General features: G+C 42.5%; 5 protein-coding genes across 7 annotated transcripts in view; 4 read left to right on the forward strand and 1 right to left on the reverse strand.

Moving 5' to 3' along the window:
* Positions 1–1022, forward strand: part of LOC116334868 (L-rhamnose-binding lectin SML-like) — a 9053-nt gene extending 8031 nt beyond the window's left edge. Inside the window, exons 8-9 of the mRNA XM_031758408.2 lie at positions 573–676; positions 948–1022. Of these exons, the coding sequence (XP_031614268.2) occupies positions 573–676; positions 948–955 (112 nt within the window). The 3' untranslated portion in view covers positions 956–1022. The remainder of the gene's footprint in view (positions 1–572; positions 677–947) is intronic.
* Positions 1023–6345: 5323 nt separating this feature from the next.
* On the reverse strand, positions 6346–8582 carry LOC120436281. Its single transcript, XM_039607034.1, has 7 exons — positions 8252–8582; positions 7913–8161; positions 7519–7776; positions 7134–7436; positions 6764–7033; positions 6559–6642; positions 6346–6412 (listed from the first exon to the last, which is right to left on the reverse strand). The coding sequence occupies exons 1-7, from the start codon at positions 8491–8493 to the stop codon at positions 6346–6348; spliced, it is 1473 nt and encodes a 490-aa protein (XP_039462968.1). The 5' UTR covers positions 8494–8582.
* A 10374-nt stretch (positions 8583–18956) lies between these two features.
* Positions 18957–24670, forward strand: LOC120436011 (E3 ubiquitin-protein ligase TRIM39-like). 3 transcript variants are annotated; one of them, XM_039606248.1, is made up of 3 exons: positions 18957–19431; positions 20489–20704; positions 21232–24670. In XM_039606248.1, exons 2-3 carry the CDS (start codon positions 20699–20701, stop codon positions 22861–22863), a joined length of 1638 nt encoding a protein of 545 aa, XP_039462182.1. In that variant the 5' UTR covers positions 18957–19431; positions 20489–20698; the 3' UTR covers positions 22864–24670. The 3 variants fall into 3 exon arrangements, with proteins under 3 accessions (XP_039462182.1, XP_039462181.1, XP_039462183.1); XM_039606247.1 differs by having other exon boundaries at positions 20489–20638; XM_039606249.1 differs by lacking the exon at positions 20489–20704 and having other exon boundaries at positions 18958–19431.
* A 3973-nt stretch (positions 24671–28643) lies between these two features.
* On the forward strand, positions 28644–33495 carry LOC116320501 (E3 ubiquitin-protein ligase TRIM21-like). The gene is made up of 2 exons (XM_039607035.1): positions 28644–28686; positions 31819–33495. The coding sequence occupies exon 2, from the start codon at positions 31828–31830 to the stop codon at positions 33493–33495; it is 1668 nt and encodes a 555-aa protein (XP_039462969.1). The 5' UTR covers positions 28644–28686; positions 31819–31827.
* A 19454-nt stretch (positions 33496–52949) lies between these two features.
* On the forward strand, positions 52950–54638 carry LOC116320502 (E3 ubiquitin-protein ligase TRIM39-like). The gene has a single exon (XM_031740121.2). The coding sequence runs from the start codon at positions 52950–52952 to the stop codon at positions 54636–54638; it is 1689 nt and encodes a 562-aa protein (XP_031595981.2).
* The last annotated feature ends 17168 nt before the right edge of the window (positions 54639–71806 follow it).

Here is a 71806-nt window from a genome sequence, read left to right on the forward strand (position 1 = left end):
GCATAAAAAGCGCTTGCAGCAACAAAAACATAATATTCCAGAAACACGCTTTGCCGATCCGGTCAGCTGTTCATAACACTTCCTAGGTTGGAATAGACGTTAGCGCGAACTTTCACATGTCCGCCATGACCTGCCCGAAACCGAAAGTGACGTCATTTTCGCGGAAATGTAGTCTTTTTACCATCAGGGCCTCATGAGCCTGTACTGGTGTTTTTAAAAGTTATCTTTGACTTTATGACTTTCTGTGTCGTTTCTGGGATGCTTTGGACTTACATTGCACTGTTGGAAATAGTTTATTTTGATGCATATGCTGCTTTTTTGCAAATTTGCACTATAATTTTTATTTTCGTTTTTCCTGCAGTATATAAAAATTTGTGTATCTCAAAAATAAAACTATGAAGACACTCACAATAAATTTCCTGTGGTGGGAAACTATTTTGTGCAACTTTTTTGTATTTACAGTTTTGAGGGATAAGCTTCTTAAATTTCTCTAACTAGAAATATATGTTAAACCTGAACCGTGGATTTATTTGTTCCTCTGCACATGCGCTCACATTGCTCTGCATCCACAGTTGTAATGGGAGAAACAGCTGCAGCATGAGAGCAGCCCCCTCAGTGTTCGGTGACTCTTGTCCCAACACCTACAAGTACCTGGAGCTGACTTACACCTGTCGCAGTAAGTAGCTCGACAGAGAATATCACATGATGTGTGATACAAGGAGATGAAAAAAGACAAGTGACATTGAGACACAGCTTCTCAAACATTCATTGATATTACCAATAACATGCTGCATCCCTGAAATGTAGAACAAGGCTAATGCTTTCATCTGATTAGTATACATTTAATCCATTCTTGAGTTTAACTGTGACAGAATAAATAAAAACAGCTGACATTTCATATTGTTAAATACTCCACCTGATCTCATGTGTTTCATGTTCTTTTGCAGGTCCTTAAGAAGACTACATATACTGCAATGAGAGTATCTCACACAGAATAAAATTCATGAAATCTGAAAAAAGTAGATGTCTCTTTGTGACTGAGTCATGGATGTTTCAGTTTTCTGTTTCAGGTTTATTTTTTTATGTGCAGGGACGCAAACGTTCATCAGTCCAGCAAATGCTGTTTCATGTATTTATAACACTGACTCATGTTGGGACCCTGCAGAAGTCACCTGTACACAATCTGAAAGAAAAAATCATGAAGTAAAATACGAGCTGTTTCCACATTTGAACTATGACTGTAGTTGTAGCAACACTCTGACAACTGAATTATCTCAGCAGGAGCAGAATTGCTGTTTCTGATTTCACCTTTAGTGTCACACATTTGTGTTAATCCCTCATAGCCTTCAAACAAAAGCTCTTGTTAGAATAGAACACACACACACACACACACACACACACACACACACACACACACACACACACACACACACACACACACACACACACACACACTACAGATAAATCAAGCTGGATTCACCTATGATGACTATGCAGTCTTGAGGATGCTGATTAGGGGAAAATGTGTATTGATAATGGAAACCAGTAACACTGACTGAACCAATGAAGATTGTAAGGGAGCAAAGTTTGACCCTATCAAGAGGTTATGTTCGAGGCTGAGGAATTTGACTGAGAAATCACTAAAGCGTTAAAAATAATAAGAAAGGTGGTAAAAGGAGACTGACAAAGCAACAACCGCAATCTCACATCATTTACTGCTTAAAGGAGTTCTGCACACTGAACTTTTCTATTCTAGCACAACAATTACAATATAATTCAGCTTCCAAGAGCTGAGTTTACTCATTTGATGATGGATTTTATTGGTTATTACCAAAGAGCTGGAATAATTTGTCTTCCGTCTTTGTTATGACAAAGTAATCCAAAGGTCCTGGGTTCAGTTCCCATGCTGGCCGGTCAAGCGCTCATTAATTTATCAGTATGTTAATGCACAGTTCAAATTCTTCAGTGTAGCTGCACAACATGAAATCAGCAGCAGTGCTGCAGTTTGTGTCCTGTCCCTCCAGCATCACAGCTTTAACTGCAGCACCAGAAAAGCTGCCAGATCCTCTTACTTTAAGTTAGTTTATTGGCAGCAAAATCCTTCATTACACGAGATCTCAGGGATGACAAAGTTTTGCTGGCAGTGACAAAAGTCTTACTCCGCAGTATGAACATGACAGGCCTGCTATAGTTTTGTTTTGTCTTGTCGCACTACAGCAACTGATTCAACCACAAAGTGACTCGAGGAATCTCAAGATCTGAAGTCAGACACTTGACCTATTCCTGAGAAACACTGTCACTATGTGTTCATCAAAAAAGCAGGAATTTAAAGAAAATGAACATAAATTAAAATTAAATAACTTTTTCTTCCTGTTGGAGAAAAATCCTCGTTAGGTTTTTATCTGCTTTCTGTTCAGGTTACTTTATTTAAGAATAACCTTATTGATCCCAGAGGGGAACTTCATATTTCTGACATGGCTCATCTGCTATTTGTATGAAAATTAAAAGCCTGATGAATGATTTTCTGTATTTCTCTGTTTTACAACAGAGAGAGGAGTCTTCCAGCACTGATGTTGTAAAGTGGGTGATCAGTGTTGTTCAGGATGGCTTCTAACATCTTTAATGTGCATCCTTCCACCACCTCCCTGATGCTGCCTCCCCAGCAGACTGCAGCATAGAACAGCACACTTGCCACCACAGACTGAAGGAACATCTTCAGGCTTTTGCTCTAGTTTCTTATCTTTTGGTCTGCAGTATTAAGTCCTCACATATAAATTTTTAATCTAAATCAAAACAATGACAGAAAATAAAGATAAGCTAAATAAGCTGATTTAGGTACATGCAGCAGCCAGCAGTAACAGCTTGGTGTGTGGTTTGTGACTCAGCTGCAGGGGAGATGTGGAGCAGTGGGTTCAGGGAACGGTGTTAGGGGAGGCTGGCTGTGACAGTTGGTACTCATTATGTCCATCATGTCTATGGGAGGCATAATTTGGCATACCAGGACCCACAAGGGGAGGAGAGCAGTGAGTTCAATCTGGAGTAAAAACATGCTGGATCAGGAGGACAACCCCGGGCCTTCCTAGTGCGTCACTGGCCCATAGAGGAGTGGACCCTGCAGCTGCTCGTGGCAGCGAGGGCCTGTTCTATCGTGATAAAATAACACAAAGGTGATGGGTTTAAAGACCCAGCAGTTGGAGTGATTTAATTTGAACACATGTGTCATGCTCCAAAAAATTATTTTTGATTTCTGACTGAACAAAATGGAGTCAGTGTCTAAGAGTCCAAGATCTCCAGCAGGGTGAGTGGACACATTATAAGAGTTCTACTAGATGTTTAAGCTACAGTTATAACTTGTGAACCAAAGCCCAACTTTTTAAATACAGAATACATTTTGCTTATGAATTGATTTTAGCTCTGCAAATATTTATGCTGTTATTTTAAACTCCACTTATTAAAAATAGACACCTTTTATGAATAAGATTGATGGCACAGGGGCATGATGGGAAATATATTACCTGTACTTCCTGACCTTGATCTCTGTCATATGTACAAAATGCCCAAGGACCTGTTGGCAGGATCAGTACAACACCAGGACTCTGGATGTGAGCAGTGTTGTAGCACAAGGACAAAGTTCTGATGGGTGAATGGTTTGTGATTTTGTAAAGGACTGAAACATTGTTACCACCTAAATCTGGAAAATATATCCTCATACTGTAATGTGTGTGTGTGTGTGTGTGTGATACATCTAGAAGTACGTCCATTAGAAACGATTGCTGAATGAGGATCTCTGTAAAAGAGTTTGGTTGTTGGTACATCCAGTGAGGCTTTGAGGACCTTTGGTTAATGGACTTACAATGTAGCTTGCCATCACCAGTGTGTGAATGTGTGTGTGAATGGGTGGATGACTGGATGTGTAAAGCGCTTTGGGGTCCTTAGGGACTAAGTAAAGCGCTATACAAATACAGGCCATTTACCATTTACCATTTTAATGACAATACAATTGTCTTTGTGTTATCCTAGCACGGCTGGATCTGTTTCTGGCTTGTGATAGCCTGGTTGAAGAAGATAATGTGAGGTTATAGTATAAACTGACTGCGGTTGCTGTCCATGGTGCTCACCAAAGGCTGCAATGATGCTATTCATATTACTGATTATTGCTATAAATTATTTTTGCACTTAAAATGTGTGTTTGAGTGAAAGGGAGAAAATGTGAGATTCTGTGTTTGCTTAAGTAGATCGTGGCAGTAAAGGCCAGCAAAACATCAGTTTTAAGTCTGAGACAGGGATATAGACTAATATCACTCTTTCTAGCTACACACTTTACTGTGTGGGTGAGGTGTTAGTGTTTGTACACTCGACAGGAAACTTCTAACATGTGTCCACATTATTCTGCAGATTCTTTCCTCCGGCGACTGTTTAGGGGCTGAAATCAGCTTACAAAGAGCATTAGTTATGATTCTGCCATGAAATCAGGTTTGTTTCACTTCAGTACTTTGAATAATTTTCCAGAAAGTTTGACCTTTTGAGCCTGACATGCAATATGCTGTGTTGGTTACATGACATCACTGTAATGCAAATAAATGATTGTAAACAAAGGTTGTAAAAAATATAGAACTGAAAAGTGATTTTAAAGTATAGCAAGAAGACTAAAGTAACAGTAAAAGTGAAAAATTATAACTGTACAGGGGGCTTAAAGGTAAATGAGGGTCTTTTCTGTTGGTGCCCTTTGGTATGTGTGGCCAAACAATCCAAAAGCTTAATGCTCTGATGTTACACTGTCAAAGAGAAAATGATGTGATGTGACTTTGTGGTTGTTTAGGAGATCCTGGTTCCTCTGTGTGACTGTGCCAGCTGTACTGACACATCCGAGTCTGCTGGATCTTTTATCTAAATGAGACTGACATACTCGTTAAGTATTTCCTGAATGATACAATCTCCCCATCCCTCTCAAACTGGCATTTTGTTTCTGTACAAATTTCCTGAATTACTGATGCTGTATAATGACTGACTTTCTATAACTACAATCACTGAAACAGAATCACGTCGATCACAGACATCCGAACTTTTATTATTTATTCCCCGAGTCTACATGAAGCTCGACATTAATATGGTAAAAAAAAGTTACATTTAAAAACCTGAAATGTATTAAAGGATAAATTCTTGCATAGTGTTTTTGTATACTCCTGCAGCACTCAGAGCACTTTACACAACATGCCTCATCCACACATTCATTCAGGCACTTTCTCTGTGCTTAACTTGGGGTTAGTATCTTGCCTGAGGATATCTGGCATGCAGGGCGGAGCAGCCAGGGATCAAACCAGCAACCTTTATATTAGTAGATGACCTGCTCTACCCCCTGAGCTACAGCCACCACTCATTATACATGAGGTCCATTAATGAGGAAAATTTCATAACAGTGTCACATTAAGAGAACAGAAATGATCATTATCACGTGTATCTCTTAACATGAAATACAAACTAAAAATGATTTACATGTTTATGATCATTTCTTCCAGTTATGTCAAAGTACCAAACACGGTTTTATCCTGATTGCTCACTTATTGCATCGTTACTCTGAGACATCATTCTAGAGTCTCTCTACTTTGTCCTGTCTGAAACATGTAGACCAGAATAAATACCGTTATCACAAAAGTACAAATAATAAATATGACCGACTCCCTGCACTGATAAAACGGTGATGGCTTCCGTGTTTTGTCTCAATAATATTATAACAGAATTACAATTATTACAGAAATATCAGAGGTGTAAACATCAAGATGATCATCTGTCAAGTTTCAGCAGGGCCAGTATGCAGGACTCTCAGGTTTAACAGGTAAATATAAAAGTGGGCAGATTAAGGGAATGAGACACAGCTGAAACCAATCAGGACAAGCAAACATAAATACAAGGAACAGAGACAAATGACTATCAAAATAAAACAGGAAGTAACTGCATGGGGAAATAAAGACTTGAAATCCAAAAGATTAGACCGAGAACGCAAAACTCAAAATTGTGGGTCTAAGACACAGGACTGTGACATCATCACATGACCAATTAGACATCTGACCTCCATCAAAGAAACATCTGCAGTAGCTCAGAAAGAAAAGAAACGGTGGGAAATTGAAACAAACACTGTTGGCTGCACTTTGTCTCCATATAAACTGTCTTCAAGTCATTGTAGAAAAAATAAAAAAAAATTAAGCTGGTCATCAAAACTCACAGTATCAGTGCTCCCACTCCACCCAATATTTTCATGCAATGATGACAAGAACAGAGGAAACCAGTGAATCCCTGATGATGATGATGATGACGATGATGTTCATGACGATGATGATGACGAGTGCTTCACCAGATCTCAAACTGCTTGTGTTCCTTGAAAGCTGCTCTGTCGACGATGTTGTTGCTGTAAAGTCTAGAAAGAGACCAAAGCAGAGAGAGCAGACGTCACTCATTCACTCAGAACAACATGAATCCATGTGAGCTCAGACTGTGAATGATTCCTCTGAGAGTCTGAGGAGAGACTCCTTCACTGATGGGGACTGATTCATGTTGGCTCACCGCACACAGTCGATGGAGGGGTTGATGGAGAGCAGCTGGAGCAACGCATCAGTCGAAGCATCAGTGATCTGATTGTGACTCAGACTGTAACACAAACACAACAAGTGGCTCTAATTTATCACTGCACATTATATTATTGTAGTGTGTGTGAACAGGCTGATGGTTATTGGTGCCTCCCAGAGAAGGATCAGTGTGTGACACTCACTCCAGCACTTGGACTTTGTGCAGATGTGTGATGAGAGGGAGCAGCAGCTGGTCAGTGAGCTGACAGTGACTGAGGTCCAGCTCTGTCAGCCCTTCACACGAGTCCAGCATCTGGACCAAAGCCCCACAGGCCCTCTGATCCAGCGTGCTGTGACTGAGATCCAGCTCTCCACCCAGGGCTCCACACAGGGACACCGCCCGCCTCACTGTGTCCCTCTCACTGTTCTCAGGAACCAGAGACAGCAGCTGGAGGAGGACAGTTTTACTGACTCTAAACAGGACAAACAGAGCAAAGAGAAACTGTCAGGATGCATCAACACCAGTGTGAACGAGCTTCTCTCTGGTTTAGACTCTTCAGTGGTCTTTCCCACCTGAGGCGGACCCTGTGGAGGACAGGAAACAGCAGGTCCAGCACGCTGTCCTCCACCTCACAGTCTCGCAGGTCGAGCTGTGTGTCTCGGCTGCTGTGTGTCAGGATGGTGGAGACGGCCCTGCAGTCATCAGCGGTCAGACTCAGAGGCTCAGGCTGATCCTCCTCTGGTAGCTCCACACAGGAGGAGCAGGACAGATCCAAGCTGTGCTGCAGAGTCCTCAGCAGGCCTGACGCTGCCTCCTGCTGAACGTCACAGGCAGCACAGCAGTGGATGAACCTCAGCAGCTGATTCCTGTCAACACTGCAAGGAAAACACATGCAGAAATGAACCAGCTGATGACTCTGTGTTGGACGGCACTGAGAAACGAGCTCTATTATCTGACCTGAGATGAGAAACTTTGTCCAGCATGAAGAGGATGGACTCTACTCCCTCTGCTGGTATGGAGGTCCACAGGAGGTTCAGTTTGACTCCGTCTCCATGTTTGAGGATGAAGATCAGAGCAGCACAGTCCACTGAGTCCAGCTCTCTGCTGCTCAGGTTGATCACATGACCAAGTGACCTCAGTAAACTGGGTACAGCGTGACTGTCATGAGCTCTGTAGAGCTCTCTGATGGAGCTCAGCACAAAGCTGGGACTGGGCCTGAAAACAAACAGTTTATTTCCAACTTTGTTTAAAGTCTCCATAAACTGCTGATTAAAAATGAGACAGCATTTCAAATCCTCCTGATTAAACAGCAGAAACTGTGTTTGGTAAAAGATCAAACTACATTCAGCACCTTTTAAACACAATCCTGTCCAGAAAGGGAAGCAGACGTGTGGTTTCCTCCTGTAAGAAGAGGTTCTTCCTCAGGTCCACAGTGATGGTCTGAGCTGACGACTGCTGCAGCAGATAGTGAAGAAGCTCCCAGTTCAGACAGCAGGAGGTCAGGTCTCCACCAACCTTACTGAAGAAGGACAACGTCAAGTCCTTGTCCTGGATTTCATGGAGGAGACACAAAAGCTGCTGGAAGCTCTCTTCACTCAGTCTGCAAAAAAAGAAAGAAGAGAAAAACAAGTTAATCTGTTCTTAAAAACTACATTTTATTTGAACTGTGATGTTCAGGAAAGACATTTACTTGACTGTTAGAGGACCATCATGGAGCAACAGTGTAATGAGACCCTGAGCAGGGATGCAGGTCTCAGTCAGGTCTAACCGTCCGACTGTCCAGTATCTCAGCAGGGAAGCCAAACTACTGACAGCCCTCAACATTACTCTCTGTGATGGTCGGGCTTTCTTAGGCACAAGAGAAAGCTCTTCAACAGCCAGTGGACAGACCACTCTGCCTCTTCTTACCCACTGAAACAGGAGCAAGGACATGTCGATGGAAAGCCTGAAGATCACAGAGACAAAAGAGCAGAAATGATGAACACCAAGAACTAAAGATTCAAAGTGGACAGCAGATAAATGGTGTTAGAAGAACAAGAGGGAGTCATGATTTCACTTCCTGTGAAGCTGTTTCCAGAACATTAGTTTCGTTTACCTGAGCTGTGAGATATAAGGCAGACACTGAAGGAAACTCCTCACTTCACTCTCTTCATGTGAGCAGCCTGTCAGCTCCACTTGTTTCTTCTCCGGTTGGAGTTTCAGCACTTCCAGGAGGATGGAGGTCTTTCTCTCTGAGAGGTTTATGGACCAGACTGCAGGAGCTGACTGGAAAACTGACTGTAATGATGGAAGGACACTCAAGCCTGTTTTGGTCTCACAGTCCTTCACATTGGTGTACAGATTTAGCAGGAAATCACACTGATAGTCATCATCCATGTATCTCTCATTAAACGGGAATGTTTGATATGTGCACACTGATGATAACAGCTCCAGTATCTTCTCTCCTGTCCTCTGTTCTCTCTCTGCTGCTGCACAGAACAGACTCACAAAGAACCTGACTGCTTCTTCATCTGACGTCTCAGGATCAACACTGGAACAACAAGAAGAAATATTTACACATATGTAGGTCATCTTAACAGCAATGAAAAGCCAATAACATATCACATAACAAATACCAGTTTGAACTTATACCAATATTCTGATTTTTCATGGGGCATTGCAGCCTTTCTTCATGAATTTTACAATGACTGAGTTATTGTTGTTAAATTAGTGTTCTGATTATTAGTAAGTTTACTTTTTACTAAATACATGAGATTGTAAAGTCATTATACCTAAAAAATAACAACCAAAATCAGCACTCTGAAAAGAACAGTATGTAATTTGGTTGTTGTTCTTTAATCCATAATAACAGCTCAGTTTCATGAACTCATACATGTATATAAAATACAGTATTAGACTTCAAAGCAACACAACTGACAAAGTCCAACACAGCGGTGAACACGTTTCCGTATGAAATGGAGTAAAGTTGACATTTAACTGACATATAATCCTGTGTGGATGAAATCACAGTGGGTAAATATAATACTGGTGACAGTGAAATATATAATTATTTAAAAGAGTAATGTAGCCAGGTGGAAGGTCGCTACTATGGGACATACCACTGTCTGGCGCTGTTTCTTTTGGGGTACCCCTGGGAGCGCAAGGGATGATGGGGATCTACAGAGACATTCACAGAAGTGCTAGCTTGCATTGGTGTAGCATGGGTGTTCAACGCTGTGTTTTCACTGCATGGTCTGTTTAAGCGCAAAGGGTGGAAAAGTTAAGGCACCAGGTGTTGCTGTGACTGACCTCGCTAATCATCTCAGGGGGAGCTGTACTCCGTTTTTCTGCTGGATTAATGCACTGTATGTATTTGAGTTCACACCTGTATTGTAATATTTTCATGTATAAGAGGGAAAATGTACTGTGGTTAACTGTTTAATTTTGGCTCTGTAATTTAGCAGGAGAAGCCACTAGAGTTATTTTTGCACTGCGAAGTTTGTTTTGTTTCTGGACGGGTTTATATCAGTCACACATTGACATTAGACATCTTTGGGTTCCAGACCCTGAAAAGTTGGAATAACTACCTGCAGTAGCAGTGGGTTACCAGTGCACACAGCTGTTAGTTGATGAGAACTGTGTAGCAATTTTATTTCCTTATTTTTACAACCTTTCATCTGGACGCTTACTTTATAATTCAGATTAAAAGAAGCCCAAAGATAATCTGTGTTTTCGGCTGGTTAATTTAGCCAGGCTACAGTTAAATAATATTTAGATTTACAGGTCTTAAAATATTGTTGTTATATCTTTTTTCCCAGAATTTATCTGTTCTTATATAAAGCTAATCATGTAAAGTAGAAAAAGAGTGAAGACCTATATGATTAAATATTAATCAAGGCAGATAAAATAGAAGGACGAGGGTCTAATTACATGTGTGTTATTAGCTATGATTATTTCAGATTAGATAAACAAAAAAAAAATGCTTAAATACATTATTAGACTGTAAATTAAAAATTGCTTTCAAAGTCACCTGGTAACTAAGCATTAGTTTCATTTACCTGAGCTGTGAGATATAAGGCAGACACTGCAGGAAACTCCTCACTTCACTCTCTTCATGTGAGCAGCCTGTCAGCTCCACTTGTTTCTTCTCTAGTTGGAGTTTCAGCACTTCCAGGAGGATGGAGGTCTTTCTTATTGAGAGGTTTATGAACCAGACTGCAGGAGCTGACTGGAAAACTGACTGTAATGATGGAAGGACACTCAAGCCTGTTTTAGTCTCACGGTCCTTCACATGGGAGTACAGATCCAACAGGAAATCACACTGATATTGAAGATCTATATATGTGTCATTAACAGGGAATGTTGGATATGTGCACACTGATGATAACAGCTCCAGTATCTTCTCTCCTGTCTGCTCTTCTCTCTCTACTGCTGCACAGAACAGATTCCCAAAAAACCTTCCTCCTTCATCTGCCCATAAAGTAAAAAAACTGGAACAAGAAAAAGGAAAAAAAAGAGCAGTGATATTATTTCATGAAAAGACATGGCACATTTTGAATGTAGTGACAGTATCCCCACAGTTCAGTGACTGTATATTAGCAGAGTTTTTCCTCGTGGATGAGACTGCTGCTTTCTTGCACCATTAGGGTTGAAAACTGGGTCATGATTGTCATTTGTGTGTATGCTGCATATGATACAGAGTAACCAGCTCTTTAAATTATACATTTGGTGTGCCCTCTATCTTGTGACTATTATACTGGTGACTTTAACTCTTATATTTAATTAAATACAAATACATAAAATACTGTAGTTTTACATTTGAATCCCTCTAGGTAAAGCATCTCGCGTAGATAAAGTCATGGTATAAATATAATAATGATGATAAGTAAATATTACAATTTAAACTAGTACAACAATGGTTTTATGGAAAAAATTATTACTTAATGTTGCAGAAATAATTATGGAACCATCAACCAAAATATCACAGAACTTTGCTGCTTTTATAACTGCTGTATTTAAAATGTTTGAGGCACAGCCTAATTAAAAATATTCTCCATTATATTGGTTTCAGCTTTCTCTTCACCACGGAAATGATTCTGCGATCAACGACCACTATTGTCGTCGGTGAAAGTCCAGGTCTTTTTGCTGAGTTCAAAAGTGCTTTCCTTTTTTTCAGGATGTACCAAACTGTAGGTTTCACCACTCTTAATATTGTAACAATTTCTCAGATGGGTTTTTTCTGTTGTCACAGATTAAGAATGGCTTGTTTCACCTGCATGGAGAGCTCATTTGACTGCAAGCAATCTACTGAGAGCCAAATCTTTCACATACATGTTTCTATGTCTAAATCTAAGCTGGCTCCATAGAGACTGTTTATCGTGTCCCTGAGCCCCTGAGTCTGAGTCTCCTAAGCCACCCAAGCCAGCTGAGCCCAAAGCTGAGCATATGTTTTCCAAACATGTGCATTTAGACTGCGAGACTGCCTCCTTGCAGAAATGGAAATTACACACTGATTTAAGAATATTTTCTCAGAATGAATTTACCTGAGCTGTGAGATATAAGGCAGACATTCAAGGAAACTCCTCACTTCACTCTCTTCATGTGAGCAGCCTGTCAGCTCCACATGTTTCTTCTCTGGTTGGAGTTTCAGCACTTCCAGGAGGATGGAGGTCTTTCTCTCTGAGAGGTTTATGGACCAGACTGCAGGAGCTGACTGGATAACTGACTGTAATGATGGTAAGATGCTCACGTCTGCTTTGGTCTCATAAGAGCACAGGTCCATAAGAAAATCACACCATTTCTCTTTAAGAGGGAATCTTTCATATGTGCACACTGATGATAACAGCTCCAGTATCTCCTCTCCTGTCTGCTGTTCTCTCTCTGCTGCTGCACAGAACAGATTCACAAAGAACTTAGCTTCTTCACAAAAATCTGAATTTTCAGGATCAACACTGAAACATCAAAAAACAAACATTTAGTGATGATTTGATCTGAGCTGCATAAATACAACCACACACTACTGACGGACTCCATCTTGTCCATGTGTGTCCTGTATATAATGAAAGTCCATTTTAAAGCCATCTTCCATCAGAGCAGCTGAACATTGTTTTTAGACTGTTACTGACTCACAGTTCAATTCAATTCAGTTTTATTTATATAGCGCCAAATCACAACAACAGTCACCTCAAGGCGCTTTATATTGTACAGTAGATCGTACAATAACAGATACAGAGAAAAACCTAACAATCATATGACCCCCTATGAGCAAGCACTTTGGCGACAGTGGGAAGGAAAAACTCCCTTTTAACAGGAAGAAATATAATAATATCATTATGTGAAAAACAGAGAGGGTGAGAGACGCGACAGTCAAGTGGAGCATGCGTCTTTCCTCTCAGTAAGTGAGTGAGACAGTAGACAGCGGTGAGGAGGGCTGTGCGAAAGCAAAAACACATAAATATGCCTGACACCCATAAACGAAGCAGCATCTGGCTGCAGTTTAAAGACTTTTTTTTAAAGACAAAAAAAAAAAAAAGAAAAAAAAAAGACTTTTTGTCTCGGTCTTGGTCGTGGTCTTGGTCTCGTCTCGACTCGGTCTTGGTCTTGGTCTCGATACCCTCTGGTCTTGGTCTTGTCTTGGTCTCGGATTAGGCGGTCTTGACTACAAGTCTACCTATATCCTCGCATATGATTGGCCACAATATGGAGGGATTGGAGCATAGCTGAGCCACTGTGTGAGAGCTGAGCAGCGAAAGGAAATTAAGTGAGGGTAGAAATGACTGAAAGATTATTAGGCTCTGCTTTGAGTTTTGTTCAAAAAAGAATGACTTCATATATACAAATACACATATATACATATATATACATACATATGTGTACATATATACGTATATATACATACATATATATATATATATATATATATAGATGGCCCCAACTGACAGCGTGCTCAGTGAATACCTCAGGCAGCAGAAACCCAAGAAAGAGGAGGAAGGCGAGGAACCATCATGGAAGGACAGGCCCCTGCACGGTATGTACCACCAGCAGATAGAGGAGGTGGCTGATATCCAGAAATCCTATCAGTGGCTGGACAAAGCTGGACTGAAAGACAGCACAGAGGCACTAATCATGGCAGCACAAGAACAAGCTCTGAGTACAAGATCCATAGAGGCTGGGGTCTATCACACGAGGCAAGACCCCAGGTGCAGGCTGTGTAAAGATGCCCCAGAGACAATCCAGCACATAACAGCAGGGTGCAAAATGCTAGCAGGCAAGGCATACGTGAAACGCCATAACCAAGTGGCCGGCATAGTGTACAGGAACATCTGTGCCGAGTATAACCTGGAAGTCCCGAGGTCAAAATGGGAGATGCCCCAAGGGTGATGGAGAATGACCGAGCTAAGATCCTGTGGGACTTCCAGATGCAGACGGACAAAATGGTGGTGGCTAACCAACCGGACATAGTGGTGGTAGACAAACAGAAGAAGACGGCTGTAGTGATCGATGTAGCGGTTCGAATGACAGCAATATCAGGAAGAAGGAACACGAGAAGCTGGAGAAATACCAAGGGCTCAGAGAAGAGCTCGAGAGGATGTGGAGGGTGAAGGTAACGGTGGTCCCCATGGTAATCGGAGCACTAGGTGCGGTGACTCCCAAGCTAGGCGAGTGGCTCCAGCAGATCCCGGGAACAACATCGGAGATCTCTGTCCAGAAGAGCGCAGTCCTGGGAACAGCTAAGATACTGCATGAGGACCCTCAAGCTCCCAGGCCTCTGGTAGAGGACCCGAGCTTGAAGGATAAACCGCCCGATATATATATAACCGTATATATACACGTATATATACACACACATATATATATATATATATCTATATATATATATATATATATATATATATATATATATATATATATATATATATATATATATATATACACGTATATATATATATATATATACATATATATATATATTGTTATGATTTAATGTTGTCAGTGTTTTGTTTTATGTTATGTTTAAGGATTTGTTCTCGTTTCCTGTTTTATTGTGAAGGTCTGCGTCTCATGTGAGTGTGTTCAGTTTTACCTCTGTCTCGTCTTGTTGATTATTCCCAGCTGTGTTCCCCACCTGTGTGTAATCTCCCTGTGTTTCCCTGTGTGTATTTAAGTCACGTCCTCTGTCTTTGTAGTTTGGCTGGTCCGTCTGTGTATCCACCATGTCTCATCCGTGTGTTTCCCTGCTGCCAACCGTCATCTGTTTTCTGCTCGCTGTTATTCGTGTTCAGGTTTGTGTTTCTGTTCAGGGTCAGTAGTTTAGTTTTCCCAGTATAGGTTAGTTCTCCGTTCACCATTTTGTCCATCTCTTTTGTTGTGTTTAATAAACCACCCTCACACCTTTACAAGTGCCTGCGTTTGGATCCTCCTTTAATTCCCACACGGCACATCTCACTCGCCGTGGCAGTACGGACCAGCCAGATATGGATCCAGCGGCATTCACCCCACCCACGGAGCTTCGAGAGCTCACTTGTCTTTGCCTTAGTGGCACCAGCCATTTTTAGCCAACCTCTTCTCACCCACAATCTGGTATTCATCTTCTTTTATGTTGCGGCTATGAGCCGGGTCGTAACAGAATTGGGGGCTCGTCCGGGATCCGTCTGTCTTTGCTGGAGGGTCCGGAGGACCGCTTCAGCCTTCCGTCTCCGCTGGAGGGTCCAAGGGGCCTGTCCAGCCTTCATTCGTCTTCGCTGGAGGGTCCGAGGGACCGCTTCAGCCTTCCGTCTCCGCTGGAGGGTCCAAGGGGCCTGTCCAGCCTTCATTCGTCTCCGCTGGAGGGTCCAAGGGACCGCTTCAGCCTTCCGTCTTCACTGGAGGGTCCAAGGGGCCTGTCCAGCCTTCATTCGTTTCAGCTGGAGGGTCCGAGGGACCGCTTCAGCATTCCGTCTTCGCTGGAGGGTCCGAGGGACCGCTTCAGCATTCCGTCTTCGCTGGCGGGTCCGAGGGACCGCTTCAGCCTTCCGTCTTCACTGGAGGGTCCAAGGGGCCTGTCCAGCCTTCGCCTGTCTCCGCTGGAGGGTCCAAGGGACCGCTTCAGCATTCTGTTTCAGCTGGAGGGTCCGAGGGGCCTGTCCAGCCTTCATTCGTCTCCGCTGGAGGGTCCAAGGGACCGCTTCAGCATTCTGTTTCAGCTGGAGGGACCGCTTCAGCATTCCGTCTGCCTGCAGAATAGCGGCCAGTGCCTTGTGCGCTGGTCTTCCAGGACTACAGCATTCATGGCTCTCTAGGTCATGAATCAAACATTTTCATTTGGGGTTAAATGTTTGATTTTTGGGTGGGGGGAAATGTTATGATTTAATGTTGTCAGTGTTTTGTTTTATGTTATGTTTAAGGATTTGTTCTCGTTTCCTGTTTTATTGTGAAGGTCTGCGTCTCATGTGAGTGTGTTCAGTTTTACCTCTGTCTCGTCTTGTTGATTATTCCCAGCTGTGTTCCCCACCTGTGTGTAATCTCCCTGTGTTTCCCTGTGTGTATTTAAGTCGCGTCTTCTGTCTGTGTGTTGGCTGGTCCGTCTGTGTATCCACCATGTCTCATCCGTGTGTTTCCCTGCTGCCAACCGTCATCTGTTTTCTGCTCGCTGTTATTCGTGTTCAGGTTTGTGTTTCTGTTCAGGGTCAGTAGTTTAGTTTTCCCAGTATAGGTTAGTTCTCCGTTCACCATTTTGTCCATCTCTTTTGTTGGGTTTAATAAACCACCCTCACACCTTTACAAGTGCCTGCGTTTGGATCCTCCTTTAATTCCCACACGGCACATCTCACTCGCCGTGGCAGTACGGACCAGCCAGATATGGATCCAGCAGCATTCACCCCACCCACGGAGCTTCGAGAGCTCACTTGTCTTTGCCTTAGTGGCACCAGCCATTTTTAGCCAACCTCTTCTCACCCACAATCTGGTATTCATCTTCTTTTATGTTGCAGCTATGAGCCGGGTCGATAGATAGATAGATAGATAGATAGATAGATAATATGGAGGAGGAAGGATCCTGTCTGTCCCATCTATCCCGCAATATCCGCTGAATTCTGGAAACTGTCCTTATCAATCTTGCACCTTCCACAATGGGTTGCTCGCGTATACGAACAGACAGGACATGGCTGCGACAGACTTCCCAAATCCACCTTCGCTTTTATAGCCGTGGTCTCTCATCTTGATTACACGAAGTAATTTACTATTACTACTCTAAAATATGAATTACATCTGAAATAATCAAATACATGTAATAGAATGATTACTAGTACATTTCCCTTTTTTTTTAGGAAATGACCTCTATGTATCTGTATGCAATCAATAAAAGAATCAAATCCTGTTTACATAAAGTAAGCCTGCTCCCAAGCAGGTTTACGCTTACGGATCTGTTGCTATGACAGCAAGTCCCGGATGAGCTTCGGAGAACCGAATGATCCAAGATCATGCGAAATCGTCAACAATCAAATCCAGCTAACTTACTTAGCGAGGTACGAAGAACGGACCCCTGCAAGGCTACATGTGTTTTTGTTTTTGTTTTTATCTCTTTCCCCCTCCCTCCTGCTCCTGCATCACGCGGCCGGGGCGGAGCTCACCTCGGGCTCCCGTGTTTGGCATACACACCTGCCTGTCTGTTGTTTGTTAATTCCCCCCTGGGGATAAATAAAGTCTTCTGATTCTGATTCTGATTCTACTCTGGGCTCAAATTGTGGTCATAAATATTTTGTACTTGTAAATCAGAATGCCTAGTTGTGAACTGAGTTTTGCAAGCTTGTAAACCAAAATATCTGAAAATATTTATGTTTGTGCATCTATAGATGAGAATTTGTGTGTTTGTAAAAAAGATTTACACAAGTTACATTTTTTGTTGAGATTTGGTGACAGATACAAAGGAAAAAACTATGTGTAAAACTCTGCGCTCAAGTTCCCTGGCTGTGTGTAAGTTTCATCTTGCAAGTAGGAATTTTGACCCAATTTTTCTTCCTTTCAGCTGATTGGTCAATGTCATGTCAATCACAAATTTAACTATCCAGTCAGAGAACAGATGGGTTTGCCTGTCCCCCTCTGACAGCCACACCCATCTGTTCTCATCAGCATTTTTCACACACACACAAACAAATTCTTATCTATAGATCCACAAACATAAAATTTTCAGATATTTTGGTTCACAAGGTTACAAAACTCAGTTCACAGCTATGTGGTCTGATTCACAAGTACAAAATATTTATGACCACAGTTTGACTCAGCAGCTTCACAAACAAAGAAGCCGTCATGCAAGTCTTCTTTGCGAGCACTGCAGTAGATTGGCTTTGGCTTTGCTCTGTGGAGGCAAAGTTATGGACTAACAAAAACAGGATTGTATAATAATAATTAGTACTTTATGTTGTGCATATATTATATTAGAAATATGTTCATTATCAATACTGCAGATTATATCAGTAAGGAAGCAGATTAAATATTGTCTGATATTGAAATGTATTTTGTTTTACTTTGTGTAGCATTTTTATTTCTTTTATTTGCTAAATGAACTTCTGTATATTGTTTAGATCAGCGGTCCCCAATCTCAGTCCACGAGGGCTGGTGTCCCTGCAGGTTTTAAATGTGTCCTTGATCCATCACAGCTGATTTAAATGGATAAATTACCTTCTCAACGGGCGTTTATCAATATGCGTACTTGTGCGTACTTGCGTTCTCGTGTACTCGTGATACGTCATCAGTCGGAGACCAAGTACTGTTCCAATTCGAAGTACGCATCAAGCCGAGAACGCGAAAAAGTCCCGGATGTGTTCTCGCTCCGCCCGTTTTATCGAGCATGCATCGGTGTGGACTTGGTACAGCTAAATATCCCAGAATGCATTTCGTCCAAAACTCAACACCGGACTCCCGGCACACTCCCCCCCGCTCGCGGTCTTCTCACTACTCAGGTTATAGAAATAAAAGCGTTCTAACATCTCACCTGCTTGTTTTTATTACGGTATGTACATGTATGTACATGTACACTATTTTTATTAATAGAGGTTTCACTACTGAGGTTAAAAATGATATATAAGTCACTTAGATCACTTCTAAATGTTAATGTTTGGTTTATTTCAGTGTTTTATTTGTTCCTGAGTAAACCGGTTTGGCTGTGATTAAAGTTAAGCTTCATAACATGTTACTCACAGTTACATTAAGAGGGGACGGCAATAAAAACTCCGGACCTGTGACATCATCACGTACGCAGGTGTTCCAATTGTACATATCGCGAGTCCGTGCTCGCGTTCTTGGCGGGTACGTACTCACCGAGAACGCGAGTACTTACTCGCGTACTTGGGCATTGATAAACGGCCAACATGTCCTGAAGTTCTCCAGAGGCCTGGTAATGAACTAATCATGTGATTCAGGTGTGTTGACCCAGGGTGAGAGCTAAAACCTGCAGGGACACCAGCCCTAGTGGACTGTGATTGGGGACCCCTGGTTTAGATGATCAGTCAGTCTGATGGATTCGGGTCCATCTGCTTCTTTGATGTTTCAGCGTCTGAGACATTTTCTTGTCTTGTCACTGCTTCTTCCTGTTTGCTCCACCTGTGTGGGCGTGGTCCTCAGAGCGTCCTCTCGTCTGTAATGAAAATGTTGCTTCTTTTATTTTTTCTCAAAAGAAAAAATAAGCCCTGGCTGAACACGAGCAGTGATCAGGTCCACTAAGACACATCCACGCACTGCTGAGCCACCGCCTCTCAGAGGCGGAGCAATATGTGAAAGACGAGAGCTTCAGAGTCAGAGACCGGAAGTGAAACTTACAGTGAGAACAGCAAAGTTTGTTTGTTTGTCTTCACAGGAGCGTCAAACTGAGCTCTTCCAGCCTTTCTGAGCAGCACAGCACAGGTTCTTCCAACACTGGTGAGTACAGATAATCACGATCACACTGTTTTAAAATCCACATGTTGATCCTCCTCTTTGTAACCTGGAAACACGGTGCAGTTCACCTGTGGGAGGGGTAGGGAGTATTTCCACACATATCTCTACATGTCTCCCTCTTTGTTAAATTATTTTTATAAAAATATGAAAATTCATCCTCATCTTATTTTTAGCACAGTGCAAAGAATAAAATCATAAACTTTCACTTTCAGCAGTCCTGATCTGCGACAGCAGAAATGACGCTGTTTGTGGGGACGATTTGGAGCTGTGGAATCATTTTTATGTCAAAAGTCACGCAAAAAAACGTAATCACGAGCAAATAATTTCATGTCACATGTGCAGGTATTTATTGTCACACATGTCAATAAATTCTTCGTGCGTAATGACGCTTTTATGCTCACTGTTCACCGCCTGTCCTACAGCCTCATGTGATGAAATCAATGTCATATGGTGTGAGCCATGGACGTGATTAAAAATATCAGTTCAGTTTCAGTTTTGTTTGTCACATAGTAAGTTAGCACAGGGTCAACATTGCTATGAAATGTAATACAGTAAAAAATAGTAACCCCCCCCAAATATTTATAAAATATAGCGAAAAATATATTAAAAAAATGTTAACTGACTAAATATATGTGTGTGTGTGTGTGTGTGTGTGTGTGTGCACACACTTGTATAATTATAGAAATTTTAAATAGAAATGTGACCGTTGACGTGTGTGTGTAGTTTGTACAGTATTGCACGGAGTAAGGGTTTTTATTTTTATTAAAAATGAAGTAATAAGTGCAGAGTGTAGTATGTCCCTGTGAAACTGTAGGACAGCTTCTGTGTGCATCCTGTGTAGTGGAGTGTGTGTGTTTAAGTGTTGTGGTTGAGGTGTTGAATGGCTTGGTGGTTAAAACTGTTTTTAAGTCTTGTAGTCTGAGCAGGCAGACTCCTGTAACGTCTGCCAGATGGTAACAAGGAGAACAGCTGATGAAGCTGTGTGCTGTGAGCTGTAGTCGATGAAGAGCATTCTTGCATATGTATTCCCTTTTTCCAGGTAAGTGAGCCAGTGTGCATTGTCAGGGCGATGGCATCCTCTGTGGCTCTGTATGTTCGATTGGCGAACTGAAGAGGTTCCAGAATGTCTGGGAGGGAGGAGCAGATGTGACCTTTGGCCAGCCGCTCGAGGCACTTCATGATGACAGATGTCAGTGCAACAGGACGGTAGTCATTCAGACAGGAGACCACTGATTTCTTAGGAACAGGAATGATGGTGGGTGTTTTGAGGGATGTGGGGGCCACTGACTGGCTCAGGGAGAGGTTGAAGATATTGGTGAACACCCCTGTGTTCCCGCTATTTTACAAAGTAACATGAAAGTAATGTAACACGCACAAACATTTGACCCACAGCATGCAATTTGCATGAAAGTAATTTTTTTATTGTTGCTTAGCAACGGTCGTGACTCTGAAAATGGAGCAAATGAGAATCGATAATGGAATCGGAATTGCTAAATTCTTATCAGTTGTCATCACTAGAAATATCGTTACCTCTGGTTTCTACTTTTTCTCCTTCAGTATCAGTGCAGATGTGTTGGTATTGTCTGAGTGGTGGCACCTTTCATTCTGAACTGTTTAGAGCAGTTCAGTCTGAAATCTGAACTTTTGGGCTCAAAGGGATTACTTTCACATACCCTGACCCTAGATCTATCACAGAAAAGAAGGAACAGCCAAGTAGAGCCACTTTTATTAGAATTAAAACTGAATTTAAAATAAAATCATTTTCTTTTCTTTCTCACTCAGAGTGCAGACATGTCTGCTGCCAGCTGTCTTCTATCTGAAGATCGGTTTCTGTGCTCCATCTGTCTGGATGTCTTCACTGATCCAGTCTCCACACCGTGTGGACACAACTTCTGCAAAAACTGCATCAGTCAACACTGGGATATCAGTGAGAGGTGTCAGTGTCCTGTGTGTAAAAAGGACTTTCAGACCAGACCTGAGCTGCACATCAACACTTTCATCTCTGACATGGTTTCTCAGTTCAGACATGAAACTCAGCAGAAAGTCAGCAGCAGCAGCTCAGAGCAACAAGCTGCCAAACCAGGAGAAGTTCCCTGTGACATCTGCACTGGAACCAAACTGAAGGCCCTGAAGTCCTGCCTGGTGTGTCTGGCCTCCTACTGTCACACTCACCTGCAGCCTCATCTGACAGCTTCACGTCTGAAAAGACATCAGCTGATTGATCCTGAGGAGAACCTGGAAAGCAGGATGTGTATGAAGCACAATAAACCTCTGGAGCTGTTCTGTAAGACCGATCAGACATGTGTCTGCATGCTCTGCTCTGTTATAGACCACAAGACTCATGAGTTTGTTCCTCTGAGAGAAGAATATGAAGGACCGAAGTCAGAACTGGTCAAGACTGAGGCTGAAATTCAACAGATGATCCAGAAGACACGACAGAAGATTCAGGAGATCAAAGAGTCAGTGAAGATGAGTAAAGATGCTGCAGACAGAGAGAAAGCAGAAGGTGTTCAGGTCTTCACTGCTCTGAAGGAGTCTGTTGACAGACGCCTGAATGAGCTCATAAAGGATATTGAAGACAAACAGGAAACAACAGAGAAACAGGCTGAAGGTTTCATCAAAGATCTGGAACAGGAAATCTCTGAGCTGATGAAGAGAAGCTCTGAGGTGGAGCAGCTCTCACGCTCTAAAGATCACCTCCACCTCCTCCAAAGCTTCTCATCCCTGAAAGCTGCTCCAACCACCAAGGACTGGACAGAGGTCAGTATCCATCCACCATCATATGAGGGGACTGTGGTGAGAGCTGTGGATCAGCTGAAGGAGACACTCAGTAAAGACATGAAGAAGCTGTTTGAGGCTGAGCTGAAGAGGGTCCAGCAGTATGCAGTGGATGTGACTCTTGATCCTGATACAGCACATCCTTATCTCATCTTGTCTGATGATGGAAAACAAGTACACTGTGGTGAAGAGGAGAATGATCTTCCAGACAACCCAGAGAGATTTTCTGAAATTCCCATTGTTTTAGGAAAGCAGAGTTTCTCTTCAGGCAGATTTTATTTTGAGGTTCAGGTTAACGACAAGACCAACTGTTCCTTAGGAGTGGCCAACGAGTCAGTCAACAGGAAGGAAGAAATCACACCGAGTCCTGAAAAAGGTTACTGGAGTGTAGGAGTATATGAAAACATTTGTGTAGCTCTTGAGGATCTTCCAGTCTGTCTTCCTCTTCAGTCTTATCCTGAGAAGGTGGGGGTGTTTGTGGATTATGAGGAGGGTCTCGTCTCCTTTCATAATGTTGATGATGCAGCTCTTATCTACTCCTTTACTGGCTGCACCTTCACTGAGAAACTCTACCCATTCTTCAGTCCCGAAGTTAATGATCATCTGATCATCTGTCCTGTCAATCTGTCAATTTGATCTTTTTCTATATGGACATTTCATAAATTACAGGTTAATCTCAACATTTCTCTTCCAGGTTGCTCTGAAAAAGTTTTTGGGCCATGAAAATGCACTAGTTTTTCTATTTTTAAAAAAAATAAAAGAGCTGTTGTTAGAACACCAGCAGTGATCAGCTTTACTGAGACACATTCATGGTAAAAATGCACTACTTATCCATGTTAACACTTTATAATATGGCCGGTGAGTAAGGGTTTAATTCCTCTACAGGTTTTTTTTTTCTTTTTTAGCTGAAATTACAATCTGATTATATTGACTTCAAAATAGTTAGAAGTCAAGTGTTAGAAACACTGCTTATGAAATGTATTAATTTAAAACACTATATTTGATGATTCATGGTTAATAACAATAATTATATTTGCACATACTGGTGGATTATCCATTGCAGAAAAATAAAATGTTGTTGTTAATCCATTAATTCAGTGCAGTTGTGGCAGAAACCTTACACTGCATGGTGGTCTGATGAATTTGTTAGGCACTCTACACTAGAAAGTAGGTTTAATAACAAACATAATACATTTTACAGGAAAGGAAACACAAATTAGACTGTCAGTCAAGGTTAAGTAGAGCATAGTTTTCAGGTGTTTTAGTGGGAAAAAAAACTAAAGGAGACATTCATGGTCTTTCTTCTGTTATAATTTTGACTCTCAAAATTCTGAGAGTCAAATTTTGTAACATAAGAGGAGAGTTGAGCACTGTACCATTCATGATTGACACCAACAGAGCATAACAAAAATATAACAACACAATAAACAACCCAGCCTGTTAGCCTTACCCACCGCCTTTCAGAGGTGGAGCAACACCTGAAAGAGGAGGGCTTCGGTGTCAGAGGCGAGACCTGAAACTTAAAATGAGAGCTGCAGCTCAGCAGATCTGTTTCTCTACAAAGGAATCTTAAACTGAGCTCATCCAGCCTTTCTCAACAGGGGTTACCACCACGACAGGCACCAACCACCTTGCGGCCACAGCTCAGTACACAAGCCTCAGCAGTGGAGGTGCTGAACATGGTCCATTTGGACACTATGTTCCCATTTTAGCAGCGATCCCCAACCCCTGGGCCATGGACCGGTACTGGACCGCGAGAGTTGAAGCTCTGGTGTGAAATTTAGGGTTTTCAGGGTTTTTATCATTAACTTGGTTTCTCTGAGTCTTTTCCCGTGTTGTAGTTGTGTGTCTTATTTTGACAGAAATATTTACGCCTTACCAATAGCTACCAGAGAGCATTAAGGAGCAGAGACTCAGATGAGAGACAAGGGAAGACTGAGACAATATATTCACAGAGGTGTGATAAAGAAAGCAGAAACACAAGGTAATTTTACACTGTTGCGTTTTATATTTAAATGGAGCAATGGAACCACTGTTGGGGGATGCTCAGAGGAAGAAAAGAGCTGCTGGCACAAAGAAATGTCATGGTCCCAAGTCTTCAACATTTCAGTTCTGTTTATTATTAAGATTTTTTTCGTTTATTTTATTGTATTTTTTCTTGTAATTTTGAGTTTGTATGCTAGTTTGTATTAATTTTGTTTTCCATGATCTAATTCCCAGTTTTGGTTGTCTTCTTTTGTTATTTGTAATTAGAGTTATTGTTTATACTTGATCCCCTGGATTTCAGTTTTCCTGCCATCCTGTTTTCCCCATGGCTGTAAAGTCTGTGTTTCTGTTGTTCCCATGTTTGATTCTTTCCTGTTTTATTTTGATAGTCTCTTGTCTTGTGTGCATTGCATTTAGCTTTGTTTCCCCTGTCTTTAATTAATTATCTTTCATTTCAGCCGTGTGCTTTGATGATTCTCAATTCAATTCAGTTCAGTTTTATTTATATAGCACCAAATCCCAACCACACAAACTAAACATATGATGTAAGTGATGTTCTTGTAAGTGACAGATATACCAGGGAGGTTGAAGTGAGACAACACACACAGTTCAGTTATAGTCAATTCAGTTCAGCTTTATTTGTACAGGTTCCAAATCACAACAACAGTTGCCTCAAGGTGCTTTATATTGTAAGGTAGACCCTACAATAATACATACTCAGAAAAAACCCAACAGTCATATGACCCCCTATGAACAAGCACTTTGGCGACAGTGGGAAGGAAAAACTCCCTTTTAACAGGAAGAAACCTCCAGCAGAACCAGGCTCAGGGAGGGGCGGGGCCATCTGCTGCGACCGGCTGGGGGGAGAGAAGGAAAACAGGATAAAGACATGCTGTGGAAGAGAGACAGAGATTATTAACAATTGTGATTCAGCAGAGAGGTCTATTAACACATAGTGAGTGTTAAAGGTGACTGAAAAGGAAATAATGGATCATCGAAATCCGCCAGCAGTCTACACCTGTTGTAACTAAGGGAGGATTCAGGGTCACCTGATCCAGACCTAACTATACGCTTTAGCAAAGATGAAAGTTTCAATTCTAATCTTAAAAGTAGAGATAGTAGCTGTGTTCTACTACGTGGGCCGGGTCCTTTGGCACCTCGTTTAGATCTTATCATAAAGATGAGCTCTAAACGAGGTGTATTCATGTAGAGATACAGACTCCACTCAGATTAATCTCTCAGTTCACTGTGTGGTAGAAATCTCTGAATGAGTTTATTTCTCCTGTTCCTGTCAGATATTCAGCAGACAGCTGAGGGTCTATACATCAGTGTGTAGTGTTTAATGTTTTAGATTTGACTGTGAATTTAAATCTTTGATTCATAGAAACTTTCTGTTCATGGGTGTCATTAAATCAAAAGTAGATGTTTCTGCTGTTGTTGTAATAATAAAGTCTGATTTCTCTTGTTAAGGTCTTTATAAAAACACATCTCTTTTGAGCATTAAAACATGAAGTGATCAGGGTAATATGCTATAATAAAGAGTTTAAAGACTTCATTTCCAGCTGTCTGCAGATGTTCTAGTTCACATCGAGAGGTGAACAGCCGTACTGTAAACCCTGAGCTCGTGGGAAAACGAGTCTGAGCTTCACAGCGGCCTCACAGTTACATTGTGATTTTTATACACACAGGTTTAAATGGTTTAAATTAAGCATAAAGCTCAGAGCGCCCTCTGCTGGATTTTCACTCAAAGTGATACATTTACATTTGGAGCTGTCATGTTAATGCAGGCTAATCATTAAATTGGGAAAATGGTGAATCAGTACAGCCTAAATGACCCTCAGGATGATGAAGCTGAGGGTTTGCTGGATTGAAGAAAACTGCAGAGCTCCTCATGGCTCCTAAAAACACAAATACACATAAAACAGGAAGTTTATCACCTGGTTTCCTGCAAGTGTGAGAAAAAAAATAACTCACAGAGTCACAGAGTTTTACCTCTGAGGGGTTAAAAGATATGTCAGAATAGTGAAGTCAAGCAGATTTGTTTTGCTGTATTGACTGGGATCAGCTGATCTGTGCTGCTGTTCTGGTATTCATTGTTTTGCTCTTTTCATGTCTTGAATTTAGTTACTGAGGTTCATTTTAACTTTTATGTTTGAGGCAAGTAGTAAAGTGTGACCTGTACAAGGACCATTACTGCCACTGAATAACTGGTAGCTGCTGACTGTGTGCCAAACATTTACTCAAGTTGAAGTCGAGCCGCTACTCACCTACACTTACACCAGAGACGCACTGCTATACCTCTGTTATGCTGGATGAATCCGTCAAGGCTATTAAAATACAGTTGTCTCATAGAAAACTATTTTTTTTAAAAAAGAGGGAAAAGAGGGAGCGATACAAGAGCGTTCCCCAGGCAAGGCAGTGGATCTCCACTGGTAAGCATGATACTCTGTAACACACTGTCACTCAGAAGAAAGTTGGAGGAGTTTGCACCTCCTTGAAAATATGTTTTGAATGCTGGATCTCTGTGATCAAATTGCAGGGTCTTTCTCTTGTGCGTGCAAAGAAAAAAAAAGTTGGGGGAAGAACTGAGAGGGGTGGCAGCTGCATGTTTGTGGGGGGCAGTTGGCACAGAAATGTCACGATCAGAGAAACTGATTTCTGAAGCACTGGGGAAATCCCAAAGACTCCGCCTGTGTTTTGTTTGTTGAAACCATCTCTGCTTTTAATGTGTTACAGCCTCATCTCCTTTTACAGAACCCAAGTCAGATGTCTGGTGCAGTTTGCCATGAAGGTGATGGAGGACTGAAGACCTCTCCATACAATCCATTCATGAGTGTCCTGTATTCATTGACTCACAGAGCTTTATTAGACCCTCATCTATCCTCCATCCTGAGTAGTAGCTCTTGCCTTCTGGCAGAAGAGACAGTCCCAAAATGCTGAAAAACATTAAAAATTAATTTGCCTGCATGTCAATCAGGGTTTGTAATGATCATTTTTAAAGTTATCTGTGCAATATGAGAATTGTGGAGTGTTTGTTGTTACTAAATTGACTGGTTATTAACAGATAGACGTCTGTTCTTTATCAATTTATTTATTTCTCTTTTATTCAAATGTTTAGATAAGCTAAGACAACTCTGTATTGTCATTGCACAGTCATACATAGTACAACAGTGCAATTCAATTGGTAAACAGTCCCACGCCGCACTATGTACAACACAACACGACACATCACAACACAACACGACACGACACGACACAACACAACACAACACAGTAACTTAAGTAATAAAATGAAGAATAAGTCTTTGTGTATTGCACATTGATTATTATTCCACCTTGTTATAAATATAAATATTATTTTTGTTATTGGTGTTACCCCTCAAAAAAGTTCAGGGAGGTAGCCAATAAGGTCAGCTGTTTGCTCTGATTAGAGCTGTAGCTCTGCCCTTTAGTTTGTTTGTCCACAACCTCAGCAGCCTGAACCTCCTGGCAGATGGCAGCAGCTTAAACACCCGGTGTCCTGGGTGTGTACAGTCTTGTAAGAAGTTGCGTGCCCTCTTGAGACAGCGAGTTCTGTAAAGGTTCGTCAGGGAGCTTTATTAACTCTTTGTGAAGGAAGCTTCACTGACAGCAACTGAGCCTACAGTAAATATTCCTAAAGGACAATAAAGTATCACTCAGTGTAAATGGTGGGCTTTTTTCCAGATTCAATGTTTGAATATACTTGAGTCGAGGCTTCATATCAAACAGCAGGTGATTCACTTTCTTTGATTCCATCATAAAAAATACTTTTGCTGTTTTTCCACACGTGAGCAACATAGTCTTTGTTTGTCTCTTTGTCTCTTTACTGTTTCAGCTGAAGGACCAAAACAAAGGTCTGAGTCCTGCTACTTCCTTTTTCCTGGTGCTCGCCACGTGTGTGGGTGTCTTGAGCGTTCTCCACATGGCGCTGCTTATCTGCCAGGATGCTCTGTGTGGCTTTGGTCTTCTCATATCTGGAGCATTAGTTACACAAAGGTGGACATTTAAAAATACAATTTCAGGTGTAATGTGTCACAATGGTCTGACTAACTTTGTGCTCTTCAACAGATGTTGTACAGATTAAGACAGAACAGCATTTCAGAAGTCAAACCAAACAGAAAATAGAAAACAGAAAAGCACAAAGATTTCCCTTTACCTTTTCCAAAAATCCTGCTCCATGTGACTGAAATGTAACACACATGCACGCAGGTCCATAAGTACCTGCAGGAACTACAGAAAGAGGCGGAGACTCAAGTTAGTCAGACTACATTTGAATGTATCCTGATAAATATTCATAGTAAAAGTTGCCGCTGAGTCGGCAGAAGGAAGAGGTGGAGCAGCATCTGAAAGAATCTAAAAGTGAAACTTAAAGCAAGTTTCTCTTCAAAAGTGCATCAAACTGTGCTCATCCAGCCTTTCTCAGCAGCACAGCAGAGCTTCTGTCCAACACTGGTAAGTACAGATATCTATGATCACACTGTTTTAAAGGGCAACTGTTGATCCTCCTCATTTTATAAACCTGTAAACGGGATGAGGGGAGACCCTGGTGTGACAAGACACTTCTCATTCATTAAGTTCCTCAGCACCGCCGATTCACAGTAAAAACTGTCATTAACCACTTAAAGGGGAATGATCTAGATTCAGAGCATGAGGAGACTCATAAAAATACTCTAGAAATATTCTTAATGAGTTGAAGACATCAGGATTACCTACAAAGGTCAGCGGTGCAACTTCTTCTTTCCAGATGTTGAACTTCAGCTCTGCACAGAGGCTGAAATGTAACAAACTTGTTTTGTTCTTCGGTTGTTGTTTCAAAAGGTTGAAATGAGAGTTGACTTAATAGCCGCACTGTGTTGGATTGAGACAAAGAAGGCAGATGGCTTGAACATGTATTGAGGCTGCAGTTTGGGGAGGGCCTCAGAGGGGACTGGTGGTGGCTCCCCTGGCCTGGCAGATCTTCGTGTACTAATGAGAGGTAAATGAACCGAAGAAGATTGGGAGGGGCATGGAAATAAGAACAAACATTTTTAGTGCAGGGGGATCATATACAGACAGAGAACAGGAAAAGGCACGTATGGAGGTGTGGTCCTGCGTCTGAAAATCAGATAAACGATAAATTCATCTCTACTAAAAATGCTATCATTCAGCCACAAATCCACTGTGGAAACATTTAGCTGTCACTTCTCTGGTTTTGGAAGTGAATTACATGGTTTGGATTTCAGTCTGCTCGCTTTTATTACTGTTTATTCAAGATTCAAGATTTTTATTTGCCATTTGCGCACAGGACCAGCAGTCCATGCACACTGGAATTCTTGTGCAGAGCTCTCCAGATCAAGTCACACTTTTTACAAGATAAAGACAAATCTACTAAAAAAGGAAAATAGAAATAAAGTAAGGAATAGAGCAATCATAGTATTTACTATATACAAAAACACTGTACAGAGAGGGTTGTAATACTGTTGTGAATATATTGCTCATTAGTCAGTGATTTTAACCAATCATACATTCAAAATGAGGTAAAGTAGTGCTGTGTTATTTTAAGTGTCCAGTGTTTTTTGTTTACCATCAGTCTGACTGTGGCGTGTTTAGTGTTGTGTGAGTATTTCAGTGTTTGTGTTTTGCCATAAGTCTGACAGTTGCGGGGAAGAAGCTGTTGAAAAATCTTGTTCTCTGTGTGATGATGCTGTCCGTAATGTTGTGTCTCAGTTTGTATGTGCAGTTTTTGTGTCTGAGCAGAGAGTGAGCTCGATGGTGGGAGTCCCTGATAATTCTCTCTGCTTTTTTTCGGCAGTGTTGTGTATACAGAAAGTCCATGGAAGGAAGTTTTGTCCCTATGATCCTCTCCTCAGATTTTATGACTCTTTGCAGAGCTTTCCTCTCTGTCTGTGTGGTGTTCCCATACCAGACAGTGATGCCTGCATTGAGGATGCTCTCAATCAGTCCACTTTAGGCCTGGGTGAGAGGGCGGTGGTTCATGCTGGCTTTCCTGAGCACCCTAATGAAATAAAGCCTTTGCTGGGCTTTTTTCACTGTTGCTGTGGTGTTGAGAGTCCAGCTCAGGTCTGATGTAACCTGCAGTCCCAGGAATCTGTGGCCCTTGGCCCTCTCCACCTCCGTCCCTTTGACGATAAGAGGCTGCAGGGGAGGGGGGTTCTTCCTGATGTCCAGTATTAATTCCTCGGTCTTGTCTGTGTTGATGATGGGGTCGTTTTCCTCACCATAGACAAGAACGTTGTCTACTAGAGTCCTCCTATTCTCACTACCTGTGGTCTGTCTGTCAGAAAGTCCAGAATCCAGTTACAGGTGGGAGTCGGGATGTTGAGGTCCGTCAGCTTCTTGATTATCTTGCCCGGGCAGATGGTGTTGAAAGCAGAGCTGTAGTCCAGGAAGAGCATCCTGACATATGTTGTGGTGTTGCAGAGTATGGTGCAGGGCAATTGCTGTTGCATCATCCACTGATCGATTGGGCTGGTATGCAAACTGGACGGGGTCAATAGTGTTCGGGACCATGTGATTAATGTGTGTGAGTGCCACTGGCCTGAAGTCGTTCAGGGCGGATGTGTCCGGTCTTTTGGGAACTGGTATAATGATGGAGGATTTAGAAATATGTGGGACTACTGCCTGGGATGGTGACAGGTTGAAGATGACAGTGTACACACAAGCTAGTTGTTCCCCGCAGGCCTTCAGTACTCTGGGAGGAACTCCATCGGGTCCCACAGCCTTGTGGGGGTTCACCTTTTTCACAGCTTTCAGGACCTGTGTGTGTGACACTCACAATGATGCACTGCAGTTCTCTGGGCAAATAAAAAGGCCTTAACCTTAGAGTCAGAAATTCCACATTTTCATAGCAAGGTTTTGAAATGATCATACAGTCAGTACACCATGATTGCTTGATGTTGGCGGCCATTCTTCCACTGCGGATCTTGCTGTTGTCCATAGTGCTTCATCCGCTCTGAAGACCGTGTAGCCCTCTGGTGTTATTGGCGTATCAGGTGTCCTCTCCCCCAGCCAGGTTTCACAGAAACACAGTATGGAGCACTCCTCAATGTCTTTTTGTGTGGAAATCCAAGCATGGAGTTTGTTCATGTTATTTTCCAAAGACTGCAAGCGCCGGAGACTTCGGTCTGCTCCTCCCCGTCTCCCGCGCCTCCACTTCGGTTTGTTGTCACGAGGAGAGTCCCCGGCTGTGTGTTTTGTTTTTTGGTTTCTAGTTCAATCCAGTTCAGTTTATGTATGTGTACATCCAGCACTAAAGGTGAGTTGAAGTTCAGTCCTGGCTGCAAGTCTGCATTTTGGGTCCAATCCTGCCTGCCACACACAGCTATTCATGATATAACCTTCTTTACCTGATACTGGGTGTCAAGTCAAACCAAGTTTAGGGGGTGTTGAGCGTGGAGTGAAAAGTTTGAAGAGCAGTTTGTAGTCTGAACTTTCGGCTCACAGGGATTACATACACTAACCTTATTATTTAAAAATGAACATTCACAAGGTCAACAATAGGAGATATGTGACAGAAAAAGTCCACTTTAAACATAATGAAAAGTGAATTTGAAATAAAATCATTTTCTTTTCTTTCTCACTCAGAGTGCAGACATGTCTGCTGCCAGCTGTCATCTATCGAATGATCAGTTTCTGTGCTCCATCTGTCTGAATGTCTTCACTGATCCAGTCTCCACACCATGTGGACACAACTTCTGCAAAAACTGCATCAGTCAACACTGGGATATTAGTGAGAGGTTTGAGTGTCCCATGTGTAAAAAGGTGTTCTACACAAAAACTGAGCTGCAAATCAACACTTTCATCTCTGAGATGGTTTCTCAGTTCAGATGTGAAGCTCAGCAGAAAGTCAACAGCAGCAGCTCAGAGCAACAAGCTGCCAAACCAGGAGAAGTTCCCTGTGACATCTGCACTGGAATCAAACTGAAGGCCCTGAAATCCTGCCTGGTGTGTCTGGCCTCCTACTGTCAGACTCACCTGGAGCCTCATCTGACAATGAAAGGTCTGAAAAGACATCAGCTGATTGACCCTGATGAGAACCTGGAAGGCAGGATGTGTATGAAGCATGATAAACCTCTGGAGCTGTTCTGTAAGACCGATCAGACATGTGTCTGCATGCTCTGCTCTGTTATAGACCACAAGACCCATGAGTTTGCTCCTCTGAGAGAAGAATATGAAGGAAAGAAGGCAGAACTGGGGAAGACTGAAGCTGAAATTCAACAAATGATCCAGAAGAGACGACTGAAGATTCGAAAGATCAAAAAGTCAGTGAAGATGAGTACAGCTGCTGCAGACAGAGAGAAAGCAAAAGGTGTTCGGGTCTTCACTGCTCTGAGGAAGACTCTCAGGAGACGTATGAACGAGCTCATAAAGGAGATGGAAGACAAACAGGAAACAACAGAGAAACAGGATGAAGGTTTCATCAAAGATCTGGAACAGGAAATCTCTGAGCTGATGAAGAGAAGCTCTGAGGTGGAGCAGCTCTCACACTCTAAAGATCACCTCCACCTCCTCCAAAGATTCTCATCCCTGAAAGCTGATCTAGCCACCAAAGACTGGACAAAGGTCAGTATCCATCCACCATCATATGAGGGAACTGTGGTGAGAGCTGTGGATCAGCTGAAGGAGACACTCGGTAAAGACATGAAGAAGCTGTTTGAGGCTGAGCTGAAGAGGGTCCAGCAGTATGCAGTGGATGTGACTCTTGATCCTGATACAGCACATCCTAATCTCATCCTGTCTCGTAATGGAAAACAAGTACATTGTGGTGATAGAAGGAAGAAACGTCCAGGCAACCCAGAGAGATTTCTTGTGTTTCTTTGTGTTTTAGGAAAGCAGAGTTTCTCTTCAGGCAGATTTTTCTTTAAGGTTCAGGTTAAAGAAAAGACCAGATGGATATTAGGAGTGGTCAAAGAGTCAGTCAACAGGAAGAAAAAAATCACACCGAGTCCTGAGAAAGGTTACTGGACTGTATCAGTATATGAAAACATTTGTGTTGCTCTTGAGGATCCTGAAGTCCGTCTCCCGCTTCAGTCTGGTTTTGAGAAAGTGGGGGTGTTTGTGGATTATGAGGAAGGTCTGGTCTCCTTTTATGATGTAGATCATGCAGCTCTTATCTACTCCTTTACTGGCTGCTCCTTCACTGGGAAACTCTACCCATTCTTCTGTTCCGGTGTTAATGATGATGATGATAACTCTGCACGTCTGATCATCTGTCCTGTCAATCAGTCAGTCCGATCTTTTTCCATGAGGAAATTTGAATAATTAGAGATTCATCTCAACATTTAAGCCAACACAAAGAAGAATGGTTGCCTTAAATGGTTAGATGTTGCAGAACAAGCTAATAAGCTGACCTTTATTTTATTGTTTTGTTAAACTGCTTACACTGTTTACCCAAGAAGTCCAATCTGACAAAGAATAAACTCTCCTTTTCTCTTCTTTCAGTGTTTAAAGACAAATATACTGATCGGTCATTTTTGCTTAAATCACTTGCACTACTTAGAAACGTGCAGACATAAGATTAAAGGAATGTGAGGGGCCAGATGTAGTTAACTGGCACCTGATATCAGTCATGACCACTTCTTAGCTCAGTTCCTGCAATACAAGCAGTTTTTCCCCAGCAGTTTTAACCAGTCAAATAGATGGTCATTCTCAAATAAAAATTTGTGAAGTGCTAAGAGACGTTTCTCTCTTTTCGGTAGTTGGCCGCAGCTGATTGCTCACAGACTGTGGCTTCCATGTACATGTTCATATCTGATCACCCAATGCTTTAATAAATAATAATTATAAACAAAGTGTTTTGTCTGGTGATTCCTCAAGGTGGAGAAACGAACACAAAAACAAAACATACTGTTGTTTTATTAACGTGTACTGTCACGTCTGATGATACTTTCTTATTTCTGCTATTTAAATAGTTAAAAATGAACGCGGACCTGATTCAAAATAACCAGTAAGTCTTTTCCTTCTCTGGCATCTCTTACTCTAACATAACATGAAGATGGTAATCATCAGAATAAATCAACCCATAATTTATCAGACTGACTTTGAGTGTGTTCACATGAACAAAGTTTTTATTGAGTTAAATTCAGGTGCTACTGAAATGTGAATTCAAGGAGGCGTAGATGGAGGTTTAATATCAGGTCACAAAGGTAGAGGCTCAGATGCTGTTTTAGATAAGATAAGATAAGATAAGATAAGATAAGATAAGATAAGATAAGATAAGATAAGATAAGATAAGATAAGATAAGATAAGATAAGATAAGATAAGATAAGATAAGATAAGATAAGATAAGATAAGATAAGATAAGATAAGATAAGATAAGATAAGATAAGATAACTTTATTAGTCCCACGAGGGGAAATTTCATAACCTGGCATATGCCCTCTTAGCACCTTACCAGCATCAGGTACTTTCCTCGAGGGGGGGGATGGGGGAGCTGGCGACACAGAACAACGGTTAAAGGCTTGCTGTTGCCAGCCTGTTAAGCAGGAGTGCATGTTTGTGGGGGACCGTTGGTACAGAAATGATACCATCAGAGAAACTGACTTCTGAAACACTGGGGAAATCCCAAAGACTCCACCCATATTTTGTATGTTGATTTTAGCTCTGCTTTTAATGTGTTACAGCATCATCTCCTTTTACAGAACCCAAGTCAGATGTCCGTCTCTCCACTTATTATTAAATGCTTTTAATTCTCTTTAACTGACAGAACAGAATTTTAGGGTGAAAAACATGCGCTCCATCAGCACTGGTGTACCTTATGGCTGTGTTAGCTCACTAGTCCTGTTTACTCTTTATAATCTTTATATTTAAGTGTACACTTCTTCCCACTCCTTGTAAATAAGTAACTGAATCAGAAAAGGTGAAGCAATATTGAAATGCATTTTTCTTTCTTTTGTATAGCATTTTTGTTTTCTTTTCTTTGCTCATTTAACTTCTGTAGATTGTTTACATGATTGAAATAAAAATTAACAAACAAATGATTGTAACCCAAATAACTTTATTTTCAGATGTTCTGATGACAAACTTAGCCTGCTATACGAGAACACAGATCTCTCAGTGCACTTCACTGAGGTAAACATGAGAATTTTGGAGTGTTTGTGGTTACTACTGTCACAGCGCCGTGCACCGGTGTGTTTGAAGAGTGGATCCGAGTGCAGACACAGGCGAGGAGACAGAATCAAACTTGAACCAAAGGCGAGCCTTTATTTTGGGGGCAGATACTCAAAACATGAAACAAGGCAGAATAAAGGAAAACCAAAACATATACTGGGAAAACTAAATTGTGGTAACTATGAGTAAACTGAGAAAACTATGACTTCAACTAAGATAACTACTAATGATACCTGTGACGAGACATGGAGAGAGGTAACACAGACAACCTGACAAAGACTCAATTCAATTCAATTCAATTCAATTCAATTTTATTTATATAGCGCCAAATCACAACAAAAGTCGCCTCAAGGCGCTTTATATTGTACAGTAGATAGCACAATAATAAATAGACTGAATGAAAACACACAAACTAAATACACAAAGGACGTGATCAGGGGAATGGAAACACATGGGGAAACAGCTGGCAAAAATGAACATCATGATGCCAGCACACTAAGCATGATGAACATAGAATCAAGACTTTCAAAATAACACAGGAAACATGACGAGACGCAGACATGACACGAACTTAATAACATGAACCACGCAGTAAAGAAACACATGAGGGGCGAGGGGAACTTAAACATGGGAAGGAAGACACAAGGGGAATCTGCTAATAAACTATAACAAGACAACCTAGGCAAAATAGAAATGAGCTTGGAATACTGATTGAGACTGAATGAATATCAAAACATAAGAAAACTTAAAAACACTGGGTTGCACGACCCAGGACCGTGACAACTAAATTGACTGTTTTGTGACTGTTGTTTATAAAATGATTTATTTTGCTTTTCTTTTAATGTTTATTAACTCTTTGTTGTGGGATTTTTTTTTTCCAGATTCAATGTTTGAATATACTTGAGTCGAGGCTTCATATCAAACAGCAGGCGACTCACTTTGTTTGATTCCATCATAAAAAATTGTTTTGCTGTTTTTCCATAAGTGTGCAAGATAGCCTTTGTTTGTCTCATCACTGTTTCAGCTGCTTTTGAACACTTTTAATGATGTTCTGACACTCTGAAGGACCAAAACAGATCTGAGTCCTGCTACTTCCTTTTTCCTGGTGCTCGCCACGTGTGTGGGTGTCTTGAGCGTTCTCCACATGGCGGTGCTTATCTGCCAGGATGCTCTGTGTGGCTTTGGTCTTCTCATATCTGGAGCATTAGTTACACAAAGGTGGACATTTAAAAATACAATTTCAGGTGTAATGTGTCACAATGGTCTGACTAACTTTGTGCTCTTCAACAGATGTTGTACAGATTTGGGGAAATAAAAAATGCAGCTTTAGACAGAACAGCATTTCAGAAGTCAAACCAAACAGAAAATATTAGCACAAAGATTTCCCTTTAACTTTTCCAAAAGTCCTGCTCCATGTGACTGAAATGTAACACACATGCACGCAGGTCCATAAGTACCTGCAGGAACTGCAGAGAGAGACTCAACTTAGTCAGACTACATTTGAATGTATCCTGATGAATATTCATAGTAAAAGTTGCCGCTGAGCCGGCAGAAGGAAGAGGTGGAGCAGCATCTGAAAGAATCTAAAAGTGAAACTTAAAGCGAGTTTCTCTTCAAAAGTGCATCAAACTGTGCTCATCCAGCCTTTCTCAGCAGCACAGCAGAGCTTCTGTCCAACACTGGTAAGTACAGATGTCCATGATCACACTGTTTTAAAGGGCAACTGTTGATCCTCCTCATTTTATAAACCTGTAAACGTGATGCGATGTGTCAGGGTGAGGGGAGACTCTGGTGTGACGTTCATTAAGTCCCTTAGCAACACCGATTCAGAGTACAAACTGTCATTAACCACTTAGAGGGGAATGACTGGATTCAGAGCATGAGGAGACTCATAGAAAGATACTAAAAATATTCTTAATGAGTTAGAGACATCGAAATTACCTACAAAGGTCAGCTGTGCAGCTTTTTCTTTCCAGATGTTGAACTTCAGCTCTGCACAGAGGCTGAAATGTAAAAAATGTGTTTTGTTCTTCGGTTGTTGTTTCAAAAGGATAAAATGAGAGTTGACTTAATAGCCGCACTCATCAGACTACATGTGTTGGACTGAGACAAAGAAGTTTACAGTTAAAACCTTTGATCTCATCACAGTCACATTGGTTGCAATTCACTAACATGGACCACATCCTCATGAGGTTTGACAGCATTTCTAACAGATACTGGCAGATAACTTGAGATTCAATTGAGGCTGCGGTTTGCGGAGGGTGGTGACTTCCCTGGCCTAGCAGATCTTTGTGTACTAATGAGAAGTAAATTAACTGAAAAAGCGAGGGAGGGGCATGGAAATAAGAACAAAAAGTTTTTAGTGCAGGGGGATCATATATAGACAGAGGAGTGGAGATCACTTATCTGATTTTCAGACGCAGGAAAGAACACGTATGGAAAAATCAGATAAGTGATCTCCACTAAAAATGCTATGCTTCAGCCACTGTTGAAACATTTAGCTGTCACGTCTCTGGACTGTGGAAGTGAATTACATGATTTGGATTTCAGTCTGCTCGTTTGTATTACTGTTTATTCACTACTTCTTGTACTTACTGATTCTATTACTTTTTTCTCTTTCACTGTAAAAACATAGCAGAGGATTTATTTTATTTATTTATTTATTTTATTGCGGCGGACAATGGCTGGAGAGCGTCAGCTGAGCCTCTAGGTAGGTCAGGTTGGATCCTGGCTGCCCTCACCCTGGGTGCTGGGACAGGTATGGGAGCTAACTGGACGCCAGTCACCCCCACCCGAGGAGCAGAAACGGGTGGACAGGGTAACAGCTGCCCTCGCCCTGGGAGCTGGCACAGGAATGGGTGATGGCTGGGTGTAAACAGCACCGTCCGGAGGAACTGGTACCGGTGCGGGGACGTGCTGAGCCCTAGCTGCTCGAGGAGCTGGAACAGGGACAGGCTGAGCCTTAGCTGCCTTCACCTGAGAAGGTGAAACAGGTGAAGGGGAAGGCAGAATCTGAGCCGCCCTGCTAGCAGGAAAAGGCTGAACAAAGGGTGAGGAAATGGTGATGGAGTGGGAGAAATTATCAGACTTAGTGGTGTGAATGTTTGTAATGATGGCCTGGGTTTGTGGCACAGTCTCTTCGGAAGCTGGATGGTAAGTATTAATTGGAAAGTCCAGAATGTAATCACAGTACACAGTCTTTTGTTTAGGTGGGCGGTGAACAGTCTCTGAGTTGTGGTGAGAGGAAAGAAAAAAGTCCGTCTCACTCACCACCGGACACTGCCGCTCTGAATGGGAAGAGTGACGGTGGCGTGAGCCTCGTTTCTCCTTCGCGGAAACAGCCTCCGAGGTGGGAGGTGGAGAAGCCGGTGAGTGAAGCGGCTGGCGGCAGTGTTGCCAACTCCTCAGTAAGGAAAATCGCTATTGGTTGTCCTAAAAGTCGCTAGAAGTCGCTAAATGACGTCATCACCTAATTTGCATAATTGGTCATGCTAATATAATTGTAACCAATGTTGCTGGAGAGAGAAATAACATCGTGGAAGAGACATAAAGTGAGTAAAAAACGTCCTAAATGCATTTAGAGTTTATTTAGAACTATAAATTAAATTTCTTTTAGTAATTATTGTTTTTTTAATGTCACAATTCCAGCCCTGCTCCTTTACCCGGGCTTGGACCGCAAAAGTGACCGAAATAAGCACTCTGGTGGAGTTGTGTGTGTGTGTTTATAAGTAGTTTTAAACCTTGTGATCCACAAAACAGCATAAGAGTAAAAGAAGAACTGACTGCGATAAAGCACCCGCTGCTTGTTGAGAGTAAAAGCGATACGCGCTTTCACGTCTTTTTTTAGCGACTTCTTTTAGAAAAAAAGTCGCTAGGGGGTCTGAAAACTCGCTAAATATAGCGACAAAGTCGCTAAGTTGGCAACACTGGCTGGCGGTGTGTGACCAAGGAGCGGAACGGTGAGAGAGGGAGCAGCTGAAGCTTGGCGAGTGACTCCCACTCTCCGCGGCGAATGCTCCGGTGCAGGTGAGGCAGCAGGTGGAGGACCACGGCGTCTCCGAAGCCCGCCCAGAGCCAGACGAGTACCTTCGAAAACGTGCTTCCTCTCTGAGAAGAGCCGTTGTTTCCACCTGAGCTTCCCGTCCAAATGGAGAGCGCTGCCTCCTGCCGCTCGAAAAGGTCGGAGTCCGCTGGGTCCACAGCGTGTCTTCGTGGCACGCGTCTTGTCATCCTTTGTCTAGTAAATCTACTATCTCTGCTCTGCACGTGTACAACCCATCTCAGGCTTGCCTCTCTATTGTTGTCTCCAAATAGCTCAACCTGAGCTCTCCCTCTAATATGATCATTACTAATCCTCTCCATCCTGGTGACTTTAAATGAAAATCTTAGCATCTTCAACTCTGCCTCCTGTCTTTTTGTCAGAGCAACCATCTGCAAATGTTTTCTTGACATACATCTTCACCACGGCCATTTCCATCTTTTTTACAATATCCACAACTGTATGTCCTTTTGCATTTCTCTCTTTAACTTCTTACATACCCAACACAAACTCATCACCTCTTTTCCCTTGACCTACATGTCCATTAAAGTCTGCTTCAACTACCAACTTTCTTCCCTGGTGACACTTCATCCAACTTGCTCCATAATTCCTCTTTCTCTTCTGATGCCCAACTGGTGAGACATTCATGATCATGTCTAACACCTCTGTAACACTTCTGGAGTCGTTACAGTATGCTAGGACCAGTTAGGTTCGACTACTAGAGTAGTAATGAGTGTAGGATGTAATAAAGACCACAGACCAGAAAATACGTTTAAATTGCCGGCTTGTTATTTTGAAAAAGACAGTGAAAAGACAGTTATAGACACATTACATAAAACATTCAACACACCTTTAAGGAAACAAGATATTTTCTTTCCCTTTTAGTTCAGTAATTTCTGTTAATTTATCCTATTTATTTCAAAACCTTTTATTTGGCTTTAAAGGGATGTTAATTTCAACCTAGGTTATTGTTTTATTCATTTCAAGTTCTAAGTTCAAGTTTATCCTTTGACCTATTTGAATTAACACTGTGTTATTTAAATCAAGCTTAGTTCTTTTAAGCCCAAGATTTAATTTAATCTTGGTCTAAGTTCAACCTTTAAATTTCAACCATTCCTTATTTTGTTTTAACCCAACAAAATTATTTACATTTCCATTAACACCATTACAGCATTAAAATTGGTTGTCCAAAATAAATTACAAAACATGTAAAACTGAAAACAATTCAGCAAAAGGCTGAACAAATCCCTAAACAAACAAATAAACAAAAGAAAATTGTCTCTGTGTCCTTTAACTATAAATCCTGGAATTGCTCTGAACGATTATCCAGTGCTTTGAAAGTCCACTGTTCTTTTGCAGAGGTGTATGGATTAATCCTACCAGTTTTTTTAGTGAAAGAGTTCAACGTCCAGCAGGGGCAGGCAGTTTTTTCCTGCTCGGTACAGTTCAATGGGTCCCTGGGTGGCTCGCCATCTTGTTTCTCGCTCAGCGGATCAAACTCCGATTCTAGCTCGGCATTTCCGATCCAAACCTTAATGGCCTACCATAACAACAAAGCAATATACATAAACATTTGAAAATAACACACGGGTAGCCCTTAAATAACAGTAAAGTCCGTTTTTCCAGCTTATTCAGTCTTAAATGAGGTGACGCCAATATGGCGCGCTGAAATACCGTCAAAGGCCTTTGAACTGCAGCCTGTGTGTTGGTCAAGCACCAATCCACCGTTTTTAACATAAAACAGCATAAATCTGCTACCTTGACTTTCCATTTGCATGAAATGAGCAATATAATACAACAAAACATTTCTTGCATGAAATAAAATACAATTTCTGAACTCACCAAGTCCCGTTCGGTTACGTTCACAACGTCACCAAGGCAAAGACAGGTCGGAAAAACAAAAATATATTCTCCAGAGTACAACAATGGCTTTATGTAGACTTCTGACTTGTTTTTAATATTTTTCACTCGTTTAGGCAGCAGCTCTGCAACGACTATCTGCATTTCTCCTCTCCAGCATCAAAAGAAGGAACAACCCGCTTGGGTGTGGCTATCACAGGAGTCACGCTGCAGCGTACCCTTTCACAATAAGAGTCTGAACACATATTTTAGCCATTTTACCTTAATTAACATGAAACACCATGAATTAGCAAGTTTTTAACCTTTTAACACGTTTTTAAACACAATTGAAATCTTATACCATGAATTATATCATTGCTGATGTTTTTAATGAATTTCCTTAACCATTATGTTCTATTTATCACCTGTAATATGTTTCTTATGACTGTTTTTTTACTAACAGGCTTTTGTTTATTGACAACTATGTTAACCAGGGTTACACCCTCCCCTCTTAAATGTATGCAAGCCCCTTTGCATAATGCATAGATCAGACTACCTGGATATCATGGATTTCAATGGAGCCTGTCACAGCTTCACTTAAGCTTTGGAACAAAGATTGAACTATGCCAACAAGAGGGTTTCCTAATTGAGGGTATGTTAAGTGCTTGGGCTTTGTTCTCTCTCTGGATGATCTTCTGACCGATTGCTCTGCTTCAGGGTCATTTCTTTCAGTTTCATTGTTTACAGGTTCAGGTCCGTTCACCTGAGTTTGAGTTGCTTCCTCATCATTAGTTTTCGTTGAGTCCGATACATTGTCCATTTCATTTTGTTGAGTCATTTGAGCTCTTTCCTTTGCAGGTTCAGGCACGTTTTCCATTTCAGGTATTTTGTCATTTTCAGGTAAGTTTTCCATATCCGGTAGGTTTCCACAATCAGGTAAGTGTACAGTTTCCGTCATGTCCATGTGCTCTTGAGCAATATCAGGCACTGTCACATGTTCTGAGACTTGAGAATTGTCTGATTTGGTTTGCTCATTAGCATGGTTTGACTTAGCCTGGGAGGAAAGACTACTTTGTATTCCTCAATCGACCTTGAGATCTCCTTAGGAGGAGGTGGTGGGGTAATACAGAGGGTAGTTATCCTCCTCAGAGTGGTATTCAAGTTCAGGTTCATCAGGATCAGTTGTTGGGTGTTGACGTGTGCTTGGCCGATGAGGCTTTACTTGGACTGCTGGAGGATTTTCAGGGCAGATGGCAAAAACCCACAGGGTAACAAAAGGTCTCTGTGGAGAGTTCTAGTGGGACCATGGTGATGCTCAGGTTTGACTGTGTACACTGGGAGGTTGTCCTTTTGACTTACAACCACGTGGACGATGGACTCCCACTTATCAGCCAATTTGTTTTTTCCCCTAATCCGAACATTCCTTACAAGCACGCGATCTCCAACACCTAGGACAGATTCAGTTACATGTTTGTCATATCTGGTTTTGTTACGTTCAGCAACTTTGCTGACATTTTTGGTAGCCAGTTGGTAGCTCTCCTGAAGGTGAGATTTGAGGGCTTTAACATACTGTGAGTGAGATTGCTGCTGGCGATGGTTCAGGGGGACATTGAAGGCAAGATCAATGGGTAACCTAGGCTGCCTGCCAAACATTAACTCGTGCTGCGTAAATCCTGTACTTTCATGTTTGGTGCAGTTATACTGGCGTGAACAAGTGGCTTAACAAAGTCACGCCAATGTTTCTTGTCTTCGTCTTTGAGTGTACCCAACATGTTTAGCAGGGTTCTATTAAACCTCTCCACAGGGTTTCCCCTGGGATGGTAGGGTGAAGTTCTGACTTTTGAATTCCAGCTAGGTCGCATAACTCTTTGATCGTTTTTGACTCAAAGTCTGCTCCCTGATCGCTATGCAACTTCTCGGGAAAACCGTAGTGGATTATAAAGTTTTCCCACAGGGCCTTGGCTACAGTTTTAGCCTTTTGGTTGGGAGTAGTCATGGCTACAGCATACTTCGTAAAGAAATCTGTAATAACTAAGACATCTTTAGTGTTGCTGCGATCTGGTTCAATTGTCAAGAAATCAATACACACCAACTCTAGAGGTCTGGTGACTTGAATGTTTACTAGGGGCGCCGCCCTCTCTGGCAGGGTCTTTCTGCAAACACACCTGCTGCAGCTTTTGATCCTTTGTTCTATGTCTGAGGCCATTTTTGGCCAGAAAAATCTGGTTCTGGCTAAATCAAGGGTCCGGTCAAGACCAAAATGACCCATGTCATCATGAAGGCTTTTGAACACCATAGGTCTTAGACTTTCAGGAAGAACCAGCTGGTACTGGGCCTCTTCATCTACTTGCCTTCTTCTGTACAAAATCCCATTCTGCAACTCAAGTTTGTTTAGCTCACGCAGAAGGATGCTAAGTTGTGGGATCTCGTTGCGTACAGTAGGAGGAGATGTTTCACCTGTTTCAAGCTGGTGTATGACTTCATTGATAGCAGGATCGTTTCTTTGACTTTGTCTTAACTCTTCTTCTGACAAGCTTGGAATGACAGGAAAAGCATCACACTGGTCGAAACTGTCGGGAACAGCATCAACGGACATAGACAGAGATGTCACGAGTGGGCAGGCGAGAGCATGGTCTGTGTCAAGAGACTGGAGGACTAGATGTTTCTCACAGATTGCACTGACAGCTTGAGAGGAGCGTGAGTGAAAGGATCGGTGCCAGGCAAGTGGTGTTGCACAAACTGACGGATCCGCTCCTGTTCCTTCAGAGAGACAAGGTCATTTAATGGCTCGAGTTGCGGACGACGAGACAGGCCATCTGCGTCCATGTTTTGTTTGCCTGCTCTGTACCTAAGCTGGAACTCGAAAGAGGACAGGGCGGACAACCAGCGATAGCTCGTCGCATCTAACTTAGCGGTGGTCAAAATGTAAGTTAGAGGGTTACTGTCAGTTATTACTGTGAAAGGACTGCCATATAAGTAATCGCAAAACTTTTCCGTTACAGCCCATTTGAGGGCAAGAAACTCAAGCTTATGAGCAGGATAACGGCTTTCGCTTTTCGATAGTCCTCTACTTGCGTATGCAATTACTCGCAACTCTCCCTCCTGCTCTTGATAAAGAGCTGCCCCTAACCCAGTTGTGCTTGCATCTGTGTGCAATACGTAAGGCAACTTGGGGTTGGCAAAGCCTAAAATTGGGGCAGAAGTCAATTTGTCTATAATCGCCTCAAACGCTTTCTGACAACTCTCTGTCCATCTCTCCCCAAAAGGAGCTTTTGGCTGAAAGTATTGGATGTAGTTGGACTTAGAGCCATTGCTTTTCCGCAGTGGGGGTATCCAGCAGTTAGGTTGGTAAGGGTTTTACGATCTTAGAAAAGTCCTTAATAAACCGTCTGTAATACCCCGCAAACCCTAAGAAGGAGCGGAGTTCTTTCAAGTTCTTGGGACTTGGCCATGTTTTTAACGCTGCTACTTTTTCGGGGTCTGTTTCTACACCGTTTTGGGAGACAATGTGCCCTAAGTACCGAACTGACGTCTGAAAAAACATACATTTTTCAGGCGATAGCTTCAGACCGTATTCTTTGAGACGATTAAGCACGTGGAGAAGGCGGGTCTCATGTTGTTCGAGGGTTTCGGAGTAAACTATAAGGTCGTCTAGGTAGACCAGGACTTCCTTAAGGTTGATGTCGCCCATACATTTCTCCATCAGCCTTTGAAATGTGCTGGGAGCGTTTGTTATGCCTTGGGGCATCCTGTTGAACTCGAAGAACCCCATCGGACATACGAAGGCTGTTTTGTGCTTATCTGCCTCATCCACTTCGATCTGGTAGTACCCGCTTTTGAGGTCAAGGACCGAGAACCACTTCGATCCTGTCAAGGCGGAGAACGCTTCTTCCAAATTAGGAAGCGGCGAGGCGTCTTTGATGGTGTTCAGATTCAACTTGCGGTAATCTACACAAAGTCTTACGTCTCCATTTTTCTTCCTTACCACCACTATCGGTGAGGAAAATGGCGACTCGGATTCACTGAATGACACCTGCATCGCTTAGCTCCAGCAAATGCCTCCGCACGGCATCAAGATCTTGTGGTCGTGCGGGCGAGGTCTGTGTTTAAAGGGGTTTCATCGCTCAGTTTGATTTGGTGCTTTACTTTGTTAGTGCAACCAAAGTCTGTATCGTGTAGTGCGAAAACCTCCGACATAGCACTTAACTTTTGTGTGATTCGTTCTTTCCATTCAGCAGGGACTGGAGAATCAGCAAAGTTAAGGTTAAGCTCAGCAGGGTTTGAGCTGGGAGTCTGTTTAGACTGCTCTGTGATCTGACTGTTTGGTATGATCTCTTGAATAGCATGCATTTCAGCAATGACACTTTTCGCAGGGATAACTATGTCATGCTTACTTTCATTTCGCAGGACCACTGGAAGCTTTTGTGAGGGTTTCTCAGCAAGGGTAAGTAGACAGTTGGTGACCAAGACACCACCTGGCAAGGAGGATGTAGAGGGGTCTCGACCACTACCCACCTGCCTGAGTGTTCAGTTTTTGCGTGCACCAAACCCTCTAAGACTCGACTTTGGCCTGCAGGAATGACTTCAGGCTCCTTCCTGACAGAGTGACAAGACCAAGGCTGTCGTCCTCTTTTTGCTTGTGTCTTTGTTGTAACACGCTCAGCACTACTCTATAACCATAAGGCAAGATACTGAGGTCTGTATCAGCCAAGGAAAGGCTTTCAAAGACAAGGTCAAGAGTGTTAGTGCCAATTAAGAGACAAGACTGAACACTAGAGCGTGTGTCTGGAACAATTAATGCAAGAGAAGACACAGTAAGTTCAGTACCAAAACAGCTCTTTGGAAAGGTAATGTCGACACAAATATAGCCTGAATATGGGACATTCTGACCATTTGCAGCTTCGACTTCTAGCAGGTCCTGTATTGGGTGGATTTCAAGGTCTGCAAGATTCTTTTCATAGAACGACCGGGACACTGTGGTCACTTGCGATCCGGTATCAAGAAGGCAGTTGCAAGCTTGATCATTGATTTTTACTTGAGCAGTGTACTTAGCTCCAATTAGACCTTTGGGTAGTTTCACAGTGGCTGATTTACTGTTTGAGAATCGGTTTTTGGGCTTATCTGAAGGTTCGGTGGGACTGGTTTTATCCGTAGCACCCATTTGTCCCACAATGAGGGCTCCCTTTAGTTTAAAGGCTGTGTTTGCTTGTTTTGTCTATCCCACAGTAACTGTTTTTCTTTCAACTGTTTCCTTTTGTCAGTGACTAAAGACGGGTTTGGGTCATTTGGGCACACAGAGGCAATATGGCCGTCTTCGCGCACTGGAAACAGTATCCAGGCTTGGGCCTACTCTTCGCAGCTTGGGATGTCAAGGGGGTTTGTTCTGGTACTTTAGAGTTGGTCTTAGCATTAGCTTTTGGAGGGTTGGACTTTTTCCTAGGAGGGTTCGGGGTTAATGTTGCGAGATGGCTTTGGAGCTGACTGATTTGTGCCTTTAGTTCTGTGACCAGATCTTTTGAGCATCTACTGGTGGGTCTACTTTCTGGGGTTTCAATCTTGTCAGTTCACTCTGCAGCGCAGTTATTTGTGTTCGCATTTCAGTTAGATCATTTTGCATGGTGAGCGCAGGAAAGTCAGCATTTGCAGCAATAGAGTGAGAGGCTACTTTTGGTCTGGTGGCAGCAAAATGTTTTTTCATTCGGTTTTCTTTTGCAGTATGCTTGTCCTCTTCCACTCTCAACTGTAGCAGCAGCTCAGTGAATGAGGGGGGTTTGTCTTTTTTCCTTTCGAGCTGAAGATCTGTTAACAAGGCATTATCCCAACACCCCGACAGAATTGCGCAGAAGGTGTCGGTCTACTTCACCAGCTACGACACCACCTCTTTTCAGAGCTTCTGAGAGAGCTGTTTGCAAGCGATGGAGGTAGTGTGAAGGCTTTTCACCTGCATCTTGCAATGTGTTGAGGAATTTGGCGAAAAGCTCATCGCCATCCTCCACAGTGCCAAAAGCTGAATAGAGTAGTTCAAGATAAGCTGAAGGCAAAGCTTCAGGGCCCAGAGGTTTCACCACGTTGGCAGCAGGCGGTACAAGACTGTCTAAGATTTTCATGGCGTTGCAAGTCAGACAGATTGGGATCTTGAAGTAGGAGCTCTACACTGTGGCGCCATGTATCAAAGTCCACCTCATGACTAGGACAGGGCAGTTTGCCTGAAAAATTTCTGAGGCGGAAAGAGGCGTTCACTGGTGAGACAAGAGCTTCACTTCGCACAATGTGCTCTACTACAACCTTTTGCACCTCAGGGTGTGTTATAAAGCTCTGTGGAATGGTAGTTTGTAGATCTGGTTGTGTCTGGTTGACTGACTCAGAATCGCTGATGCGTTCGTTAGCTTTGATTGGTTCTGCAGTTTCACTTTGGATAGGTTGGTCATTTGCTTGTACCTGGGTTGTTGGTTCACTTTGTGCATCTGGGGTAGGAGCTTCTATGCTGTGTGTGACTGACTGAGCACATTGGGAAAGGTGTTCATGCAGAACAGCTTCAAAAGATTTGCCACTAAGTTTAGCAATGCTTTGCAGTTCATTGAAAAAACTGTTGGTGGCGGCGCGTTGGTAACAGCTGCGATGTACTCAGGTGACAGGGCTCGTATCTGATAAGTGACTTCATTCGGACATTCAAGTGTGTAAGGTAGTAAGGGTTCAAGTGTTGACAGAGCAGCCCCACTCTCATACTCCACAATAACATTTTGTGGTAAGAAGACTTGGGATCATCTATCTTAAGGGTTCTCGCTGTTCGACCATATCTGTTTAAAAGTCTTTTAAAGCTTCATCAGCGTCTGTGCCTGTAATCCCACTAACAATAACTGAGTTTGGGATTTTAACATTCTCTCTGTCAACTATTTCCATTTTGCCGGACTTGGCCTATTTTTGAGGTCTGGGTCAGGAAAACAACCTTGAGGAATCAATTACTACTCCTGGCTGGCTCGCCACTTCTGTAACACTTCTGGAGTCGTTACAGTATGCTAGGACCAGTTAGGTTCGACTACTAGAGTAGTAATGAGTGTAGGATGTAATAAAGACCACAGACCAGAAAATACGTTTAAATTGCCGGCTTGTTATTTTGAAAAAGACAGAGAAAAGACAGTTATAGACACATTACATAAAACATTCAACACACCTTTAAGGAAACAAGATATTTTCTTTCCCTTTTAGTTCAGTAATTTCTGTTAATTTATCCTATTTATTTCAAAACCTTTTATTTGGCTTTAAAGGGATGTTAATTTCAACCTAGGTTATTGTTTTATTCATTTCAAGTTCTAAGTTCAAGTTTATCCTTTGACCTATTTGAATTAACACTGTGTTATTTAAATCAAGCTTAGTTCTTTTAAGCCCAAGATTTAATTTAATCTTGGTCTAAGTTCAACCTTTAAATTTCAACCATTCCTTATTTTGTTTTAACCCAACAAAATTATTTACATTTCCATTAACACCATTACAGCATTAAAATTGGTTGTCCAAAATAAATTACAAAACATGTAAAAACTGAAAACAATTCAGCAAAAGGCTGAACAAATCCCCTAAACAAACAAATAAACAAAAGAAAATTGTCTCTGTGTCCTTTAACTATAAATCCTGGAATTGCTCTGAACGATTATCCAGTGCTTTGAAAGTCCACTGTTCTTTTGCAGAGGTGTATGGATTAATCCTACCAGTTTTTTAGTGAAAGAGTTCAACGTCCAGCAGGGGCAGTTTCCTTTTCCTGCTCGGTACAGTTCAATGGGTCCCTGGGTGGCTCGCCATCTTGTTTCTCGCTCAGCGGATCAAACTCGATTCTAGCTCGGCATTTCCCGATCCAAACCTTAATGGCCTACCATAACAACAAAGCAATATACATAAACATTTGAAAATAACACACGGGTAGCCCTTAAATAACAGTAAAGTCCGTTTTTCCAGCTTATTCAGTCTTAAATGAGGTGACGCCAATATGGCGCGCTGAAATACCGTCAAAGGCCTTTGAACTGCAGCCTGTGTGTTGGTCAAGCACCAATCCACCGTTTTTAACATAAAACAGCATAAATCTGCTACCTTGACTTTCCATTTGCATGAAATGAGCAATATAATACAACAAAACATTTCTTGCATGAAATAAAATACAATTTCTGAACTCACCAAGTCCCGTTCGGTTACGTTCACAACGTCACACCAAGGCAAAGACAGGTCGGAAAAACAAAAATATATTCTCCAGAGTACAACAATGGCTTTATGTAGACTTCTGACTTGTTTTTAATATTTTTCACTCGTTTAGGCAGCAGCTCTGCAACGACTATCTGCATTTCTCCTCTCCAGCATCAAAAGAAGGAACAACCCGCTTGGGTGTGGCTATCACAGGAGTCACGCTGCAGCGTACCCTTTCACAATAAGAGTCTGAACACATATTTTAGCCATTTTACCTTAATTAACATGAAACACCATGAATTAGCAAGTTTTAACCTTTTAACACGTTTTAAACACAATTGAAATCTTATACCATGAATTATATCATTGCTGATGTTTTAATGAATTTCCTTAACCATTATGTTCTATTTATCACCTGTAATATGTTTCTTATGACTGTTTTTACTAACAGGCTTTTGTTTATTGACAACTATGTTAACCAGGGTTACACCTCCACAACAGCATTCACATACTCATCCTTCAAGATTATCCATACTGTCACGGCGGGGTACGCTGGTGTGTTTTGTTGATCGGACCCACTGAAGAGAGGAGTTGTGATGAACAAAAGGCGAGCCTTTATTTGGCCGGTGGCAGGAGTTATGAAAAACTAAATACACTAAGAAACACTGTGAAACACTATGGCTATGACTATAATGGGATAACAGACGACCTGACAATGACATACAGAAAACAGAGGACTTAAATACACACAGGAGGTGATCAGGGGAAGTGGGAACACATGAGGAAACGGCTGACTGACATGAAACAAAAACAACCCACCAGAAGAACATGAGCCGCAAAAACATGGCTCCAGAGAACAACGCACGAAGTCCACATCAAAACTTCAGGAGATCGACGGTACACAAATTTACTATTACATAGCTCTGGGGTGTCAACCAGGGGTAGATGGCTCAACAGTCCATGAGGCAGAAGTTCGGGTTGGCGACCTGCGGGGGCGACGATATATCACTTCATGGTTTAATATATCAGGAGGCCAACCACGTGAGGTAGCGGTGGTGACAGAGCAGTTCCGGAGGCCAGCAGTGAGGAAGACGGCAGTGGCAAAACAGCTCAGGAGGCCGCCCATGATGGCGAAGACGTCCAGCTAATGGCCTGGAAAGTCGGCGGCGAAGGTGCAGTTGTGGTTGTGGCTCGGTAGACACTGGGCATGCAGGATGTAGTCCAGGCTTGGCAAGCGCTGGGCGTGCTGGACGTGGACGTGGCTTGACTAGACCAGGAGGGGTGTCGACCTCTGGCTGGGTCATGATAGGACCAGACAAGGGCATGGCAGCCGCAGGTGATGGAACAGACTGTGGCACTGCAAGCGACGAAGTAGAAGCCTCCGATGGTGGCACTGCAGGCGATGGCGTGGAAGCCGCAGGTGGCGGCCGACCGGACTCTCCAGAGCCGTTAGTGGACACGAGGTGCTGGAGCAACTCTTCGGAACCTCCAGCCAAGGTCTTAATGATCACAGATCCTGAGCCAGCAGTCTTTGAGCTCTCAGACTCAGAGTTAACAGTCTTAAAGTCTTCAACTCCAGAATTCATTGTCCCAGACTTAATGTGTGTTAACCTGGTCACATGAACAACAATCAAACTGCTGCTAGTAGAAAGATTATTTAGGGGTACATTATCAGTTTCTAGATCTGTTCAACACACAGTGTTATCCCTTATGTCTCAAACACCCAAAGTACACTGAACACGAGTTTCTGTCTCAGAAACATTGGTTTCCTTAGGTGCGGCTAAGTAAGCAACACTTGAAACAGTCTTTGATTTCACTAAATCATTAACATGGTTCCCAATTTCCTTATATACTCCCTCTGAACAGTTAGACACTGCCCTTTCATCATTACTACATGACACTGACTGGGTTTCAGTTTTACATGGCATTTGTACGGCCACATGACAAGCTTTCACACCATAATTCCTGGAAACTTCACTTAGCTGTTCATGCTCTGTGTTGATCACATTTCTTGCAGAATGAATGCCCACAGAATCATCGTCAGTGATGGAGTGGTCACTAGCACAGGTAACACTTGGGAAAGCAAAACAGTCATGTTAAGACAAACGCCAACCCATGTAGGACATCCTGTGCTACTTAATTACAGCATCTCTGCTTGTAGCATTACTATTAGCCGTCCCATTTACAGTCTCTTCACTTTTGACTAGAAAAACAGATATTCCCTCAGTTGATGTGGATGCTGCCTCTTCCTTGAAGGCGACGCAGAGACTGAAGTGTTGGTTGCAGGGGAATTGAGAGGCGGCAGGCCCTGGCAGCTCCGTGGCCCCCCAAGAGCCAGGCATGTTCCCCGAAAAATCTGCTCATAGCTGAGGGTCAGCCAGGGCTTCCATCAGAGCTTCTCCTCCAGCTCCGCGAGGACGACCTGCTCCTGTTGAGCTAAGTCCAGAACAGTGATCTCCGAGGACACTTCCTCAGAACCACAAAGCACTGCAGACACAGACTCGGAGACAGCTTCGGCCAGCAGTTCAGACCCTGGCAACTGCTTCGATGATGTCCCGGGCTGTGTTGATATGCATCGGCAACGAGGGCGCAGCTTCTTCCTAGAAGAGGCCGTGAATGAAGCATGGCTAGCTGTGGTGTCCGGCTCCTCATCCTGTGACCACATCCTCGCCAGAAATGAGGCTGGAGATGAGAAGTCCGAATCAGACGGTGAGGGTGAGCGGCTAATCCATAACGGCGAAGTGGAAACTGGTGAGCTAAGGGGCGGTGACGGTGCTGGAGGGAGGGGCGCCGTGGCAAACCTCACCGCTGCCACGTGAACCGCCTTGGGCTCACGAGGCAGCGGCAGTGAAGCCAATTTGCAGGGTTGCGGCTGCTGTTGTAGCAACACGGTGTGGACAAATTTCTTTAAATCCTCCGGAAATTCCTCCCAGTAAGCCAGGTAGGCAGACACAATCTGGTTCAGCTTAACTCGAACTGACTCCTTCTCCTTCTCTTGTCTGCATGCAGACAAGATAATCCACTGCCCGTGGAGCATGGTCAAATGAGCGGTGAACTCCCAGGAGTCCTCACAGATGTCCCCTGGGTACGACATGGTCAGGTCGTACTGTAACGGCGGTGTACGCCGGTGTGTTTGTTGAACAGACCCAGAAGCAGACACCAAAGAGAGGAGTTGCGGGTGAACAAAAGGCGAGCCTTTATTTGGCCGGTGGCAGGAGTTAAACATGAAAAATTAAATAAACTAAGAAACACTGTGAAACACTATGGGTAAGACATGCCTTCCCCCTCCCTTCTTTCTTTATCCAGGCTTGAGGTCGGCACTAGGAGGGGACTAGCTTGTGACCCTCTTGTGGCTGCATTTGTCCCAAGTAGAGAAAAATATGTGTAGACCAGTCTGTAGACTGAACTTTTTGCTCACAGGGATTACATACACCAACCTTATGAAACTGAACATTCACAAGGTGAATAAGAGATATGTGACAGGAAAGAAGAGAAAACACAATTAAAAGTGAATTTGAAATAAAATCATTTTCTTTTCTTTCTCACTCAGGGTGCTGACATGTCTGCTGCCAGCTGTCTTCTATCTGAAGATCAGTTTCTGTGCTCCATCTGTTGGGATGTCTTCACTGATCCAGTCTCCACACCATGTGGACACAACTTCTGCAAAAACTGCATCAGTCAACACTGGGATATCAGTGAGAAGTGTCAGTGTCCCATGTGTAAAAATGTGTTCTACACAAAAACTGAACTGCAAATCAACACTTTCATCTCTGACATGGTTTCTCAGTTCAGACTTGAAACTCAGCAGAAATCCACCACCAGCAGTTCAGAGCAACAAGCTGCCAAACCAGGAGAAGTTCCCTGTGACATCTGCACTGGAATCAAAATGAAGGCCCTGAAGTCCTGCCTGGTGTGTCTGGCCTCCTACTGTCAGACTCACCTGGAGTCTCATCTGACAATGAAAGGTCTGAAAAGACATCAGCTGATCGATCCTGAGGAGAACCTGGAAGGCAGGATGTGTATGAAGCATGATAAACCTCTGGAGCTGTTCTGTAAGACCGATCAGACATGTGTCTGCATGCTCTGCTCTGTCATAGACCACAGGACTCATGAGTCTGTTCCTCTGAGAGAAGAATATGAAGTAAAGAAGGCAGACCTGTGGAAGACTGAGGCTGAAATTCAACAAATGATCACAAACAGACTACTGAAGATTCGAAAGATCAAAAAGTCAGTGAAAATGAGTAAAGATGCTGTTGACAGAGAGAAAGCAAAAGGTGTTCGGGTCTTTACTGCTCTGAGCAAGAGTCTCAGGAGACGTCTGAGCAAGCTCATAAAGGAGATTGAAGACAAACAGGAAACAACAGAGAAACAGGCTGAAGGTTTCATCAAAGATCTGGAACAGGAAATCTCTGAGCTGATGAAGAGAAGCTCTGAGGTGGAACAGCTCTCATGCTTTAAAGATCACCTCCACCTCCTCCAAAGCTTCTCCTCTCTGAAAGCTGCTCCAACCACCAAGGACTGCACAGAGGTCAGTATCCATCCACCATCATATGAGGGGACTGTGGTGAGAGTTGTGGATCAGCTGAAGGAGACACTCAGTAAAGACATGAAGAAGCTTTTTGAGGCTGAGCTGAAGAGGGTCCAGCAGTATGCAGTGGATGTGACTCTTGATCCTGATACAGCACATCCTAAACTCATCCTGTCTGATGATGGAAAACAAGTACACTGTGGTGATAAGAAGAAGAAATGTCCAGACAACCCAGAGAGATTTTCTAAAGAGATTGTTGTTTCAGGAAAGCAGAGTGTCTCTTCAGGCAGATTTTACTTTGAAGTTCTGGTTAAAGGAAAGACCGAATGGGCTTTAGGAGTGGTCAGAGAGTCAGTCAACAGGAAGAAAAAAATCACACCGAGTCCTGAGAAAGGTTACTGGACTATAGGAGCATATGAAAACATTTGTGCAGCTTTTGAGGATCCTGAAGTCCGTCTCCCGCTTCAGTCTGGTTCTGAGAAGGTGGGGGTGTTTGTGGATTATGAGGAAGGTCTGGTCTCCTTTTATGATGTAGATCATGCAGCTCTTATCTACTCCTTTACTGGCTGCTCCTTCACTGAGAAACTCTACCCATTCTTCTGTCCTGGTGTTAATGATGATGATAACTCTGCACCTCTGATCATCTTTCCTGTCAATCAGTCAGTCCGATCTTTCTCCATGAGGAAATCGGATCACAATCAGGTTAATCTCATCATTTAAGCCAACATAGAGAAGAAGTCCTAAAAATAGAACTGAGCAAACTTCACCTGCTGATGGAGACCAGGTTATATGGTTAGACTTTACAGAACAAGCTAATAAGCTGACCTGTATTTTTTTTAACTGCTTACACTGTTTACCCAAGAAGTCCAATCTGTCTCTCTCTCAAACTCTCCTTTTCTCTTCCTTCAGTGTTTAAAGACAAATATCCTGATTGTTAATTTTTGCTTAAATCACCTGCAGTACTTAGAAACGTGCAGACATAAATTTAAAAGAAGTTATGGGGCCAGCTGCAGACACGATAACTGGCACCTGATATCAGTCATGACCACTTCTTAGCAGTTCCTGCAATACAAGCAGCTTCTCTCCACTAGTTGTAACCAGTCAAATAGATGCACGTTCTCATATAAAACTCTGTGAAGTGCTAAGAAACGTTACTCTCTTTTGGGAAGTTGGCCGCAACTGATTGCTCACAGAGTGTAGCTTCCTGAACACAAGGGGGTCCATGTACATGTTCATATCTGATCACCCAACTTTTTATGTGACATTTATAAGAACAAGATTTCTTTTTATGCAGCACTGTTTAGGCTCAAATCAAGGTTGACGTTTGAATTCTTGTAGTGACATGAAATAATTTCCCTTGAAGTCAAAGTAACCAAAAGGGGGCTGGTGACACAGGACACCTGTTAAAGGCTTGCTGTTGCCAGCCTGTGGAGCAGGAGCCACCTCCTCAAGGCCAGAACCGGCTGACTCTCCGGACCCTTCTGTGGTCGCTCCACCGGATTGGTTGGCCAAGCTGATGGGTGTTTCTCAGCCTGTGGCACAGCAACATCAAGGCTCACTGGCTGGTGGCAGCGGACCCACTGCTGCGTTCCTGCTGGGAGCCCCCCACAAACCACTTAAAGACAATCAGATTCAGAAGCCCTTCCACTTTGTGTGACTGTAGCCATCTGCCACTGCATCACTCAACCACCTGGCGTATGTAATGTGGTTATCCTCCAAGCCCATTCAGCCCTCCTTGAAGCGTCAGTATTAGTCCTTGGGCACAAAGTCCGGGTGGTCCGTTATCGCCCGGTTGACGTCCTCAAGATGGGCCATCACCACTTTGGGCAGGTTGAGGTCGGTTGCCTGGGCTAGCCCCAACAGCAGAAGCATCCATCTGGTGAAGCATCATCACCACTGTAGCTGGGTGAAGCAGCTTATCTGGTGCTCAGCCTGGTCCCATAGCCAGTTGAACTGATCTTGATGCACCACCCCCAGCTCCCGGAGCATGGCGGCTAGCTCCACCAGCATCGTAGCCAGAACTTCTACCGGCTGCACTGGTCGCGGATCTGTCATCCTACAACTGAGTTTTAGGCACCATTGTGACACAAAGTCCCCGACACATACACATTGTTACAGGGCTGATGACATTTATTTACAGCATTCTCTTGTTCAGGTTGCTTTGTGCAGCTTTCTAGCTGACTTATTTCTGGCACAGCCCTCCCTTCGGTCGCAGCTGGCTACTGAAATAGCAAGTGCAAGATTAACCAAACAGCCCTGGTTGCTCTGCCAGCCTCCTGGCACTGCGCTGAGTCCACTGCACCATCCGTCTGTCCACACTCCCACCACAAAGCTGATAGAACTATGAAAATGCTTGAAAATTGTCTTACTGATGGTCAGCAGAGAAAGCTCCACGGCGTGGCATTCTGTAATTCATCCAATATTTCGATAAAATTGATCGCTATTCCTTTTAGAGTGAAAATGTTTGGAAAGATTTTGATATTTCTAGATCTCAAAGAGCAGTCTGAATCACGATGACATAAAAATACTGTAGTTTTAAACTGTAATGAACATCTAATGGCAGCACACTAAGATGTGTAAAAACTAAGATATACTGTTCATCTGATGATATCTCGGGTTGTCCTTCATCTGTTTTGTGACATGACTGATCTTTAAGACTTTCTACTATTTCAAGGAAGATAAATAAAGGCGTGTCTTTTACTTTGGGCTCCTGGTTTCAGCTTTTTAAAAATCTTGGTTTTGGCTCAGGTGAACATTTCCAGATTGAACTTGTTGACTGGCTGTTTGTAGCCTGTGAGCTAAAAAAGATTTGACACTTCGGCTTAAAACGGTTTCCTGTCATCTGCAGACTGAGGGATCTTCCAGGGATGGTGATGCTGTTTTCAAGAGATATGATTTTTCAATAGGCACTGCTTTCTGGTCCGGAGCAGTTCAATGTTCCGACACATTGAAGGACCTGTCGGGTCACAAATTTTGAAGCCAATACGATAACCTTATCCCACCAACGCTATGGAGGTCCAGGTTTCAGATCCAATTAAAATCAAATCACTCATAATGATTCTCTGGAAAAGAGTAGAATTCTTAGAACAGAGTTTATTAAACATTGTCATATGAACAGCAGAACAGTGCATTTAAAAGCAGAAATAACACATAAAAAGCAAGCAAATGAAAAGTGAAGCAACCCCGGGGTGTAGAGCCTTAAAACACAAAAAGAAAACACACACAAAAGACAGACAGGAAAGAAGCAGCAGAGAAAAGCTACTCAATGCATATCAGACTCGTGTTATATAGGGATAGTGACCCCCCCCCCCTCCCATTGTTGGGTACCCTTTCATACTTTGTTTTTCTTTTCATCTTCCACTTATGATATACACAACCCTACACCATAACTTCTTGCAAACCAGCATTTCATCCATCATTGCATTGGGTCCTTTCAAGGGCGTAGATTTGGCATGGACGGAAGAGACATGTCCCCACCAATATCCAGCGATTATTGAATTGTCCCCACCAATAATTTGATCTCTTCGAGTAAAGAAAAACAAACCCGATTATAAGAAAAAACAAAACAATCTGTCAACGTCTCATTCACCCAGCGGTGCAGAAAGAGTTAAATTACGTTCTCTACTGGAGTCCTACCTCATGTGACAAATATGGCCAATGTGATTGGCTGTGCCTTTCAGGGAGCTCTGTTTAGTTTTAGCAGCGGCAAGCCTGCGCTGCGAGGACCTGCAAGGAGGAGAGGATGGCAGCAAAAAGGAAGAACCTGGATATAAGAAAGAAACCTGTAAGTCACTTAAAGTCAAGTTCACTCATAAAATGTGTCCGTCATAATAACGTTACAGGCTATGCTAGGCTTTGTCCCACATCAGTCTAAAATTGTATGTAACCATGAATAACGTGTTTTGGAAACTAACTGCACAACAGGCAGCAGTTATTTCAATCTCCCAGAGTAGCATTTCTAATTTTGATTGAAACTGTCAGAGAAAACGGAGCCTCGAGCAAGCCAGGATATTATTTTACAGAGGCTGTACCATGTCCACCAGGGGAGACTGGACAGTATAGATGTAAAACAAATATGCCAGCAGTTTGTCTCAGTTAACAAGAGGAGAAGGCATGTGTTTGGCTCCTTCACATAGTGGACATTGAGTTGTTGTGTGGGGCACCAGTAGTCCATGTCTGTTGCTGTAACAGTAGTTCATGTTTAGAATAAAACATCCCAGCTCACTGAGTTGATCGGGGCAACAGTGTGCCTAAAATGTTGCATAATTTTGCTGAGAGATCTTTTACTTTGTGGTAATCTTAGATGAGTAGTTTTATGGACAAAAACCAGCAGGTCATTCAGTGTTCCTTTAGTGCTAATGTATAAGAGATGTTGGTGTACTATAACTGAAGGAATGTTGTTAAGTCCTTAAAGTCATATTCTTTATTGTCATGACTGTATTTGAAGCTATTTTTATTTTTGTATGATACCTGATTTATATGGAATATGGCTGAAGTAAACTAAAGTCTAAAATACTTAGTCATTTGTTTAATAGTAATTTAACATTATATAATTCACATATAAAACTATGAATTGTAATTTTAAATGGTTTAAAAGCATGTAGAATAGCATATGTAGGCAAGTATATTTCTCCTTTTTTATCAAGAAGCAAAGACAAAAAGGAAAAACAAAGAAACAGGGCAGAGTTCAGTGGTTGAATCATCCGTCCCCACTAATGCCAAAACCAAATCTACGCCCTTGGGTCCTTTTGTCAGTTTTATGGCCAAAGTGAGTCTAAAAGTCTGCAGAAAGGCAGTTAATCAGTTAATCCATTCATCAATTTTGTTGGGTGTGCATGCCAGACATAAAGTGCTATCCATGCTGAGTAAGGGTTTACTTCTTCGCCTTCTGGTGTTTGAGGTGAGAACCAGAGTCCCAGGTGCATGCCCTGCAAAGGCCAGGTTTATTTACTCACAGAGATATTGAAAGGGCTGTACTTCTGCTTTACAGTCATTTAAAGAGTTGCCTGCTTTGGCTTTACAGTCATTCACAGAGCTGTATGCTTTTGTCTTGCAGCCGTTTAAGGGGCCGTACGCTTTTATCTTACAGCCCCAGAAAGGGCCACAGGCCTTTGCTTTACAGCCTTTACAGGGTCCTATGTGCATACTTTAGCAGTGCCAAGCTGAATTAACCTTTTGTTGGACCAGTCACAGTTGGCCATAACACTATCAAAGGTTTCTTACTGATCCTCATTGTTACAATTTTAAACAGTATTAATCAGCATGTGTTCAGAGAACAAATAGCAAAACATTTTAATTAATATAATGGTAGATATATTTAACCTAAATAAATGGGTCATGTGACTTGAGCATGCAAGTTAAATGCTTAACACAGTGACTCCACTATAAACACTTTATTGTGAGTATGCACAGTATATATGAGTATATATGATTACACACATTTTATGAGAGTAACTATGATTACATGTCTAGTGTATAGAGATATATATGTCATAATAAAATCCACAACAGACCAGAGCAAAATAATAAGCCTGCTCATCTGTTATTCTATAAAACTTTAATAATACAATATTTCCACATGATCCGATTCAGTTTTTCCGCTGTTCAGGTTTCATTCCTGCTGTTCGAACATCTTTTTAAAAACTACTACTAATAATTGCTGACAGTGTAACCCAGTGTTAATTTAGTCATCTGATATGTGATGTATACTATGCAGTTCCATTCAGTTCTATGCAATAATAAAGTATTATAATATCATTGATTTACGACTGTCACCACAACATATGAGCTCACATTTAGCTTTGACAGAGCAGGCTTGTGTGAGTCTACTGCAGGAAATATGACTGTAACGCTGCTGAAACCAGTGTGTTTTCACATTTTTCAAAGGGATGAAATGAGAGTTGATTTAATAGCAGCACCGATCAGACTACATTTATTTGCTGCTCCCCCTAAAATATTAATAACAATCCATGAAGCAGTCAGATCCTGGATCATTAATTTAAACCAAACATATGATGTAAGTGATATTCTTGTAACTGACAGATATACCAGGGATGTTGAAGTGAGACAACACACACAGTTCTGTTATATTATGTTCAGTTCAGTTTTATTTATACAGGCGCCAAATCACAACAACAGTTGCCTCAAGGCGCTTTAAACTGTACAATAATACATAGAGAGAAAAAACCCAACAATCATATGACCCCTTATGAGCAAGCACTTTGGATACAGTGGGAAGGAAAAACTCACTTTTAACAGGAAAAAATCTCCAACAGAACCAGGCTCAGAGAGGGGCGGCCATCTGCTGCGACTGGTTGGGGTGAGAGAAGGAAGACAGGATAAAAGACATGCCGTGGAAGGGAGCCAGAAATTAATAACATATGATTAAATGCAGAGGTTTATTAACACATAGTGAGTAAGAAAGGTGACTGAAGAAGAAATGCTCAATGCATCATGGGAATCCCCCAGCAGCCTACACCTGTTGCAGCATAACTAAGGGAGGATTCAGGGTCACCTGGTCCAGCCCTAACTATATGCTTTAGCAAAAAGGAAAGTTTTAAGCCTAATCTTAAAAGTAGAGATAGTGTCTGTCTCCCAAATCCCAAGCTGGTTCCACAGAAGCTGGCCTGAAAACTGAAGACTCTGCCTCTCATTCTACTTTTAAATACTCTAGGAACAACAAGTATGTCTGCAGTGGGAGAGCGAAGTGCTAGAGTTGTACTATAGCGTCATTAAGATAAGATGGGGCCTGATTATTTAAGACCTTGTATGTGAGCTGCAGGCTTTTGAATTAATTTTTGGATTTAACAGGGAGCCAATGAAAGGAAGCCAATATAGGAGAAATATGCTCTCTTTCTAGTCCCTGTCAGTACTCTTGCTGCAGCATTTTGGATGACTTATTAGAGATAGGTTGATCATATGCATATGTAATGTAAGCTGTTATGATGACATCAAAAGAAGCTTCAACCAAACCATATTTACGGTGTTGTGCAAAAGTTTTAGCCAAGTGTCGAAAAAATGCTGTACACAGAGTATGCTTTCAAAAATTGAAGTGTTAATCATTTATTTTTATCAATCAACAAAATGCATTGCATGAACACAAGAGAAATCTATATCAAATCAATATTTGGTGTGACCACCCTTTGCCTTCAGCACAGCATCAGCTCTTCTAGCTACACTTGCACACATATTTTGAAGGAACTCGGCTGGTAGGTTGTTCCAAACATCTTGGAGAACTAATCCTTCTGTCTCTTCATGTAATCCCAAACACACTAGATGATGTTGAGATCAGGGCTCTGTGGGGGCCATACCATCACTTCCACTACTACTTGTTCTTCTTTAAGCTGAAGATAGTTCTTAATGATTTTGGCTGTATGTTTGGGGCCGTTGTCCTGCTGCAGAACACATTTGGGGCCAATAAACAATGATTTATATTTCTGAAAGCATTCATTGTTTAAAGCCTTTTTCCCACATCTGCCTAAAACCTTTGCACAGTACTGACCCTCACATTTGAAGAAGGGGAAGATGAAGGTGAGCATGAGACAACTATTTCATCCCCAAAGTGAACACAATACATGAAAGAGCTTGTTTTCATCAGCACACTCAAAGGTCGGGGGAAACCACAGAGAAAAATACATAAGAACACCCCACGAGTTAGCAGACACCTGTAATTTTGGCTGTGTTAAAGAAGAAAATACCCTTGAATGATTGGTCATAGGAATACTCAACAAAAAAATGTCAGACAAGCTGAAAAAGATGCCTGACTTAACCTTCAATAAAGCAGTGGAGCTTGTGAGACAGCAAGGAGCTAGTGCTTGTGCAAACCTAAGTGAAGTTGCTTACAAAAGCCAGCTACACAGGGACAAGCAGAAGCACAGTAAAAGCCATGCAAACAAAGCACAGAACACAGGAGTCAAAGTGAAACAGTACCAAAATAAATAAATCAATCAATCAATCAATCAATCAATCAATCAATCAATCAATCAATCAATCAATCAATCAATCAATCAATCTTTATTTATAAAGCACTTTTCATACAAAAAATGTAGCACAAAGTGCTTTACATGGTTAAAAGCAGCCCAGCCCAGCCCACCCCACCCTCCCTCCCACTCACTCCCCACTCTCATTAACATAAACGATCATGAATACACACACCCCCACACACACACACACGCACACTTAAAGAGTAAAATTGGGCTGGGTGCGCATTAGCCAAGTGAGGAAACACTATCACAGGGAGCCGTCTGCACGGGAGCGGTCACAGACCGCAGCCTCCAGGCTGGGCACACAGCAGGAGGGAGGCAAAAAGCCCCCAGCCAGGCTGAGAGGACCCACAGAGCCCCAGCAGCCATGGTCGATCATAGCCCGGTGCAGAGAGCCCCATCCGAGGAAACACTGGAGATATGACCTAATAAGAATATATACAGGATAAAGAGATAAAATAAATAAGAATGGGATACAATATAAATATAAATATAAATATGAGTAAGAAGATAAAAAATGAACAAGAATAAAATCAATAAATATTAGGTAAAACCTAAATTAATAATATAAATAGAATAACAGGATAGAATAAATAAGCATAAAATAAATACACGTTAGGTAAAAGCTAAATTAAAAAGGTGGATCTTGAGCCTGTTCTTAAAAACATGAACGTTCTCTGCGGCCCTGAGCTCCTCCGGCAGGCTGTTCCACAGTCGAGGACCATATCACTGAAAAGCTGCCTCTCCGTGAGTATGTGTCCTGACTTTAGGGACAATCAAAAGGCCAGTACCAGAGGACCTCAAGGTCCGCGAGGGTTCATATGGTAAAAGCAGATCTGAAAGATAAGAAGGCCCAAGACCATTAAGACATTTAAAAACCAATAAAAGAACTTTAAAATCGATCCTGAAACACACAGGGAGCCAATGCAGTGATTCTAAAACCGGTGTAATGTGGGCCCACCCTCTGGTCTTCGTCAGCACACGAGCTGCAGAGTTTTGTAAAAGTTGTAAGGGTGAAATATTCTTTTTGGGGAGACCAGAGAGCAGGGCATTACAGTAATCAATGCGACTGGTAATAAAAGCATGCATCAACATCTCCGTGTTGGCCGAGAGAGAATATAGGCGGACTCTGGCTATATTTTTAGATGATAAAATCCAATTTTGGTTACATGTTTAATATGTGAGATAAAACCAAGCTCAGAGTCAAAAATAACACCCAGGTTTTTCACTTGTAGCGAAGGGCATAGTGAAAATGCCTGTAATTTAGACAAGAATTTCTCTCTCTGAGCCTCAGGACCGATGATTAAAACTTCAGTTTTGTCCTGGTTAAGCTGTAAAAAGTTTTCTGCCATCGAAGATTTTATATCTAGAATACAGTTAAAAAGGGCATCCATTGGTCTGGTGTCATCAGGAGACACGGAGATGTACAGCTGAGTGTCATCAGCGTAACTGTGGAAGTTCACTTCATGCCTCCTGATGACACTGCCAGTGTCACAAATGTACAAGATATGGTTGAGTCCATCCAAAGAAGGATAAACGTCAGGCCAGAAATGTGAAATGTAGGAGCTGTAAAAAGCTGGGCCATTTTGCGTTTGCTTGTCGCTCCTGTGTGGTCAATGAAGTTTTTGCACCACACAAGACAGTGAAAGCAATGCAACCTACTTTCTACGAGGAATCACAGATGTGGAAGATTTTACAAAGGGATGGACTGTAAAACTACTAATACAAGGTCCTCAAATAATCTTTAAGATTGACTCAGAGGTTGATAGTGTTATACCAACAGACAACATCTGATAAACTTGCCTGTAAGCCAAAACTAAGAAATAAAAAACCAGTGAAGCAGTTATACAGCCCTGGAGGCAAACTGAACTGTGTAGGTAGTTTATTTTATAGCCACCACAATGAGGAAGGAGAAAAGAATGAGGTTTAAAGTCAACATGAATAAAGCTTCACAAGGCATTCACCTCTTAAGTCACAATGTTGCAGCTACCATGGGCCTGATGAAACTCATGGAAGAAATAGGAGCTTCAGAACAAATCAGTGAGTCTTTCCCTCGGGATGTAGGGGAGGTTGAAATCAAACCCATCAGGATCACGCTCAGAGAGCGTGCACTTCCTTACAGTGTGATGACTGCAAGGATAATGTCAGTATCCATGTTACCAAAAGTGAAGAAAGAACTGGATCATATGGCAAACTGTGGTGTGATTCAACAATTCCAGAGCCAACTGAGTGATGTGCTCTGATAAATTTCTGATGGAAACAAGAAACAGATCAGAATCCATGTTGATTTGTAAGAGCTGAATAAGGCACCATAAAGAGAAAAGTATGTTTTACCAACTTTTGATGACATTTTGTCTAAACTTGCAGGTGTCAAAGTATTTTTTTCTGTTAAATGCCGCAAGCAGGTTCTGGCAAATACCACTTGATGTAGACAGCACCAAACTGACTACTTTTATAACCCCATTTGACAGATACTACTTCAGCAGGCTAACATTTGGTATTACCAGCGCCCCAGAAATCTTCCAGCGCGAGAGGACAGAACTCTTGAAAGGACGTGAGGGAGTAGCGGTCTATCCTGTCAATATACTGATATATGTGATATAAAGTGACCACAAGTGACTAATACCTCTTATAAACAGCAAGGATCTTCACTCAGTGCCACTGAAGTGCCAGAGACTTTTGTTGAGAATGATGCGGTACAACCCCACGGCTGTCTACGTACCAGGGAAGGAACTTGTAGCCGCTTCTGGGTGGTGTGAAAGGGTCTCTGCAACTACAACTCATGAGACAGCAGAATCGCTGGAGGAAATTGAAGCTTATGAAGATGCAACACAATGCTCTTGGCTCATTTCGACTACTACGGGATATTATATTTGTTTTAAATGTTATATACTTAGGTGGTACGTGTATTTTGACATTTGTTGCCATGATGCCAGGTCTCTCTTGGAAATGAGAATTTTAATCTCAATGAGATTTTACCTGGATAAATAAAGGACTAATAAAACCAAGTTGGATCTAATCAAACAGCAAACACTGCATTATGCCACTCTTCAAATAGTGCAAACCTTTGTGCAGGCAGGTTGGCTGAAACACACAACTAAAGTGCAAGAGAAAGTGAAGCAATATTACACTAATAGACATTCTCTTATTGTGTCAAATGTTCTGGTGCTATATAATGACAGAATAGTTTTACTACAACAGCTTAGGACTGAGATTTGGAGCGCATTCACGATGGCCATCCACGCTGCAAAGTCGACGGTCACACAAAAGTGCGACTCTCCACAATCATACCTTGTCTAGACGGAGATAGTCTGCAGAAGAACCATCGACACCTGAAACCCATCATCAGCACCCCAGCCACTCCTCCAATAGACGGAGTGCCACAGGTTCAGAGGGAGAGTCAGCCATACTCAGCTCCTCCACCTGTGAAAACTCAAGCGTCCAGATCCAGTTAATCTTAGATTACCGGTGACTCCAATTAGCACAACCTCTAGTGGCAGGTTGTTAAAACACTGAGGAGATATGCTGAATGTACCAGATGAATGGGTTGTTGAGCTATTTTTCCCCTAAGTGTTACATGCTTAGTTAAAAAATTTATTCTGAGAAAGTCCTATTAGTCCTGAGCTTGAGTGTTTTTAAGCTACGGTTAAAATAAGGTTTTTATGCATTTTCTGTGCATTTTCGGCATTTAGAGCACTGTTGAAACAACAACAAAAAAAAAAGTGTTGACCTGCCACTGTCTTAAAAGACTCAAAGAAAGGGTGATGTAATGTAATGGCACAATTTAATACGGAAGGTTACATTGTAGTTGAACCTGGAAGTAAGGGATATGCCAGGGAGGTCGGAGTGAGACAACAAACACAGTTCTGTTATATGTAGTGTAAGGTGTTATGTTGACATTTTAAAAAGAAGATATATATCATATCCTTGACTCAGCATAACACTACAGTCCTGACACAAACTAATAACTTTGTTAATCTGTAAAACGTCTTCCTGTTACCTCCTGCTCTCCACCTGTGTGGGCTTGCTCTTCAGAGCTTCATCTTGTCTTCTTCTCAGCCAGGACACTCCGGGCAAGTTTTTGGAAATAAAGACGTTTCTTTTATTCTACATTTCTCAAAAGATAAACGCTAAGAGCCGATGCTTTGTACTGAATCAGAAGAGCTGACTCCCATCGAGTGAGTGCCGGTGTTCCAGATTAACTGGATTTGGTCGAACAGATGTGTGGCAGTCTTGCGTTTCAGGAGCTGCTACCGACAAACCAGCAAAAAAACGCCAAATGTGTCATCTGTGACACTTGTGAGGTTATCTCAAACACACTCCGTCAGTCTTGATGCCGTTGAACAACAAAATGTTTAAAAATGTCGCGAGTTTACCTGGTGATATCCTCATGCGGGACTCGATCGCGAAAACAGCAAACAATTAACACCACGCCGATGCTGTTCACAGGACAGCAAGAGTAAACGATCGGGAGACTCTTGTAGTCGTTATCGTTCCCCTCGCACGTTTTATTTCTCCGATTTCAGCGTTTGTGCTTCACAACTAAAGCGTGCAGTTTACTTTGTGTGCACTAACATGGACTCGAGTCAACCAGCGCCACCTCTGGCCAAGTGCCACAGCCTACAGCCAGATCAACTTGTGACACACATCTGCACCACGTTTGAATTCGTTTCATGCACAATACATTTGTAACTTTCAATTGTGTCCGTTTGTGCGTCATGCAAATAAACCTTTGAACTGAATGAAATGTTATCATGTCTTTATTTTTGGCCTACATCAGTAAGAAATGCCAAATTATATACACAAAGTCATAGAAATCACCACTCCAATTGTTCATCATGATTTTAATATTTTCTTTTTCCATAACAATGAAATATGCCTTGGACAAATATGACACATCAATATTTCATTAGTGTTGTCACATCACATCCTGTAAGCATCTTCTGCCTGTGTCTTTTCTCTGGAAATGAATATTTTCAGCCAATATAGGCAATCCATCAACATGGCTGGAGAGAGTTGGTAGTTATATACAGTCTGTATAAGTGTGGTTAATCTAATAAACATTTGTAAGGAGATGGCAGTTACTGTGAATTTACAGCAGTTACACAGTGATTAGTAATAAACAGAGCCAGTTTTATTAAGTGGAGCTTGTGAGAGTGAGTGGATTTAAGAAAGTCAGTGACTCAGGTGTGTCGATTGGTTTGTCATCTGTTGTCGAGTCTGGAGGAGACGTAGAAATCTTTTGTTTTAAATCTAAGTGAGGAAGATTCCTGTTTTAAAACACGCACTTTTTGTGAGAAATGCAAGAAGTACATCTGCAGAAAGCACACAGTTACATTCTGTCCATCATGTGGACAAAACTGAAAATGTTGAACATTGAAAAACTGAGAACATCGGGCAAGTTCAAAAGAAATGTGTTCGTAAGAATGTAAAACCTTTACTAAATTGTTCTTACAAATAGTTATGGAAAGTCTAACTGTTGTATGTCTGTGTTCTAAATGTTTATCTAATGGAAAATAAAGTTGCTATTGTTTTATTGCAGTTTTTTGACAATTCTGAGTGGATTTACACAGTACGGGTCAAAATGACCCGCAACATAATCAATGTGATTTTTTTTTTCAACATAATACAAGGGTTAATTTCCAAAACTTGCATATGATCTTCAATTTGTAGCAGATCCACTATCACATAGCAGCTGGAGCAGTCTCAAATGAGGTCAGTCCACTACTGCCACCTGTGGCTAAGTGCCATAGCCTACACCTACACCCAGATTAACTTGTGACACATCTGCACCTGCTTCTAGGATCACATTGAGTTGAGGCTGAGTGGCTGCACTTACCCCTGGTACATCCAAATCTCCCCACCAACATGTTGAAAGGTGCAATGCCAGCAATGTGGATTGTCAAGATTAAAACCAGTCGTTAAGCAAAGACAACAGGGATCATTCTTTTCTGTTTATTATACAGCCAGATTAACTTGTGACACACATCTGCAGCTGGCTCTATCACCATGTTTGAATTTGTTTAATGCACAATACATTTGTAACTGTCATTGTTTTCCGTTCTTTCCCCCCCCAAAAAAACGTTCAACTACATGAAATGCAGTTTTGCTTATTTTGAGCTTATCATACACTTGAAGATTCTGAAATCAGCATCAAAAATCACTATCTCTCAGTGAGTGAATGAGATGGTAGACAGCAGTGAGATGGAGAGTGCGTCGCAAAATATGACTGACACCCGTAAACGAAGCAGCATCTGACTGCAGTTTAAAGAAGAAGCAGATACTAAGAGGAGAAACGGCATCAGCCCATCCAAGCTGAGGCATTTGATTTTTCTGAATGTTAACCTGCACTGAGGACATACTGTTTGGCTACTGAGTTTGGTTGTTCTGTGGATTTATTTACAGTGTTTGTTTTTGTGTTAAATTAGAATTAAAAGTTTGATTAAAATATTAAAGAGCCCACTGAGCCCAGCTGCGTGCAGCCCCTTGTCCACCAAGGCATGGCTTATACCCCCTTGACACCTTACCGGTATGCGGTATGGACCTCCTGGACCGGGGGCGGGTGCTGGAGCCCCAGCGACCCGGAACACCTGCCCGACCTCCATAAGCAGACACTCCCGGCGCAGGTGCCCCGGCCGCCCGCACTTCCAGCACTCCGGCCCCGGCGTCTGCGCGGCTCCTCGTGGCTCCGGGGCAGTACCAGCCGCTGCTGGAGTCCCAGCTGGAAGCAGCGGTAGGAATGGGTTTCTGGGGTTCCAGCCCACCGCGTGTTCCTTTCCGCCGGGGCCGCCATCCCCCCTCCAACCTGCCACCGCCGGCAGCCGCTACGATGGGCCCCGGCTGTTCCGCCGTGGCTCCTCCCGTGCGGGTCCCGGGACCGCTGCTAGGTGGTCCTCCGCCAGCGTGACCGCCGCCGTCAGAGTCGCCGGGCGGTGGCAGCGGACCCAGCGAGCCGTAGCCTCCGGTAGCCCCTCCAGGAAATGCTCGAGGACAACCAGATTGAGCAGCCGAGCTTCCTCCGGCGAAGGTCCCGGCCGCAGCATCCTCCAGCTTGCGAGCCCAAGTAAACGGCCGCTCCCCTCCCGTCTGCTGGCTCGGAACCACCGCCAAGAGGCCCAACCAGTCCAGGACTGCTCGACAGACATCCTCGAACACCCCCTGCGACCCGGGGGGCAAGCGCCACCGTCTGAGCCTCACTCGACAGAAGGGGCAGCAGGCGGGCGGCCCATTCATCCTCCGGCCAGTGGCAGGCCATCGCCGTGGCCTGGAAAGCTTAGACCAGCGGGTCTTTCCCCTCCACCATCCGGTCTCACCGCCAGCGGGGTGGCGGCCATCGCCGCCATGTCCTGCATCATTTGGCCCAGCATCTGTAGCGGTTGGGCAGGCGGCTGGGGCGCCGGAGGAGCAGGCGGGTCGGGCTGGGGATGCGACATTGCGGCATGGGTTTCGGCACCACTGTGATGTCGGACCCCAACACCCCCCGCGACCCGTGGGTATTGTGACAGCACACTTATTTTATTATCACTGTTCACTGTGATTTCGGCTTACTGCAGGGGACACAGACACTCCCGCTCAGCGGTCACTCCGCTTTCCCTCCTCGACTGTCACTGAAACATAAAAAGAGTCACAATCAGTCACTTGTCCCCAACACCTGTTCAGCCCCGCCTCCGCGCCACCCCGGGAGCTCACCGTGCCACCCCTCCTCTGCAGCGGGCCAGAGACCACACCCACGCCACAAAGTTTAAGCTTGATCAGCTGTTGTTCGAATTTATTTAATATTACTTTCTAATATCTAACACTGCTAAATGTGTTTTGTGTTTGAGGACATGTTTAGAGTTTTGGTAAATGGGAGATTCAGATTTCCAAATGGTGTCCTAACCAGATGAATAGTGTTTAAGATTTTGGCAACTGTGGGATTGATCTGATGAAAGAGTTTTCATAGTTGACAGTTTAGTTTTTACCATGGGATTTAGTGTTTTAGCAATTCAGTAAAATAAGATGCCAGCTGTAAATGTAAATGCAGCACTTTCAGTAAAAATCCGGAAGAGGGCGCTCTGAGCCAGGCCAGCTCTGTCTCTGCTGCTCTGCTTTATTTAAACCATTTAAACTGTTGTGTGTTTGATTAGTGATTATTCAGCTCATCAGAGATGCTTCAGTGTTTCACTCTGAGAGTTTTTCTTTATTTCAGCTTCACTCTCCAGCATATGTTGGCCTGATTTTGTTGTTGTTTTCTCTGCTCCTCTTTTCTGGCTCTTTAAATAAAAATCATAATCGATCTATTTGTGAGGCTGCTGGAGCTCAGACTCATTTTCTCCCACGGGATGAGTCAGTCGTGGATCCCTCAGCTCTGGTGTCAGGCTGTTCACCTCTGGGTATGAACATCTGCACACAGCTGCACATGAAGCTGTGTTATTTATTATATTTCATAGTAAAATTAATATATATGTCAGACTGTGCACTGCCTAAAGGTTAGAGTCAGGTGTGTTCGTCTGTCTTTCACAGAATGATGCTGAAATAAACAATCTGAATTATTTACTTTAAACAGCAGGATTAAAACTATGATGCTGATGAAGCAGTCACATGCACGACTACATGTCGACATGTTGATGGGTTAGTTTATCAAATTTTAATCTTTTCTCATGCTGGTCTCAGGGTGTCTGCTTCTATTGTGGCACAAAAGCTCCGTTTAAACTATGTCTGTCTTCAGCGTCAGAGTCCAGAAGTGAAACTGAAGGTGAAAGATGCAAGATGTGTTTCTCTTTTTTCAACTGAATCTGAATTAAACTGAATTTTTGTATTGATTATGCTTTCAACATCATCGTTATATCTCTAAGACAGAAAAAAAAACAATCAGCTCTGCATCGAAGCTGCTGTCTGTGGATCAAAGTTTTCTCGGGATTCTACTTAAGAGGAATAGTTATAATTTTAAATGTCAGGATTTAGTGCTGTTTCAATGTGAAATTATTTCACATTAAATGTTGAAGTTGAATGTTAGAGCTGGACAAACAGCGTTGCGTTGAAGGAGGATTTATTATGACACGTTTGATTGGATCTCCTGAGTCTGAAGAGGAAATCATGAGACTGCACTCACAGTAGTACATAAAAAAAATACTGTAACAGCTTCAGAGTGTACATGACCACAGTGGTTCACTGATTTTAACACTAATGCATGAATAAGGATCAGAGTATATCCAGGATCTCTTCTTCTTATGTGGTTTTTCCATCCCCCAAGGCTCAGATTTATCCATCAGGAAATCCTGTAATAGTCCAAAACAAAGATTTATAACTAACATTTAGTTTCTACAGTCACTTTATCCAGCGAGCTGTAACTTATCTACACAGCACATATCTGTCACTGGTAGCTTCATCCTAACAATGATACCAGCAGTATGTTTATGCTGCTGTCTCGCTTGATTCACAGCATAACAACATACAGAACATACAACAGAGCAACATCACAGGGCAGGACTCACTGCGTCATTAGTTCAAACCAAACATCTGGAGTCACAACTGCATGATTTTCTTCTACTTTGGTTCTAATCAGACTCGGTCCGTCTGCCTCTTTGATGTTTCAGCGTCTGAGACCTTTTCTTTTCTCTTCACTGCTTCTTCCTGTTTCCTCCTGCGCTCCACCTGTGTGGGCGTGGTCTTCGGAGCGTCTTTTCTTTTCACGGCAATGAAGACGTAGCTTTTTTCTCAATTTCTTAAAAGATGCAATAATAGTTGACTGAACACGAACTATGATCACGTCCACCGAGACGCATCCATGCACTGCTGAGTAATGATGGGTCGGTCGTGAACGATACGGCTCTTAGAGTCGACTCTTTGACGTGAACGACGAGAGTCGTGTCTTTATTGGGAGTCGTGGGGGTTTTATTCTTTCTCTCACCCTCTCTCTCGCACTTT

The sequence above is a fragment of the Oreochromis aureus genome, linkage group 23 (assembly GCF_013358895.1).
Source record: "Oreochromis aureus strain Israel breed Guangdong linkage group 23, ZZ_aureus, whole genome shotgun sequence".
NCBI lineage: Eukaryota > Metazoa > Chordata > Actinopteri > Cichliformes > Cichlidae > Oreochromis > Oreochromis aureus.

Coding starts and splice junctions, on each gene's coding strand:
- LOC120436281 (XM_039607034.1), bottom strand. CDS start 8,493: ATGTCCTTGCTCCTGTTTCAGTGGGTAAGAAGAGGCAGAGTGGTCTGT. Junction 7,777..7,912: donor GACAGGATTGTGTTTAAAAG/GTGCTGAATGTA, acceptor GTTTGTTTTCAG/GCCCAGTCCCAGCTTTGTGC. Junction 7,034..7,133: donor CTCCACAGGGTCCGCCTCAG/GTGGGAAAGACC, acceptor TGTCCTGTTTAG/AGTCAGTAAAACTGTCCTCC.
- LOC116320502 (XM_031740121.2), top strand. CDS start 52,950: ATGTCTGCTGCCAGCTGTCTTCTATCTGAAGATCAGTTTCTGTGCTCC.
- LOC116320501 (XM_039607035.1), top strand. CDS start 31,828: ATGTCTGCTGCCAGCTGTCATCTATCGAATGATCAGTTTCTGTGCTCC.